The sequence below is a fragment of the Sparus aurata genome, chromosome 10 (genome assembly GCF_900880675.1).
Source record: "Sparus aurata chromosome 10, fSpaAur1.1, whole genome shotgun sequence".
Classification (NCBI taxonomy): domain Eukaryota; kingdom Metazoa; phylum Chordata; class Actinopteri; order Spariformes; family Sparidae; genus Sparus; species Sparus aurata.
In genome coordinates this window covers 22702321-22774111 of record NC_044196.1, presented here as the reverse complement: position 1 = coordinate 22774111, position 71791 = coordinate 22702321, and the positions used below count along the sequence as shown (strand labels likewise).

The 71791-nt window shown below is 42.1% G+C and overlaps 3 protein-coding genes, 2 long non-coding RNA genes, 4 other non-coding genes and 1 pseudogene across 9 annotated transcripts; 4 read left to right on the top strand and 6 right to left on the bottom strand.

The window, feature by feature from the left end:
* The first annotated feature begins 3396 nt into the window (after positions 1 to 3396).
* Positions 3397 to 6618, top strand: LOC115589426 (uncharacterized). Its single transcript, XM_030430265.1, has 2 exons — positions 3397 to 3400; positions 3814 to 6618. Exons 1-2 carry the CDS (start codon positions 3397 to 3399, stop codon positions 6414 to 6416), a joined length of 2607 nt encoding a protein of 868 aa, XP_030286125.1. The 3' UTR covers positions 6417 to 6618.
* An 8479-nt stretch (positions 6619 to 15097) lies between these two features.
* On the bottom strand, positions 15098 to 15204 carry LOC115590660 (U6 spliceosomal RNA). The gene has a single exon (XR_003985811.1). It is a non-coding gene; the product is annotated as a U6 spliceosomal RNA (small nuclear RNA).
* Positions 15205 to 15704: 500 nt separating this feature from the next.
* LOC115590658 (U6 spliceosomal RNA) lies at positions 15705 to 15811 on the bottom strand. The gene has a single exon (XR_003985809.1). It is a non-coding gene; the product is annotated as a U6 spliceosomal RNA (small nuclear RNA).
* A 470-nt stretch (positions 15812 to 16281) lies between these two features.
* LOC115590663 (U6 spliceosomal RNA) lies at positions 16282 to 16387 on the bottom strand. Its single transcript, XR_003985814.1, has one exon. It is a non-coding gene; the product is annotated as a U6 spliceosomal RNA (small nuclear RNA).
* Positions 16388 to 16743: 356 nt separating this feature from the next.
* Positions 16744 to 18943, top strand: LOC115589425 (leucine-rich repeat-containing protein 72-like). Its single transcript, XM_030430264.1, has 5 exons — positions 16744 to 16748; positions 17042 to 17185; positions 17453 to 17635; positions 17723 to 17800; positions 18757 to 18943. The coding sequence occupies exons 1-5, from the start codon at positions 16744 to 16746 to the stop codon at positions 18941 to 18943; spliced, it is 597 nt and encodes a 198-aa protein (XP_030286124.1).
* Positions 18944 to 27749: 8806 nt separating this feature from the next.
* LOC115589424 (gastrula zinc finger protein XlCGF8.2DB-like) lies at positions 27750 to 46886 on the bottom strand. The gene is made up of 3 exons (XM_030430263.1): positions 46883 to 46886; positions 45848 to 46624; positions 27750 to 28378 (listed from the first exon to the last, which is right to left on the bottom strand). The coding sequence occupies exons 1-3, from the start codon at positions 46884 to 46886 to the stop codon at positions 28209 to 28211; spliced, it is 951 nt and encodes a 316-aa protein (XP_030286123.1). The 3' UTR covers positions 27750 to 28208.
* A 462-nt stretch (positions 46887 to 47348) lies between these two features.
* Positions 47349 to 50036, top strand: LOC115589482 (uncharacterized). Its single transcript, XR_003985526.1, has 7 exons — positions 47349 to 47417; positions 47689 to 47749; positions 48065 to 48092; positions 48230 to 48333; positions 48478 to 48644; positions 48879 to 48974; positions 49401 to 50036. It is a non-coding gene; the product is annotated as an uncharacterized LOC115589482 (long non-coding RNA).
* A 1364-nt stretch (positions 50037 to 51400) lies between these two features.
* Positions 51401 to 51507, bottom strand: LOC115590659 (U6 spliceosomal RNA). The gene has a single exon (XR_003985810.1). It is a non-coding gene; the product is annotated as a U6 spliceosomal RNA (small nuclear RNA).
* A 46-nt stretch (positions 51508 to 51553) lies between these two features.
* On the top strand, positions 51554 to 56279 carry LOC115589422 (leucine-rich repeat-containing protein 72-like; annotated as a pseudogene).
* Positions 56280 to 57188: 909 nt separating this feature from the next.
* On the bottom strand, positions 57189 to 59531 carry LOC115589483 (uncharacterized). The gene is made up of 4 exons (XR_003985527.1): positions 59351 to 59531; positions 59054 to 59224; positions 58135 to 58752; positions 57189 to 57868 (listed from the first exon to the last, which is right to left on the bottom strand). It is a non-coding gene; the product is annotated as an uncharacterized LOC115589483 (long non-coding RNA).
* Positions 59532 to 71791: the final 12260 nt, after the last annotated feature.

Sequence of the window (71791 nt, the reverse complement as noted above, 5' to 3'; positions counted from 1 at the left end):
GCAGGAAACTTTACACCACAACTCGATCAAGTAATACATTCTGACTGGAGTGAGGAATTTCATAGATTAGTATTCAAACTAACATCTAATGATCTCTAGAAATCATTTTCTGCTGCCAGAAATGTAGAGAACATAAGGTAGGTCTGAGTTGTGACAAACTGCACTAGTAGTGTTCTATGCGGGTGATTATTATCAGGCATAAGAAATACATGGTTGTTGAAAGCTGAGTTGTACGACATGTCATGACAACTTGAAGTTTTGATTTGCTGCATGATATAACAAACGTGTGTGGACAAATTAGGAATGTGCTATGAGGATAACAAGTTCTTAGACTTATCTGACTACTTGACTGTGCTCTGGTGCATCCTGGTCTGGATTAAAACCACAGTTTTGTGTTTGAAGCATCAGAATTAAATCATAAAGACAGCTGCAGATGGTTATCTTCTCTCCACAGAACACAGTGCACAGTTCTTTATATTTAGATGTAACTAGATGATTTTATTAGACGTATTCAATGATTACCATGTTAATGAAAACAACTTCTCTCATATTAATGGATTTATTTACAGTATGTTCACATTATAAGCCGAACATCAGGTAAAGGCAATGCATTGTAACAATGTTCGTCAGAAGACAAAGATTCAGATAAAATGAATGAAAAGAGACGATGATATTTATATCAGAGAGATTCATATTATGTCATAAAATTAATTATTGAAATCAATTTTATTTACAGGTATAACAGTGACAAACTGATTTACAGTTCACATTCATTACTAGAAGACAAGAGATACATTTTTATTGCATCAATTTCTTGAATAAGATCCTCTGAGGAATACAAATTGTCAACAATCATAATATTGAAAATATTGTTCATCAAGCATTCAAGCATTAAATGTCTCATGAAAGTCTGACAAAATAAAAAAAAACCTTCATGAAATCCTGATTTGAGATGTTTTACAGTATTTAAAGAATGCAAACTGTGTTGTTTAGTTCAAAGTGAACATAAAGTAACATCATTGTGATAAAAACTGTGTTAACCAACGTGAGACCCTCGAATAAACCCCGCAATACAGGAGTGTACAGATCCGTGTGATTGGAGGATTCAGATCATTCATACCATCTAAAGTTTAAACGCAGACCAACAAATAATCTGAGGTTACTCTCACACCTGTAGCCTATCAGGTCTCTGGGTGCAAGGGGTGTGCCCGCTTAATAAAAAAAGGTTCTGGCATGAAAGATGGTATCAACACACTTACAGACCACTACAGTCTGTCCTTTCATCATGATTTCATCTGGAAAATACTCTCAACCTGACATGTGTAAGTGTTCATTTAAGTTGTATTTGTCATCTGAGGAGTTAAATTCTACCAGAAACTTAGTTTCCTTTTCTAAAAGTCTTTTGTAATAATCTTATTCTTGACTTGACCTGTTGAACTATGAGACACATGATGTAAAATTCAAGGTTGTTTGTGTTTATTTGCAATTGTTATCTCTTTCTTTATACATAGAAACTGTTGAAAAGACTGAAATTGGGTTCCCACAGCTTTACACCAAAGAGTTGAAACTTGTTTTGTGTTGTTCTCACTAGATGGCGCCGTTGTTACTTACTGAGATGTCCACAATCGTTTGGGAACTTTATTGTTTTTATTATGAAGTTAAATGATTGTCTGTTCTTTCAATTTAATATGACATCAAACAAACAATCAAACAGCTGCTGATGTGTTTTACTGAGTCACCATCAAAGCTGTTGGACTGAAATCTTCATCTTCACTGTTTAACCACTGGCGCCATCTTGTGTCAGAAGTACAATACAGCAGCTTAGCATTAGCATCAAGGCTGTGTCCATTTGTGAAGTCCTTGTGTGTAATGAGTAGGATAATAAAGACAAAGGAGTATTGTCAAAACTAAAGACAGATTGTAGATGTTGGTTGTGGTACATGTGAGGACTGAACTGTGATCACATGACTCTTCACCTCTGTCTCCTCTCACAGGGAGAAGATGATCTGCAGGATCCTGCTGCTCATCAGCCTCAACTGTGTCTGTGGTTAGTTTACAGCTTCACTTTATTACACTGTGATTCAATGAATCAGATGAAGTAGTCCACATGTGAGCAAACACGTGATGTTGATGAGCCTCTGCAGCTCTGAGATGTTACTAAACTGTCCACAGAAACATGTAGATGGAGTTTAAAGGCTGCCATGTTAAAGCTGTCAGTGTGTCTGCTCCTCACTTTCCCTCTCTGTCTCCTCAACAGGAACATTTGTAGTGAATGTGACGCAGACCTCCTATCAGGCAGAGGAGAACCACAACATCACACTGGAATGGACGTTCACAACCACAACTAACACTTCCCCGGACCCCTTTTTTATCTTCTGTGAGATGAAAACTGATCACAAAGTCTCAGTCCTGTTTGAACTACGTGGAGGTGTTGTGGTCACAGAGTTGCAGGATCAACAGTTTGTAGGACGAGTCCAGTGGGACAAAGACGTCCTCAGAGACGGACGACTCAGACTACATGTGTCTGAACTCAGGACTGAGGACTCAGGCCGGTACCTGTGTGATGTGAGGACAAACTATGGTGTGGACTTTGGTGAATGTTGGCTCAATGTCTCTGGTAAGTTGGTTGAGTAGAAGTCAGTAGAACTTTATTAAGTTATATTTATATAAGTTAAATTCATCAGCTTTCTTTTTATCAATAAGAACCTGAAGAGAAGTATTGAGGACGACCACAATCCACAATCCTTCACTTCATTCTCACAGTATCTGAGAAATATGACAGAATTTCAGCTGTTCTGTTGTTTGGTCTCTTTACAGCAGCGAGGGATTGGCCCGAACCTTAGAGACCCAACACAGACACACCTGAGAGACCGAACACAGCAAGTCGAGGAAGGATCAGCCTCTACTGTGTATTGGGACCGACAGCAGCAGTGGTAGTTGTGTGGTTTGTTCATCGCCATTTATTATCACTGTCTGTCTAAGAAAGAAAACTCCAGCAGAGGATTTAACAAAAGCTCCAGCTCAGCAGGATCAGAGGAAACAGGTAGATAGTTACAAATGTGTATATTTATTTCACATTTACATTTTGCATTTCTGTAGCTGATGTAAATTTTATCCATAACAAAAGAAGAAATTACGATTCATATCTCATCTCTCCTGTACTGGACTCCTGCAGGATGTCATGAAGCTTCAGGTTGAACTGATCTGCTTGTTCTCATGTGTTGTATGTTACAGGACACACAGGAAGTGATGTCTTGATTAAACCTAATCTTTGTCTTCTGATGAACATTGTTACAATGCACTGCCTTTACCTGATCTTCTGTTTATAATATGTACATACTGTGAATAAATCCTTTAATATGAGAGAAGCTATTTGTAATAACATGTTGTTATTAAATGGGTCAGTTAAAACACAACAGGCAAACAGTTTTGTCACTGGTCTCAATAAGATCTGCAGATATGTATTTGTTTCCATTTGAACAGATCAAACGATGTCCTGTCCTGCTGCAAGATTATGTTCTGTTCTGTTCCACTTTTGTTTTTCCTGTAATGCAGCAAGATATTCTTTGGACCATCTTTTCCCAAATGAATCTGAAATGTGTTGTGCCTGTTTTCATCTTCTTCTTGCATACTGGTCCTTCCGATCAAACAAGCCCAGGGGAAAAAAACGGTAGACACTTTGGCATCAGAGGTTCCAGGTTGTTAGGGTCCTCCAGAAGTTGATGTTACTCCATTCTCTAAAAATGCCTAGTTCTGAATCACTTTATTGTCTTTTCTTGCTTTTGCCTAAACTGGAAGAATTGGGAGCTTGAGACGACACAAGTGTGTTGTTTACAGTCAGGCAGGTTCACCTTGTCTGCACTGAAGACGAGGTTAACAAGTACCTCAATGCCACCTACAGTGGTAGCGCTAGAGAGGAAGATCTTGGGCCATGCAGAACCTTGATAACTCCGCCAGAACCCACCTCTGCATTTAACACCAAGGAGCCAACTTTGAAAGAAGTTGAGGAAGTTGTCAAGGCAGCGAGATCTAATTCAGCACCAGGCTCCAGCGGAGTGCCATATGTGGTCTATAAGAGATGCCCCAGACTCTTGAAGCGACTGTGGACGATCCTCAGGGTCATCTGGAGAAGGGGGAAGGTGGCCCAGCAGTGGAGACACGCAGAGGGGGTCTGGATTCCAAAGGAGGAGAGCTCAACTACCATCGAGCAATTCAGGATCATCTCACTCCTCAGTGTCGAGGGCAAGATATTCTTCAGTATTGTTGCCCGGCGCATGATGGAGTTCCTCTTGAGGAACACGTACATTGACACCTCTGTGCAGAAGGGGGGAGTCCCAAAGGTCCCAGGATGCATCGAGCACACAGGAGTCGTCACCCAGCTGATCCGGGAGGCACGGGGAGGCAAAGGAGATCTGGCAGTCCTTTGGCTCGACCTTGCCAACGCCTACGGGTCCTTTCCACACAAGCTGGTGGAAACCTCGCTCGACCGACACCATGTTCCAGGCAAGATCAAGGACCTCATACTGGACTACTACAGCTGCTTCAGTTTGAGAGTCACTTCCGGAACAGTAACATCTGCATTTCATCGGCTGGAGAAGGGCATCATCACAGGATGTACCATTTCTGTGGTTTTGTTTTCCTTGTCCATGAATATGCTGGTGAAGTCAGCAGAGGTGGAGTGCAGAGGACCACTCACCAACTCAGGCATGAGACAGCCCCCTATCAGAGCGTTCATGGATGATCTGACAGTGACTACAACATCAGTCCCGGGCTGTAGATGGATCCTCCAAGGCCTGGAACGTCTCATTTGCTGGGCACGGATGAGCATCAAGCCAGCCAAGTCCAGGTCCCTGTTGGTGAAGAAGGGGAAGGTTTCAGAAAGGTTTCGCTTCTCAATAGGGGACACCCAGATTCCATCTGTGGGAGAGAAGCCAGTCAAGAGCCTGGGCAAGATCTATGACTGCACCTTGAAGGACACCGCAGCTCTCCAAGCAACAACACAGGAGTTGGGAACCTGGCTGACAGCTGTGGATAAGTCAGGGCTACCAGGGAAGTTTAAAGCCTGGCTCTACCAACATGGCATCTTGCCTCGACTCCTCTGGCCACTGCTGGTCTATGATGTGCCAATGACCACCGTCGAGTGCTTCGAGAGGAAGGTCAGCTCTTTCCTGTGGAAGTGGTTGGGCCTACCACGAAGCCTCCGCAGCATCGCCCTGCACGGGAGGAACAACAAACTCAAACTACCCTTCAGCAGTCTGACGGAGGAGTTTATGGTTACCCGTGCAAGAGAGGTGCTGCTGTATAGGGACTCCAGTGACATCAAAGTCTCCTCGGCTGGCATAGAAGTGAGGACCGGCAGGAAGTGGCATGCTCAAGAGGCAGTCGACCAGGCTGAGTCCCGCCTGCGGCACAATGAGCTGGTAGGAACAGTGGCATCCGGATGGGCAGGACTCGGGAGCAACCCAAGACCTTCCTACAACAAGGCACAGGGGAAGGAAAGGCGTCAGCTGATCCAGGAGGAGGTCCGGGCAGGGGTGGAGGAAGCCCACTGCAGTAGGACAGTAGGGATGCGGCAGCAGGGGGCGTGGACCAGATGGGAGGAGGCAGCTGACCGGAATATATCATGGACAGAGCTATGGCGATCTGAGCCACACTGGATCAAGTTTCTCGTCCAGTCGGTCTACGATGTCCTCCCAAGCCCGTCCAACCTCCACCGCTGGGGCTTGGCTGAGAACCCACTGTGCCCTCTCTGCCAGAGAGCTGGATCGCTAGAGCATATCCTGAGCTGCTGCCCGAGAGCACTAGGAGAGGGGCGTTACCGCTGGCGCCATGACCAAGTGCTACGGGTCATTGCGGAGGCAATCAGCACAGGGATTTCCACTAGCAAACACCAACAACCAGCAAGGCAGTCCATCGCCTTTGTTAGGGCTGGGGAGAAGCCACAGCAGCTCAGGAGTCAAGCAGGGGGGCTGCTGGCAACAGCCCGAGACTGGCAGCTGAAGGTCGACCTAGGGAGACAGCTCAAGTTCCTGGAGAACATTGCAGTGACCACACTCAGGCCAGACATGGTCCTGGTGTCGGAGACAACAAGGCAAGTGGTCCTGCTGGAGTTGACTGTTCCATGGGAAGACCGGATGGAGGAGGCCTTTGAGAGGAAGAGAGCCAAGTATGAGGAGCTGGCAGGTGAATGCCGAAGCAGGGGATGGAGGACCCGATGCAACCCCATCGAGGTCGGATGCAGAGGATTCGCTGGCCAGTCTCTCATCAGGGCGCTCAAGATGCTAGGAGTGAAGGGGCTGCACAACAGGAGAGCCACCAAAAACATCAGCGACGCAGCAGAAAAGGCGTCCAGATGGCTGTGGATCAAGCGGGGCGAGTCGTGGGCGAATGCTCTTAAGACACAAGCCGGGACTTGATCACCCCGGCTGGGTCCCCTGGGTGAGGGTGTCTGTTGTGAGACCCGAAACACCCGATGAACCCAGGTGTCAACACTGATGATGTGTCTTAAGTTGCACCAAAAGTGTATTTTAGAACGAGGTTCACTGGAGTGTATGTACCTACGTTTTTACTACAATTTTGTTACATGTTATATTGAGTTGCTGTTTGATTTATGTTAAGTTAGCCTCTATTTTATTTTTATCTTACTCTATTTTATTTTATTTATTTTATCTCTACTTTCTCTATTTTCCTCTTCCCACTTTGTATGTAACTGTTGCACAGCAATTTCCCTCGGGATAAATAAAGCTTCTTGAATCTTGAATGTAGGAGTTTTTTTTTCTTGACATGAATGTGTAAAACTGTTGGATGGCTCTGTTTGCATTTGTAGGAGACACTACTTTGATAAAAAGGGATAATTAATTACTGGTAATTAATTAATTACTGGTAATCAACTATGCCTCACACGGGGCACCACAAATTTGGACATTAGGACATGTAGGTAGGCTATGCGGGCCTCCCATGGACGGCACCATAGATGTAAGGGACTATCACTGCTTGATAATCAAGGTCATTAATCACTGGTGATTAATTTTACACTTGTAGATGGGGCACCACCTCCATTGTTTGATTTACTGAAATAGGCTGGAGGGAACTATTCCAAACATCTAACTGTACAAGTTTGGCTTGGACAGCTAGAGTATCAATTTCAAATCAATTTATTCAATCTCAATATTCTGAAGCAGTGAATTCTTTGCACGTATCCATCGGTTCTCCACATTAAAATTAAGTTCCAGACAAAAACAAATGATTATATATGTTTATTGACTAAATAATTTGGGGTAACATAAATGAACTAACAATTTTAGATGAACAACAAATAACAGAAAAGGAAAAGAATGTAATAAGCAAAGTAATAAAGTTATGTGACCGTCGGTAGATGGTAAAGTTAAAGGGTCGGGTTTTATATATCAAATATTACGGGAGTAATCTTTTAATACTAACGAGACCCTAACCTCAACTTTCTTAAGTTCATAGGATAGAAGTTAGAGCTTTAGACAGAAGTCAGAACCTGAGACAGAGGTCAGAACTTTAGACACCACTCATTCTCACGTGTGTGGATCCAGCTGTATGAAGATGTTCAGCCTGTTTTGTCTGGGCGTCAGGAGGCACTGAAGCTTGGTCTCTTTGAGAGTTCTGGGTTGGACCACGGCACAGCGCGTCGGTCCAGTAGCCAGAGGGAAGGCCGGTACTCTGTTGAGGGACTCTTGGTCCGAAGGCCCAGCGGGGTTTCCGCCTTGGGAGCGCTGGGGGCAGAGTTGATCTCGGCTGGGAACACACACAGTGTCCTTTGTGGAAGACTCCTTGCCCGGCTTCTGAGGCAGACGATGGACTGCAACTTTCTTCATCAGATGATCACAGTCTTGAAAAAGACTTTTCTTTGATGTTTCAAGGTGGTTCTCAAGTTCTGATCCTTTCACTAATTCAGCTTCTTCTGGATCAGGCGGTGATACTTTAAAGTTATATTAAAATCAAATCAAAAATCAAAAAGAAAAGAATTTGTTCTATTAAAGACTTGGATAAAAGTAGAGTACTTAAAGTAGTTATTCAATTCGCTTTACTTTACCATCTTAAAAGTCGAATTTTTGTCTTTGTTAAAAGATGTAGCATGGTTATGATCCAGGAATGAAAGAATTAAAAACATGATTAAGGCATAAAACAATAGTATACAACATAAACCATAAAGCATACAATACACAGTAGGACCAAGGACTTATACATATTCCTTGTAGTTCTATCTTAAGAAAACAACAGACATTTAACTGGTAAATAACACAAGCATTACACACAAAGAGGATCATGATATGCATGATATAAGTCTGTGCCCATCGCAAAGGTGGGGGCTGGTTTCTTTCAAACCCCAAATTCATTAAGTAATAAGCTTTATTTGGGCTTGATAATAATATGGGAAAGATCTATTGTATGGTCTTCTTGCTATTTAGAAATCTGATGAAATTAGGAAGATGAAATTGTAGTTAATAGTTATTCAGAACATATTGAAAGGTGGATGAGTATAGGATTGGAATGCAGCAAAGATTGAAATGTCACAGACAGGGTCGTAAAACGCTTTGGCCTGTGAGGGGGGAGGACTGGGTCATCTTTACCCCAACCACCATTTACCCCCACTTCTTGTCATCTGATGTGGAGAGAGAGAGGATTCTATTGTTTTTAGTTGTTAGGTAGTAACAGAAGGTCTCCGATGATCTGTTTATAGCAAGAGAGCAACACATCGTCCTTTCTATAGGGAGAAGAGGCCACGTACTGGACATCGTTTGGCCTGAGGAAGAAAGAGTTCATCTTCTTTGGAAGGGGGGAGAAGAGGCAAATATTCAGTCAAACAGATATGCTTTGTTTGTTAAATTAGTCTTGTCTTGTGGTTGAGAGGTTAGAGGTCAGAGGACTGGGAAAGGGAGCAGAGCCTCGTGATGGAGACATAAGGGCTGGTGTTCCTACACATTTTTTACAATGTTTGCTTAAATGCCCAGTGTTGAGACACCCAAAGCAAACATCTTTATCCTTTAATAAATTAATTTTTTCACCATGTTTATTTCTGGCAAATTGTTGACATTCGTGAGTGACTTTGTGAACAGAATAAACAATTGATGTTGCTCCTTGTGTCTCTCGGTTTGGTTTTGTTCGTCTCCTTGGGTTGTAGTTTATAGCTCTGGTGTAGATGGGGTGCTTCCTGGTTCCTTATATCAGCTGCTGTGATTAAAAAAGTGGTCAAGTTCAGATATGTCAATCCATTTATTTCACAGTATGCCAAAAAAAGAACATCTCTCAAAATAAACGTCTTCACCGTCTCACGGTCAAAAACCACAGACTCTCACTGTGCCACACCTGTTACAATTAGTCCAACCCTTAAGTAGAACACCACGATTAACACAGTGCCATCCTGGTCACCATTAAAATGGCTCCAACGCCTGCAGCCTTCACCAATGTGGTGTTAATAGTTGTAGTGGTGAAGTGTGTGGCAGCTGTGGCTCGGGGGTAGAGCCAGCATCTTGTTAACGCAAGGTCGCTGGTTTGTGGCTGCCATGTAAGGTGCCGTCCAGCACATCACATCATCTTACATTTTGCTGATATTATATATAATTTACTTTAAAGCTACTGTAAAAAGTACAAGTATTTAACTTAACTGTTCATATAAAAGCAGGACACAAGGAGCAATAATAAGTGGGACACATGAGACGGATTAACTCAACTTTTTAATCATGTTAACAAACATGGGCAAATCAGCATAAAATAGACAAACATATTTTGACATCTTCTCAAGGGGGAATTGTACACATTCAGTGTCAGCACATCATTTCTCCTGTGTATATTGATCATCTGAGGATTCTTCAAGAATGTCATTTAAAGTTAAAGTTCAGCAATTATGCATGAAACGCTAGAACCGAACAACCTCCAACAAAATTTGCAAATGCAAGGCTACTCACGTGTACGTGTCATCAAATATCTCGTCAAAGCAGACTGATCAGAAAACTTTCCCCAGGTCTGGCAAGGTTACGGTTTCTAACCTGTGTGAGTTCTCATGTGACTTGATAAGCCGCTGTTTTGCTTGAAAGTCTTCCCACATGTTTTGCAAGAATACGGCTTCTCATCAGAGTGGATTGTCATGTGTTGCTTCAATTCAACATGAGACTTGAAACCTTTCCCACATGTTTGGCAAGAGTAAGGCCGCTCATCTGTGTGGGTTCTCATGTGAGCTGTTAAGTCACTGCGACGCATGTAAGTCTTCCCGCATGTCTTGCAAGAATGCAGCTTCTCACCTGTGAGTTCTCATGTGACATGCTAAGCCACTGCTTAGCTTAAAAGTCTTCCCACATGTTTTGCAACAATATGGCTTCTCATCGGAGTGGATTCTCATGGGTTGCTTCAATTCAACATGAGACTTGAAACCTTTACCACATGTTTGGCAAGAATATGGCCGCTCATCTGTGTGGGTTCTCATGTGGACTGCCACGTGTGTACGTCGGCTGAAAGCTTTCCCACATGTTTTGCAGGTAAACGGTTTCTCGCCTGTGTAGGTTCTTATGTGTCGCTTCAATTCACCATGAGACTTGAAAGCTTTCCCACATGTTTTGCAAGTAAACGGTTTCTCACCTGTGTGGGTTTTAATGTGAGCTTTTAAGTAACAGGCTAGCATGAAAGCTTTCCCACATGTTTTGCAAGTAAACGGTCTCTCATCTGTGTGGACTCTCATGTGATAAGTTGATGGACAACGACCCTCGAAAGCCTTCCCACACATTTCACAGGGAAACAGTTTCTCACCTGTGTGGGTCATCATGTGACGTGTTAAGTTATAGTTTTGCGTGAAAGTCTTCCCACATGTTTTGCAGGTAAACGGTCTCTCACCTGTGTGGGTTCTCATATGAGCTGTTAAGTGTGCAGATTGGCTGAAAGTTTTCCCACATGTGTTGCAAGTAAACATCTTCTCACCTGTGTGGGTTCTCAGGTGTGAATTCAATAGGGACCTAAACTTAAAAGTCTTCCCACATGTGTCACAGTTGAAAGACTTTTTGCCTGGGTGAGTGTTATGTTGAGAGCATGATGAAGTAGAGTTTTTTGCATTATCACTGTGACTTTTGCTTCCGTGATGTCTTTTGTTTTGCTTCGGCTCTCCATCTCCAGCTGATCCTGAGTCTCCATGTTTTCCTCCTTTCTGGTCTCGGCTCTCAGCTACATGAGAGTTGTTAGAGAGGAGCTGGTGGTCACTTGCTGGTTCTGCTTCACTGTGGTCACTTTCTTTATAAGCTGGAGTCAACATGACGGTATCCGTCTCCACCTTCAGTACAAGCTGCTCTCCCTCCCGGCTGGTGCAGAGTTCCTTAATCTGTGGAGGCTCTGGGTGCTCTTGGTCCAGACTGGAGTTCCTCTCCTGGTTACAGAGCTGCTGGTCAGCGAGAACCTCCTCCTCCTTACAGACATGTTGCTGTGGGAGCTCTGGAGGGACAGAGAACAAAAGACAGAGAATATTTAAATCAACCAATCAACCTTTATTTATCCTCCAGAGATCATTGAGAGGCAACCCTCATTTACAAGGGCATCGAGGCACACAGAACAATGGCAGAATAACAAGTAAAAATACTCAAAGTTTCAATAGCTTCCAGGTCACGTGACCTATTGACACCAAACCGATGCCGAATTGTGTTAATAGACTGGGTGATTCGGACACTACTTGTTATATCAACTTTAGTGCTCTTCATATTAGTTATTAATGTTTTTAATGTAAAATCTAAATTTTTCCAGTAGCTTCCATCTCATCTGACCCACTGCCTCAAAATCAATGCCGAACTGTCTTCCTAATAGTTTGAATGAGACACACTTCTTTCTGTTGAGTTTTAGTGCTCCTCACATTTTTCGGAACGTTGTGTGTGTAAAATCATCATTTTCTGACGGGAGTTTCGCCGCAGTCTTCCATAGAACGGAGCTCAGTCGTGCAGCGGACACTCAGAACTTCCGAAGTCCCGGAGTGGAATTAACCAAAACGAGGGAAACACTCGTATGTTGGCTCCATGTAGTGAAACGTGGCTGTCTGTCCACCTCTTTGGCCACTCCTGGGTTCTGAACATTAGTGTTATCAAAATAAGAAACTTTTACTCACCTATCCTGTGTAACTTTACTTGGGGTTTCCAGCAGATATCCAGCATGACGCGCTGCCGATCGATCTCTTCCTCGTACTAGACGATAGTTGTTTTAAAAACTCTGAATATTTCTTCAGCAGCAGCAGTTAGTCGCTCGTTGACAAACGCTCTCAAACTCTCAACTGAACTCATTGTTCTTTAATAACTCATTCAATAGTCATTCAATAATGAGCTGCGCTGTGACTCAGGACCGTCTTCCCTTCATTCATTACACACAGGGAGTTAATGCTACTCGCTGCTACTATTTACTTCCGCTGGGTGCCACGCTCTTAAACTCCGACAGCGGAATTGCGGAGGCTTCAGACTGAAAACATTTAATCCAGAAGTTGTTTAAAACATATCTGACTACAGAGAGCTATCCATCACCGGTTTGATCCAGATTTTCACAACAAGAGCATCATCTTAATCCAATTGTCGGGACGGTCTAGAACGGATGGTTTAGGGTTGTGATGACCTAGTTTGTGCTCCAGCGGCCGATGAGTGTCAAACAGCAAGTATTGATCTGTGGTTGTAGGTTTTCTGTTCACCTCAGTGTTGAAGCATCTGTCAAACAAAATAAGTCTAGCAGCTGAAATTAAAGATAGATCTCAGCTGCAGGTTCTGGAGCCAGAAGGACATTCAGGTTACTGAGAAGAAGAACCGGTTCCGTTTGAACCCAGTTCTGTGAAAAATGGAAAATCGTGACCTTCCTCTGTTTGTTTAATCAACAATCAATTGAACGTTTTAATATTTAATTAATTGATTAGTTTCTCAATTTAAACAATCTTATTGTTATAATAATTCTATTGTATACTTAGTCCTTTTTGAAGTAGACAAAAAATAGGTAAACCTCGGTACTCTTGGGAGGAGGTAAACCCCCCTGGTTGGTAGATTGTCCCAGTCTAGATTAGAATGTTTAGAGAATATTAACAGATGTTTTGTTGTTAAAAACTTTGTAGGTGGTTAAATTGTTCCTCCTGACTTTAGCCAGCCATACTTTTCTCCTGTCTCTGTCTTTGGGGAAGCCATACATGCGCACGCCTTTCTCCGAGCAATTGGACCATCCCCATGCAGCACAGCATACCATGGTGAAGACTGTATTCAAGGACAACACAGTGGAAAGGACACAAACAGCTTGACATGCTGATCTGTTTGACTTCTTTACATACTGGAATTCATTGTGGTATTAAGTGCATTGGGAAAAACAAGACTGTGTGATGTATTATGCATTAATGAGTAGAGAAAGTTTGGGCTAAGTAAGAATAGTTAACAAATGGTGATAGAATTGCATTCATTTGAAATTAATTCAAATCAAATTGAATTTATTTGCCATGGATTTTTCCTATTTCCTATCAGAACACAGTTATCATCATAATGCTGTTCTGAGTCCAGACTTGTCAGTCACCTGTTAGTCTGCCTCACTCAAGTCTAAAGGTAAAAAAAAAAGAAGAAGAAGATATTATGATTTTATTACTGTCGACGACCATACAAGTTTAGTTTCCTATTGTTTCAATTGCCCGCCAAGCACTTCCTGGAACTTTTGGAGGGCTACATGGACCATGTGATCGGCCAGCGTTTTGAACTTCCGTTGTCGTCACTATCTCTCTCAAGGCACTCTAGTGTCAACTGCCTGTCAGCGCTAGGTTTTGCTGCTGTGCTCCAGAGGTCATACGAAAATATTAGGGGAATAACAGTTGGGCTGTGAAGAGTTCTCACTTCAGAAGTGCCTGTGTCCGTTGCCTACCCGTGGGGCGGTGTGTGGCTCAGTGGGTAGAGCGGGTCGTCTAGTGATCGGAAGGTCACCAGTTGGAATCCCGGCAACCCCTAGTTGCATGTCTTGAGCAAGATACTGAACCCCAAATTGCTCCTGATGAGCAGTTGGCGCCTTGCATGGCAGCCTCCGTCATCAGTGTATGAATGTGTGTGTGAATGGGTGAATGGGTGAATGTGGCATATGTTGTACAGCGCTTTGAGCTGTCGTTAGACTGGAAAAGCGCTATAAAAATGCAGACCATTTACCCGTCCGTTGCGTACCCATCACCAGTTTAGTAGTTAGCTTAGGCTGATAGATTAATATAGCAAGTTTAAATCTCCGAAATGGGCATACAGGTAAATTAACACATCTACAAAAATCAAATAAGAGGAGTTTAAACTTAATGAAAGTACCATTTATGACTATGTGGTGTGGATAAGTGTTGGACTTAATTTTCCTCTAAATTTCCTAGTCCTCCACTTCTTTCTACTACTCCTTCTGCTACTTCTGCTACTTATAAAATATTAAGCTTTGTTCAACTCGTTCTTCTCTTCTTCTTTCTTCAAAACTCTGAGCTCCTCTGATAATTCTGCCACTTACACATGTTCTTATTGTTATGCCTTTTCAAAAATTAAGCTTTTTTCCACTTTTGATTCTTTCCTTCATTACAGTTAAAACAATTAAGCCCTGACAATGGACTACTTCCGTGTCTAAGTATCACCGACTTCTTAAAAACATAGAATGGGTAGAATGTTTTAGGTTACATTTAATAACAAAATTGAACATTTAATGTCAACAATAACAACACATTAAAAATACAACAAAGGAACACCACAACAGATCAAGATTACACTGAAGAAAATCGAACATTTTCAAACTGATCAGAGCATTTTTATTTTATTTTTATTTCATCATGTTGGCAATTAGTGTTTACTGGCTGCCAATTCAGTATGCACATTTACAAAATTCAGTGAAAGGGGGCGAGGCCAAAAATGCCCTGACACTGAAAAGGGGGCTGTTCCCAACTTTTGCCCTCAAACAGGAGCTTGAGCCCCCCGTTTAGCGCAAAGCGCTCATGTCTGTAATATTGCGGCCGCTACACGTTATAGATGAGGTATGTTGTTTCTCGCACCGCATGGTGACTTTGGTTGTGGACCATTGAACGGAGCACTGGCAATTACAGACATTTTCATATCGGAGTGGGTCTCGGGGCAGCCAGTTCAAAATGTGGAAACGCTTCACGAATTTGCGTGTCATCCTTTTGCAGGGGCCATGCTAATCTTCTCTGTATCGATTCCAATTTATCATATGTGTTGCCTAAGCAAGCACATGCAACCCTTGCTCTCTGCCTACATTTAAATCTCCTGTTTGCAGGATGATCCTTGTACGGCAGTGCAGACTAGAGGTACCTAGTAGGCGGTACCCTGAAGAATCACAAGTCAGGGTAACCCTGAGAAAGACCACATCCCTCCGTCTTGTTTATTTCAACATGTTGGCAATTAGTATTTGCTGGCTGCCAATTCAGTCTGCACATTTGCAAAATTCAATGAAAGGGGGCGAGACCAAAGATGCCCTGACAATGAAAAGGGGGCTGTACCCAACTGTTGCCCTGAGACAGGAACCTGAGACTGTCCCGTTTCGTGCAGAGAGGTCATGTCTGTAATATTGCAGGCGCTACACGTTATAGATGAGGAGAGTCGTTGCTTGCACTGCTCTGTGACTGGTTGTGTTGCTCGCACTGCGCAGTGACTTTGGTTGTGGACCGCTGAACAGAGCACTGGCAGTTATAGACATTTCCATATCGGAGAGGGTCTCGGGGCAGCCAGTTCAAAATGTGGAAATGCTTCACGAATTTGCGTGTCATCCTTTTGCAGGGGCCATGCTAATCTTCTCTGTATCGATTCCAATTTATCATATGTGCTGCCTGAGCAAGCACATGCAACTCTTACTCTCTGCCTACATTTTAATCTCCTTTTAGCAGGATGATCCTTGTACGGCAGTGCAGGCTATAGGTACCTAGTAGGCAGTACCCTGAAGAATCACAAGTCAGGGTAACCAGGAGAAAGACCTCATCCCTCCTTCTTGTTTATTTCAACATGCTGGCAATTAGTATTTGCTGGCTGCCAATTCAGTCTGCACATTTACAAAATTCAGTGAAAGGGGGCGAGGCCAAAAATGCCCTGACAATGAAAAGGGGGCTGTACCCAACTTTTGCCCTCAGACAGGAGCCTGAGCCTCCCATTTAGCACAGAGCGCTCATGTCTGTAACATTGCAGGCGCTCCACATTGTAGATGAGGCGAGTTGTTGTTCGCACCCGCACAGTGACTGTGGTTGTGGACCGCTGAACGGAGCACTGGCAATTCCAGACATTTCCATATCGGAGTGGGTCTTGGGCGAGCCAGTTCAAAATGTGGAAACGCTTCACAAATTTGCGTGTCATCCTTTTGTAGGGGCCATGCTAATCTTCTCTGTATCGATTCCAATTATCATATGTGCTGCCCGAGCAAACACATGCAACCCTTGCTCTCTGCCTACATTTTAATTTCCTTTCTGCAGGATGATCCTCGTACGGCAGTGCAGGCTAGAGGTACCTAGTAGGCGGTACCCTGAAGAATCACAAGTCAGGGTAACCAGGAGAACGACCTCATCCCTCCGTCTTGTTTATTTCAACATGTTGGCAATTAGTATTTGCTTGCTGCCAATTCAGTCTGCACATTTACAAAATTCAATAAAAGGGGGCGAGGCCAAAGATGCCCTGATGATGAAAAGGGGGCAGTACCCAACTTTTGCCCTGAGACAGGAGCCTGAGCCTCCCATTTAGCGCAGAGCGCTCATGTCTGTAACATTGCAGGCGCAACACGTTGTAGATGAGGTGAGTTGTTGCGCGCACCGCACAGTGACTTTGGTTGTGGACCGTTGAATGGAGCACAGGCAATTCCAGACATTTTCATATCGGAGTGAGGCTTGGGTCAGTAAGTTTAAAACATAGAAATCTATCAGGGAATGTTTTGATCACTTTCCCAATCATCCAGGAATTTCTAGGCGCAATGGTTTAGGTTTTATCATGACATAATCATCTGACTTCACTCCTGATCTTCATCGCTACAAGGGGGTTTGAAAAGGATTACAGTGCAGAGGGATCTGTCATGGATCATCTAACCTCAGGCCAACACAGTCAGCTGGCCACGCCTCAAGCTTTCAGTGGCGTTCTTTTGCCTCCCAGGGCCTGACAGAGATCCCCTATGACACCATCCTAACACAGACAGACACCCTGGAGGTGCTGGACCTCAGCTACAATCTGCTGGAAGAGTATCCTTCTCTTAATAGCCTAAACGTCACAAAACGTCATAGTCAATAAGAAGCAGTAACTTACTGAAGTGTTCCTTTCTTCTTCTCTCCACGGCCTCATAAATTGAGTCAGTGTGTGGATTAGGTGCACATATGTTATTTAATACAGCACCTCACAGTCACATATATTCACACATTTTACACAGTGTATTGATGCTCATGTGGTCCGTGACCGACAAACATGAGCAGGTTGAGTTGGCTGTGTTCTCCTTCATTCAATCCCTATTGGAACCCGGCTCTGCTGGGTCAGCTGGAGAAGCTGAGCACTCTGATCCTGGACTGTAACAACTACACCTCTCACATCAAGTTCCCCTACATGCCCAGTGTCACCGCCCTGTGCATCAACAAGAACAAGATCAACAACCTGCACATGTTCGTGGAGGAAATCCGACGAAAGTTCCCAAATATAAAGTGAGCCTGTTTGACAAGTCCACAGAGGAACTGCAGTTGATAATCATTCCTCCCTGTTTTATTCTTCAATATTCCTTTCATATACAGGATCCTCAGTATGATGAATAATGAGGCAGCACCTAGCTGTTTCAACGGAGGAAGTCTGACCCAGACCCACAAAGACTACAATTGAGAATCTTTTCACCCTCTCCCAGTGTTTCCCTGTGATGGGCCTGTTCCTACAACAACATGGCTGCAGCTTACAGCTGGCTGCTGTCTCAAGCAACCAACAACTGTAACAATCTTACTTTGACCCAGAGACTCTGATCTCAGTGTTTTGACAAGGCAATCAGGTGTTGATGAAGGTTCTCAGTCATCCAAGTCATGGTGCAGCCAGTTTTATTGATAAGTAGGCAGCTTTTGTTACCAACTCATCAAGGAGAAAGAGTGATGTATTTTGACCCGTAAGAACTGGAACATTACTTTTACTCCACTGCATTTGTAGTCATTGTTTGGATTACAGGTTTTCATACCCTTCTTTCCAGTGGACACCATGAATCTTCAGCCATGTTGCTGTTACATGAAGTGTTTTTTATATTCTTCAGCTAAATAAGCTCTTTAAAACCCCCTTGGATCAGCTGAGGATGCATTGTCACAAAGCTGAACACAGATTTGTGTTTCTCACAGGACAGCCACACTGACATATGATGATGATCTTATAGAACAAGATGTGTTGCTGTAGATTAAACCAGCCAACAGCATACAAAGCAGTTAAATGAGCTCCACCTTAAACATCTAGAGCAGTAAAATGCAACATAAACATTAACGCAGCAGCAATATCAATCCACTAATGTCACTAACATTGCAGATTACATTTACAATTTAGGGCTTTTCAAAATGATGGCAGGGGCTGCCATGCAAGGTGCCAACTGCTCAGTTTGGGCTTCAGCATCTAGCTCAAGGACACGTTGAGCGGGACTTGAACTAGCAACCCTCTGATAACTAGACAACCCGCTCTACCTCCTGACCTACAGCCACTCCAACATGCATATAACACACTCTGCATTTTAGGTTCTGTGCCTAACTGAATATATACTTTATGTCTTATCAGCAACATGTGTTTCCATTTCCTTTTGCCTTGTCAGACAGTACGTCATCAGTCAGATCCCAGGCCTGGAGATCCTGGATGACACTGAGGTCCTGGAGAAGGAGAGAGCCCAGGCTAGAAAAACCTACCGGCTGCAGCAGAGCAGCCACAGCAGCAGGACGAGGAAGGACATGCCAAAGAAACACACACAGAAAAAGTCAAATACTGTCAGAAGAACATAGAATAAAATACATTTATGAACCCTTCCCTTCAAGTCTCTCCTTTTATGTTACACTGGTGTGTGTTAGGTATCTGTTTTGTTTTTTTTTTCAAAACTACAGGATGTTTCAAAGTTTCATATTCAAATCCATGTTTTATATAGCTGCATTATCAATTAAAGAAATCAAATATTCTACATGTCCTTACCATCCATTATTTGTCAGTTTCTACACCTCACCCAGAATTCAGCCTGACACACTTGTCTCCCTGTCCCTTGTTCCGATGTAGTGGTGCAACCAGGCTGTAGCTGCATTCATCATTATGTAAGTCTCTAGTGCTGCCAACAGGGTGTGCTAGAGTCAAACAGAAAGCACCAGGGGGAAGAGAGCTGAGCCAACAGACATGAGTTCAGTGGTGTCAGTAATGCAGATTTACAGCTAATAAATAAGCACAACTGTATGAAGGAGACTAGTTAGACTACTGACTCACTACTGAGACTGCTGAGACTGCTGAACTGACACTGGAAGATGGTTCCACAGTTTTCACACTGACAGAAGTCAAATTCTGATGCTGAAGAAATCCTGTGCATTTATTTTTATTGGTTATTTTTTGGTTCAAAAGATGTTCCCATAACTGACCATAACTCCTCTTAAATTATACATAAAAAGGGTTGTACTGTGTAGAGGGCAGATCAGGCCTGGCCAACCTGCGCCTCTCGAGGTGCTATGACAGAAATGAGGTGACAAAAATGACATTTTTTACAAAGAAGAAGAAGAAACATCTTGTTCTAAATGCACTGCTGAATTTACTGATTACTGATGTTAACCTCCCACAGCTTACTCACTGCAGCTGCTGTAGAGTCAGTCACTGTAACAAGAAGTCAGTGTGACCCTAAAGCACAATTGGGCGTTCTACATAATTCTGCTCACTTAATAGTTGTCAAAATGAACATGGTTGAATAAAATCAACTAGTTACATTTAAACATAAAGAAAACTTCAGATACAATTTCTTTCCACCATGAGAAAAGTTGAGTTTCCCATCATGCACTGTGTTCTGTGTAGAGAGAAGGGAAAAATCTGCAGCTGTCTTCATGATTTAATGCTGGTGCTGTAAACACATATCAACATATGAGAGAGGAAGCTGGAAGGTAAACAACTTAAACAAGTCTGATTTCACTCTGAACCTGCGCAGGAAACTTCATACCAGAATACAATCATGTACTCAGTCCATTCTGATGGAGGAATGATGCACCCTGCATTAATCTTACTCTGCTGGGTGGCTAACAAACTGATTAAGGAGATATAAGCTTTGTTGTGCATGGGTCACCACAGATGGTTAAAAAAGATGAAGACTGAAAGCCCAGTGTAACAGTGTGATTCAATTGTGCTTCCTGTTCAGCTCTCATAGTATCTGTGAGAGTAGTTTAACCAGTCATATATCAGATATGGGAAAACTTGACTGGCATGCATGTTTGACTTGAATATGTCTGTCCCCACAGGGCGTAGCTGACATGGCCTTGTTAAAACTTGTTGTAAGATAAATGTATTATATCTGTTATACTGGTCTGACTACTTGACTGTGTTGTGGTGTATCCTGCGCAGGCTCACAGTAAGCTGCCATGTTAAAGGTGTTAGTGTGTCTGCTCCTCACTTTCCCTCTCTGTCTCCTCAACAGGAAAATTTATAGTGAATGTGACACAGACCTCCTATCATGCAAAGGAGAACCACAACATCACACTGCAATGGACGTTCACAACCACAGCTGACACTTCCCCCGACTCCCTTTTTATCTTCTGCTATCTGAAAATTGATCACAAGGCCACAGTCCTGTTTGAACTACGTGGAGATTCTCTGGATCAACAGTTTTAGGACGAGTCCAGTAGGACAAAGACGTCCTCAGAGACGAACGACTCAGACTTCATGTGTCCAGACTCAGGACTGAGGACAAACTATGGTGTGGACCTCTTGACACTGGAGTCAGTGAACGTCACATCTCGTCATGTTGTACTACAGCTGTCAGGCCAAAGTGCAGATTGATGTGAAAAGGATCCACTGCATTATGATTCAATTTCAGCTCTTAAGTTTCAAATTTGAATCTTTTTTCAAATTTTTCAACTCATTTTAATATTTGACATCTGAATGTTTTAATCATGTGTGATAATGCACTTGGTGAATTTCTCATTTGTTGTTGTACTTGATCTCTAATAAAGTCCAGCAGGTCAGCAGGCAGCATCGCCTCTTTGTGTCCTTCAGACCTCAAACACACAGATTCTGTACAGAGATGGTTCATGTGAGGAGTGTCCAGTGTCAAACACACTTCTTTTGACAGCCAACAGAAACTGCTGGAAGAGAGGACAAAATCAAAAAGATGCACCCAGTTCACTTCAAAATATTTTCCAGACAAACTGCGAAATTTATGAAATATAATGAACTCTGAAGTCAAGAAAAATGACAACGTAAACTTTCAGTTTATCAAATTTAACTTTGTTTATGACTAATCAACACTCTGAACTGAAAATTAAAAAATAGGCTGAATATTATATGATTAATTTAAATGAATGTACTTTGTGGATCATATGTATCTAATAAATATCACAGCAGAGAGAGGACACCTAATCCACCTGCAGTACCCACCTGATTCCTTTAATTTGTCAGTGACAGTCATGAACGTGGACCCTGTGATGAAGTCACCAGTAACGGCAGTATACCTCTGAAATGAAATCATGTAGTTACAATTAAACATAAAGAAAATTTCAGATCTAACTTCTTTCCATCATGAGAAACGTTGAGTGTTTCCCATCATGCACTGTGTTCTGTGGAGAGAAGAGAAAAATCTGCAGCTGTCTTCATGATCTAATTCTGATGTTTCAAACACATTTTGATATACACCAGAGGAAGGTGTAAGGTAACAACATAAACAGCTGTGATTGCACTCTGACCTGCGCAGGAAACTTTACACCAGATCAGTCAAGTAGTCAGAACAGTCTGACGGAGCAATTTCTCAAAATGAGGCAAGACTGACACGCAATGAACTCTGAATGTTGGATGTGTGCCATGAGATTTGTTGAACAACACTTTCCTGTTAACACCCATACAGAGAGTATCGTGACCCTGGAATGAAACAACAGTTCTTTTGTGCTCAAAGTATCTTTCTCTCACTCCACAAGGTCCTTTGATGTGTTATGAATCATTGGAATCATGCCATCCAAGGACAACTATCAAAAGATTTCTTCACACAGCACATTTCTATCACAGGTGTTTTCTCATATTGACGTCATACACTTTGGTGATGAGTGATTCCACTTCGCTCTAACAATAGTCTGACTACTTGGCTGTATTAAGGTGTCTTCTGATCAGACTCAGAGTATAACCACAGTTATTTATGTTGTTTACCTTCCAGCTTTCTCTCATATGGATAGATATGTGTTTGAAGCATCAGAATTAAATCATAAAGACAGCTTCAGTCTCATCTCTCCACAGCGCACAGTGCATGATGGGAAACACTGGACTTCTCCCCTGATGGAAAGAAGCCTGATCTGAAGTTTTCTTTATGCTTAAGTGTAAATAGGTGATTGTAATTGACGTATTCAGTGATTACCATGTTAATACAAAAAATTCTCTCATATTAAATGATCTATGTGGTCACATTATAAATAGAACATCAGGTAAAGGCATCAGAAGACAAATATTCAGATAAGATAAAAAAGATAGGATGATATTTATATCAAAGAGATTCATATTATATCATAAAAACTATAGTAGTAATAAACTTTATTTACAGATGTAACAGTTACAAACTGATTTATGGGTCACATTAATTACTAGAATATGGAGATACACACAAGAGATGCATTTTTATTGCACTTCAAGTTTCTTGAATGAATAAAAATCGTCAACAATCATAATATTGAAAATATTGTTCATGACATCATAAAGCTTCAAGAATTCAATGACGTCATCGACAACATCTAAAAACGTCATCAAATCCTGATTTGAGATGTTTTACAGCATTTAAAGACTAAAACTTAAACTGTGTTGTTTTGTGTAACGTGAACATAAAGTAACGTCATAATGACAAAAACTGTATTAACCAATGGCAGTCACTTGAATAAACCTCGCAATACGCGAGTGTACAGACCCGTGTGATTGGAGGATACAGATTATTCGTACCATCTGTTTCTAAAGTTGACATGCAGACCAACAAGTCATCTGAGGTTGCTCTCACACATAGAGCCTATCAGCAGTAGGTGATTTGTTAATTTTTAACCTTGCACACTTCAAAAAATAAAGTTTCTAATGTGCATGCCACACATGCCACTACAATGACAGTTTCATGAGAAGACGTGTGCAAGAGGCGTGCCCGCTTTAAAAAACACCAGCACCTGGTGATTTTGGCGTAAAAGATGATATTAAATCACTCTCATACGGATCACTACAGTCTGCCCTGTCATCATGACTTCATCTGGAAAAGACTCTCGACCTGACATGTGTAAGTGTTAATTTAAGTGTTATTTGTCAGCTGAGGAGTTCAATTCTATCAGAAAGTAAGTTTCCGTTTCTAAAAGTCTTTGGTAATAAAATGTTATGAGACACACGATGCCAAATTCAAGGTTGTTTGTGGTCATTTGCACATGGTTTCTCATGTTTTTGATATGTAGACCAGGCCTGGCCAACCCGCAGCCGCATGCAGCTCTTTGCCTGGTTTCATGCGGCTCTTATGTTCATAATTTTGTGTTTGTGTTTTTTTTTTTTTTTATGTGTATACGTGTTTGCAAACGCGTTTGGTGTGGACGCAACATAAAAATGCCCGATCAGCTTGGAGGGAGGGAAAACCTTATTGATGAGTTCACAATTTGTGTCAAGCTCGCTCTGAAAATGGGCAACTCATGTTTAAATCACTGAATTTAGATAGCATCGTGATGGAAATCGTTAACTTCATCCGCACACATAACCACAGGCAATTCAAGAATCTCATCGCTGAGCTGGATCAAAGGGCCTCCCGGTGACCTGCCGCTGCACTGCACTGTGAGGTGGCTGTTAAAAGGCGAGGTACTTTCTCGCTTCTTTGAGCATTTGGGTGCTGAAACTGTTCATGAAAGAGAAGGACACGAACTATCCCGAGCTGGTGGACTCCAAGTGGATTGTGGATCTGGCCTTTTTGGTCGACATGCTGTGTCACTTGGACAGACTAAACTGAACCTGCAGGATAAGTTAAAAATGCTGCCTGACCTGGTGCAAAGAGTGTTTGCATCTGTCAACAAACTGAAGCTGTTCCAAACGCATATTCAGAAGGGAAATTTAGCGCATGTTCCCGCTCTGCCAAAAGCCAGCGGGTAAATCACCAGCACCGCCCTGAATAAGCAAACAGTCAGATAGGCAACACCGGTCGAAAACCTGCACGAAAGGTTTGTGACCCGGTTCTGTGATGTACAACTGAAAGGCCACAGATTATTTTCCACGTCAACCTGTTGAATGCGGAGACGGACTGTTTGAAAGCCCCGCTAGTTACAGAGGAGACTGCGGCTGAGTTAGAGATGAGGAAGTCCTTGTGTGTAATGAGTAGGATAACAAAGACAAGGAAGTATTGTAAAGACTAAAGACAGACAGTAGATGTTGGTTGTGGTACATGTGTGGACTGAACTGTGATCACATGACTCTTCACCTCTGTCTCCTCTCACAGGGAGAAGATGATCTGCAGGATCCTGCTGCTCATCAGCCTCAACTGTGTCTGTGGTTAGTTTACAGCTTCACTTTATTGCACTGTGATTCAATGAATCAGTTAAAGTCAGTTAATCAGTTGATGTTGATGAGCCTCTGCAGCTCTGAGCCGTCACTAAACTGTCCACAGAAACATGTAGATGGAGTTTAAAGGCTGCCATGTTAAAGCTGTCAGTAGCCCTTTTTAGATAGAAAAGGCGGCACATTTGCTCCAAGGTAAGGGCGGCAATTTACCGGCCTGCCTTTCTAAAACGGAGACGTAATATTCCTCCTTTTCCAAAAGCCACCTCTGAGGTAGGCGTAAACATGTGACGTGACGTGAAACTCGAAGTTGGGCTGTGAACGGAGAAAATAAAATTTGTCTGCAAAATAAGAGCTTTACATTGCACCCCTTTGGAGTTTAGAACTGGGTTCTTAGCGGGGGGCTTTTAATTTGAAAGTAGCGACCGTCCTTAGCTTTCCGACACAACATCAAGCTAACACAACAAAGCAGCTACAGAGACCGAGGAGACGCTAGCATCTCCTGGATCTCAGCGGCTGTCCAGTTGCTCATCTTAATGTCCGAGGGTGAAATGAAGGACTGACTGCTGTGATCAGCTGTTTCTTGGTTTTAAAACTCCCCGGCTGTGGGACTCACAACAGTGCAGGTCATTGACACCTACGCCCACCTCACACAGAGGCCGGAACATTTCCGCCTCGTTTTTAGATAGCAGGCGAGGCGGAAATAAGTGTACCCTCCGAGGCGGAAAATCGGCGGACCACAACAGACCCCCAATTTGCCGGCCTCTGTCGACAACCGCGGACCAAGCCGCCAAAAGGACGGCTTGGGCAAATTGGCGGCTTGGTTCTCTGTCTAAAAATGGCTAATGTGTCTGCTCCTCACTTTCCCTCTCTGTCTCCTCAACAGGAACATTTGTAGTGAATGTGACACAGACCTCCCATCAGGCAGAAGAGAACCACAACATCACACTGGAATGGACGTTCACAACCACAGCTGACACTTCCCCCAACTCCCTTTTTATCATCTGCTATCTGAGAACTGATGACAAAGTCTCAGTCCTGTTGGAACTATGTAGAGGTGTTGAGGTCTCAGAGTGTGAGGACAAACTATGGCTTGGACTTCTTTGGTGAGTGTTGGCTCAACGTCTCTGGTAAGTTGGTTGAGTAGAAGTCAGTAGAACTTTATTAACAGGTTCAGTTCAGCAGCTTTTTTGGATTCATAAGAACCTGAAGAAAAGTATTGAGGACGACCACAATCCACAACCATTTACTTCATTCTCACAGTATCTGAGAAATATGTCAAAACTTCAGCTGTTCTGTTGTTTGGTCTCTTTACAGCAGTGAGGGATTGGCCCGAACCTGAGAGACCAAACACAGACACACCTGAGAGACTGAAAACAGCAAGTCGAGGAAAGATCAGCCTCTACTGTGTATTGGGACTGACAGCAGCAGTGGTAGTTGTGTGGTTTGTTCATCGCCATTTATTTATCACTCTGTCCAAGAAAGAAAACTTCAGCAGAGGATTTAAGGAAAGCTCCAGCTCAGCAGCACCAGAGGAAACAGTTTTATCAACACCGTAAATGAGACCATTAAAACACATCCTGCCTTCATGTTGTTCAGTAAGTGTCCATGATATAACAATCAGAAATACAGTAAGGCATAAGGCTTCAGGTTGAACTGATCTGCTTGTTCTCATGTGTTGTATGATGTAACAGGACACACAGGAAGTGATGTGTTAATTGTATCTTAATCTTTGTCTTCTGATGAACATTGTTACAATGCACTGCCTTTACCTTAAATTCTGTTTATAATGTGAACACTGTGAATAAATCCTTTAATATGAGAGAAGCTGTTTTTATTAACATGTTATTATTTAATAGGTCAGTTAAAACATAACAGGCAAACAGTTTTGTCACTGGTCTCAATAAGATCTGCAGATAAGTATTTGTTTGCATTTAAACAGATCTGACGATGCTTGATTTGTCAAGGACATTACTTTCCCAGTGCTCCAGGGATTTCTGGGGGCAGTGGCATGCACGATCAAAACGCTGTCTCCTGTTGCAAGATTACGTCCTGTTTCGTTCCACTTTTATCTTTCCTGTGATGCAGTAAGGTATTCTTTGGACCATCTTTTCCCAAATAAATCTGAAATGTGTTGTGCCTGTTTCCATCTTCTTCTTGCATATTGGTCCTTACGATCAAACAAGGCCGGGGGGGGAAAAAACGGTGGATGGTTTGGCGTCAGAGGTTCCACGTCGTTAAGGTCCTCCAGAAGTTGATGTTATTCTATTGTCTAAAAATGTATAGGTCTGAATCACTTTATTCCCTTTTCTTGCTTTCCCCTGAACTGGAAGAACTGTGTCCATTACTAACAGCTCCTAATTGGCTCCCAAAGGTTTGAGACAACGCAAGTGTGTTATTTACAGGCAGGTTCACTGGAGTATATGTATGAATATTTTTTCTTGACATGAATATGTAAAGCTGTTGGATGGCTGTTTGCATTTTTCACAATGTTTGCTCAAATGCCCAGTGTTGAGACACCCAAACATCTTTATCCTCCAGAATAAACAATTGATGTTGCTCCTTGTGTCTCTCAGTTTGGTTTTGGTTGTCTCCTTGGGTTGTAATTTATAGCCCTGATGTAGATGGCGTGCTTCCTGGTTCCTTGTATCAGCTGCTGGGATTAAAAAAGTGGTCAAGTTGCCAAAAACACCATCTTCACCATCTCACGGTCAAAAACCACAGACTGTCATTGTGCCACATGTTTCAATTAGTCCAACACTTAAGTAGAACACCATGATTAACACAGTGCCATCCTGGTCATCATTAAAATGGCTCCAACACCTGCAGCCTTCACCAATGTGGTGTTAATAGTTGTAGCGGTGAAGTGTGTGGCAGCTGTGGCTCGGGGGTAGAGCCAGCATCTTGTTAACGCAAGGTCACTGGTTTGTGGCTGCCATGCAAGGTGCCGTCCAGCACATCATATCATCTTACATTTTGCTTATATTATATATAATTTACTTTAAAGCTACTGTAAAAAGTACAAATATTTAACATAACTGTTCATATAAAGGCAGGACACAAGAAGCAATAATAAGTGGGACACATGAGACGGATTAACTCCACTTTTTAATCATGTTAACAAACATGGGCAAATCAGCATAAAATAGACAAACATCTTCTCAAGGGGGAATTGTACACATTCAGTGTCAGCACATCATTTCTCCTGTGTATATTGATCATCTGAGGATTCTTCAAGAATGTCATTTAAAGTTAAAGTTCTGCAATTATGCATGAAACGCTAGATTCTACAGCAGGTACAGTGCAGCAACGTTGGTGATATCCGCCATGATTGACATGGAAAGAGAGCGAGTTGAGAAATATCGGTTCAAAGTGAGCGGGCAAGCGCGTCGTCTCTTTTTCTCAAGCGCGAATGACGCGAATGAAGCGAATAGTCCAAAATGATCAAGCGGCGCGATAGAAGCGTCTGAAGCGATTGTATTCGCGTCTGTCACATTGGGTCTGAACGTCCCATTAGTCTTCCCGCATGTCTTGCAAGAATGCAGCTTCTCACCTGTGAGTTTTCATGTGAAAGGCTAAGCCACTGTTTTGCTTGTAAGTCTTCCCACATGTTTTGCAAGAATACGGCCGCTCATCTGTGTGGGATCTCATGTGTTGCTTCAATTCAACATGAGACTTGAAACCTTTCCCACATGTTTGGCAAGAATATGGCCGCTCATCTGTGTGGGTTCTCATGTGAGCTCTTAAGCTACAGGATACCCTGAAAGCTTTCCCACATGTTTTGCAAGTAAACGGTTTCTCACCTGTGTGGACTCTCATGTGATCAGTTAATGGACAACGACCCTCGAAAGCCTTCCCACAAATTTCACAGGGAAACGGTTTCTCACCTGTGTGGGTCATCATGTGACGTGTTAAGTTACAGCTTTGCGCGAAAGTCTTCCCACATGTTTTGCAGGTAAACGGTTTCTCACCTGTGTGGGTTCTCATGTGTTGCTTCAATCCAACATGAGACTTCAAACCTTTCCCACATGTTTGGCAAGAATATGGCCGCTCATCTGTGTGGGTTCTCATGTGAGCTTTTAAGCTACAGGATACCCTGAAAGCTTTCCCACATGTTTTACAAGTAAACGGTCTCTCACCTGTGTGGACTCTCATGTGATAAGTTAATGGACAACGACCCTCGAAAGCCTTCCCACAAATTTCACAGGGAAACGGTTTCTCACCTGTGTGGGTCATCATGTGACGTGTTAAGTTACAGCTTTGCGTGAAAGTCTTCCCACATGTTTTGCAGGTAAACGGTTTCTCACCTGTGTGGGTTCTAATGTGAGCTATTAAGTTACCGGTTAGCGTGAAAGCTTTCCCACATGTTTTGCAGGTAAACGGTCTCTCACCTGTGTGGGTTCTCATGTGAGCTGTTAAGTGTGCAGGGTGGCTGAAAGCTTTCCCACATTTGTTGCAAGTAAACATCTTCTTGGCTGTGTGGGTTCTCAGGTGTGAATTCAACAGGGACTTAAACTTAAAAGTCTTCCCACATGTGTCACAGTTGAAAGACCTTTCGCCTGGGTGAGTGTTATGTTGAGAGTCTGATGAGGTAGAGTTTTTTGCATTATCACTGTGACTTTTGCTTCCGTGATGTCTTTTCTTTTGCTTCGGCTCTTCATCTCCAGCTGATCCTGAGTCTCCATGTTTTCCTCCTTTCTGGTCTCGGCTGTCAGCTACATGAGAGTTGTTAGAGAGGAGCTGGTGGTCACTTGTTGGTTCTGCTTCACTGTGGTCACTTTCCTCATAAACTGGAGTCAACATGACGGTATCCGTCTCCACCTTCAGTACAAGCTGCTCTCCCTCCTGGCTGGTGCAGAGTTCCTCCTGTTCCTCTTTAATCTCTGGAGGCTCTGGATCATCTTGATCCAGACTGGAGTTCCTCTCCTGGTTACAGAGCTGCTGGTCAGCGAGAACCTCCTCCTTACAGACATGTTGCTGTGGGAGCTCTGGAGGGACTGAGAACAAAAGACAGAGAATATTTAAGTCAACCAATCAACCTTTATTTATCCTTCAAAGATCATTGAGAGGCAACCCTCATTTACAAGGGCATCGAGGCACACAGAACAATGGCAGAATAGCAACAAGTAGAAATACTCACAAAGTTTCAATAGCTTCCAGGTCATGTGACCCATTGACTCCAAACCGATGCCGAATTGTGTTAATACATTTAGGATTAGGACACACCTTGTTATATGAACTTTATTGCTCTTCATATTTGTTATTAAGGTTTTTAGTGTAAAATCAAAATTTTTTCCAATAGCTTCCATCTCATCTGACCCACTGCCTAAAATCAATGCCGAAACTCTATCTGTTGAGTTTTAGTGCTCCTCACATTTTTCGGAACGTTATGTGTGTAAAATCATCATTTTCTGACGGGAGTTTCGCTGCGGTCTTCTATAGAACGGAGCCCAGCCGTGTAGCGGACACTCAGAACCCTAGGGAGTCCCGGAGTGGAATGAACAAAAACGAGGGAAACACTCGTATGTTCGCTCCATGTAGTGAAACGTGTCTGCGATGCATAGGCCCCCCTCCGAACTCTGAACATTAGTGTCATTAAAATAATATACTTTTACTCACCTATCCTGTGTAACTTTACTTGGGGTTTCCAGCAGATATCCAGCATGACGCGCTGCCGATCGATCTCTTCCTCGTACTGGACGATAGTTGTTTTAAAAACTCTGAATATTTCTTCAGCAGCAGCAGTTAGTCGCTCGTTGACAAACTCTCTCAAACTCTCAACTGAACTCATTGTTCTTTAATTACTCATTCAATGATGAGCTGCGCTGTGACTCAGTAACGTTACCGTCTTCAATTAATTTATTACACACAGGGAGCTGATGCTACTCGCTGCTACTGTTTACTTCCGCTGGGTGCCACGCTCTTAGGCGCCGACAGCGGAAGTGCGGAGGCTTTTAGTTCCGCTTCAGACTGAAAACATTTCATTCATAACTTGTTTAAAACACATCTGACTACAGTTTTAAACTTCATAAAAATAACTGGGCCAACAAAAGTTTTCCAGTTGCTAAGCAGACTCAAAAAGACTTTTAATTATTTTTTTCCATTTCTTCCATTTAAACTAAATTCATTTAATTAACTATATTTAACACCATTTTTACACTATTTTCACAGTGTTTTTACACTATGTTTGTGTACTCCTTGTATTAAGGTGTAGATCTCCTCAAAGAAATGTGGTACTCTTTTCTAAACTGTTACTATGAACTAAACTAACAGCTCACTTTTTGGTTACATACATGGAAGCTAAAAAAAGTATTTAACATATAACTGTTTATATAAACGCAAGACACGAGGAGTGATAATAAGTGGGACAAATGAGACCGATTACCTCGGCTTTTTAATCATCATGTTAACAAATATGGGCAAATCAGCATGAAGATAGCCACAAAAACATATTTTGACATCTTCCCAAGAGGAAATTGTACACATTCAGCGTCAGCTCATCATTTCACCTGTGTATATTGTTCCTCTGAGGATGTGGGTATTTACGTGTGTGTGTGTGTGTGTGTGTGCTTGTTTGATATGATCTCATTCCTATTTCCTAATGTTCTGTTTGTCCAAGTAAACAGGATTTTCACATTACATTCATATTCAAAGGTCAGTACAGGTCACATAGTCAGATTCCCTCTGTGGGTTTACAAATCACGCAAACCAAACAATGTGTGTTGATTATACATTGGTTACACATGTTGACTATACATATCTCCTTTGCTATAAATGTAAGCATTACCAAACATGACCATTAGCTTTTGCCTGTGGTATTCAGTTATGTGTAATTTAGACATCCACCTCCACCACAGACAAAATGGAATAATTAAATCCAAAGTGTAAATTTAAACCTTAAATGACAGGTATGATAAGAAATTACACGAGAATCAAATTCAGAGCTTTTAACCCCAGTCCTTCATACACACTTCCCAACATTATATAAACTTCATACGATTGTAATCAAAACGGACAATTCTAAAGATACTTCAGAGTTACATAACAACATGACACAGTTGCTGGGGGGGTGCTGGGACCAGAGAGCGCTCCATCACCGGCTTGATTCGGGCCACATGAAACGTTGGATGCATCCTCAGGGACCTGGGAAGCTTGAGCCGCACAGCCGTTGAATTAACCACCTTGGAGATGGGGAGGGGACTCATGAAGCGAGGACCCAACTTGCAGGATTCCATTGGCAAGGGGAGATCCTTATAGAACCTGACAAGCTCAGGTCCAGATTCTGCGGCAACATCGAATGAGGACCTGGGCTGAAAGGATGCTGACCTCTTCCTCCAGGACTGGAAATAGTGGCGGCTGATAATCGTGAGTGCACTGGAACAGGGAAAGACCAGAGGCAGAACAGGGCAGGGTGCTGTGGGCATACTCAACCCAGATGAGATGTCTGCTCCATGTAGCTGGATTCTGGGAGACCAGACCACATAGTCCGGTCTCTAGCTCCTGAGTAAGACGTTCAGTCTGGCTGTTGGACTGGCGATGATATCCGGAGGTGAGGCTGACCGTGGCACCCAGGAGAGAGCAGAAGGCCTTCGAGAACCGGGAGGCAAACTGCAATCCCCGATCTGACACCACGTCCTTTGGGAACCCATGTAAGCGGAAAACATGCCTCAACATTACCCCTGCCGTTTCCTTGGATTCCTTCATTAGGATGGTTGTGTTACCTTAAGAGGGGGGCACCCCCGCGACAAAGTCTAGGGAGATGTCAGACCAGGGGTGATGAGGCACCGGAAGAGGACAGAGGAGGGTGACGAGAGACCTGGAGGCAAACATCGGGTATATTAGAGTTAGAAGTTGTCTGTCTGACCCTCTCTTCGATCCCCCATGTGACTGCCCCAACCGTGCAGGAAGAAGGCATGATAAAGCTTGGGGATTTTGGACTAGAATCTGGATCAAACAGGTGGAACAGAGCATCTGGCTTAATATTCTTGGTGCTGGGGTGGTAAGAAAGGGAAAAGTCAATGTGATTAAAGAAAAGTGCCCACCTGTCTTGAGTTGAGTCGCTTAGCGGACCGAATGTACTCCAGGTTTTTGTGATCCATCGATACCAGGAATGGGTGCTTCACTCCCTCCAGCCAGTGGCGCCATTCCTCCAGTGCTACCTTCACTGCTAAGAGTCCCATATTGCCCACATCGTAGTTCCTCTCAGCAGGCGAGAGATCGACAGGAAGGCGCAGGGATGGAGTTTCTTATCTTCCTGTGACTGGCGAGAGAGAATCGCCCCAATGCCTAGGTCCGAATCATCCACCTCCACCACAAATTGAAGACTGGTGTCTGGTAGCGTGGGAATGGGTGCCAAGGTGAAGCTCTCTCTCAGCCTCTGGAAGGCAAGGTCCACCTGAGAATTCCACTGGAACTTGACCTGGGGAGAGGTTAAGGCATGCAGAGGGGCAGCAATGGCACTGAATTTGCGAATAAATCATCTTTTTAAAATGTGCATACCTCAGGAAGTGTTGGACTAGCATGCGGCTAGTGGGAATGGGTTAATCCACAACCGCACTGACCATAGCGGGGTCCATCTGGATGCTGTCGTCCGAAACCACAAAATCCAAAAATGACACAGTAGGAACATGAAATTCACACTTTTCAGCTTTAACAAAGAGCTGGTGGTCGAGGAGATGCAGCAACACCTGGCGCACATGCTGGATGTGCGTCTGCTTATCAGAAGAGAAAATAATCATCTAAATAAACAAAAATAAACTGGTCGCCTGGAAAACAGTTAGAGCATTTGTGAGTCCAAAAGGCATCACCAGACATTCGTAATGTCCACTCGGAGTGCTAAAAGCAGTCTTCCACTCATCCCCCTCTCTTATTCTAACAAGATGATAAGCATTACAGAGATCTAGTTTGGTCAAAAACTTAGCATCTTGTAAAAGTTCAAAAGTGGATGAAATGAGAGGAAGGGGGTACCTGTTCCAAATTGGTGATGTTGTTCAGGCCTCGGTAGTCAATGCAGGGATGGAGAGTCTTATCCTTTTTATCGACGAAGAAAAATCCTGCCCCAGCAGGAGAGGAAGATGGCCGGATGATCCCAGCGTCCAGAGATGAGTGAATGTATGTCTGCATCGCCTCCTTCTCCAGGGGAGACAGCGAGTAGAGCTGGCCTCTGTGAGAAGACAAACTAGGAAGCAGATCGATGCAGCAGTTGTACGACCAACCTTGTTGAACACCTCCTTTAGGTCCAGATAACAAGCAGGAACACCATAGAAGTCCGGGAAGTCTGTGTCTGACCAAGCTGGAGGACTTGAGGAGGGTGGAGGCGCCGGAACAGGCTCTGAAGGGGAGCAGGCGGATGAGCAACTTTTACTCTAACCCAAAATCTCTCTAGACGACCAGTTAATCTGATGGTTGTGCTTGGTGAGCCCGGGAAGGCCCAGCAGGAGAGGATGAGATGGAGAGTTGAACAGGTGAAAGCGAAAAAATTCTGTGAGATCTTCAGCCATATTGAGCTGAATGGGCTGTGTGCGGTGGCTTGCCTTACACAATAGGCATTCATCTAATGTGCTAGCCTCCAGAGGCTTGGGCAGCAGTAACAGGCTCAGACCAAGTCTTTTAGCCAATCACCAGTCCATAAAGCTCTCATCAGAGATGGAGATACCAGCTTAGCCTTAACCAGACGGTGAGAGAGAAGAAGCTGTTTATAAACCTTTACAATAGTGTAATAAATGTTTTTTAAAGCATTTTGTTGTTTGTTAAGTTGAATTCTGTATAATAAACCATGTGGGTCTGTTATATCTGACTTGATGTAGAAGTCACATTTTCAAACAGCAGTATCAACTCAGCAGAGGAGCTTCAGAACATATGGTGCTGAGGAAACAAAACTGATGGGCCTGCTTTCATGTTAACATTCACAACACATGAAAGGTTTTTAGACCCACAACAGGATCACACACCACAGCATTATACAGTCATCAGTCTCCTTCAGTGTGCTCTCAGTAATGTGAGCTTGTGTAATGACTTTTTTTCGAATCGTGTTGTGGAAATTGCTCACATTGCAGATTACATTTACATTGTAGGGCTTTTAGCAGATGCCATTGTCCACTCGAATTACAAATTCTTTAACATTTTTACACTGATGGCAGGGGCTGCCATGCAAGGGGCTAACTGCTCAATTTGGGCTTCAGCATCTAACTGAAGGACAATTGAGGGGATTCAAACGTTTCGATTACTAGATGACCTGCTATACCTCCTGAGCTACAGCTGCCCCAACATGCATACAACACACTGCCTTTCAGATTCTGTACCAAACTGAATATATACTTTATGTATTGTCAACAACATGTGTTTCCATTACCTTTTGCCTTCGCAGACAGTATGTCACCAGTCAAATCCCCGGCCTGGAGATCCTGGATGACACTGAGGTCCTGGAAAAGGAGAGAGCCCAGGCTAGAAAAACCTACTGGCTGCAGCAGAGCAGCCACAGCAGCAGGACGAGGAAGGACATGCCAAAGAAACACACACACAGAAAAAGTCAAATACTGTCAGAAGAACATAGGATAAGCTACATTTATGAACCCTTCCCTTCAACTCTCCCCTTTTATGTTACACTGGTGTGTGTTCCATATCCGTTTGGTTACTAATGTTTGTTGGAACCTGTGTGATGTGAGGACAAACTATGGTGTGGACCTCTTGACACTGGAGTCAGTGAACGTCAGGTCTTGTCATGTTGTACTGTAGCTGTCAGGTCAAAGTGCAGATTGATGTGTGTTGTTTTCATATTTTTCAACTCATTTTAATATTTGACATCTGAATGTTTTAATCATGTGTGATAATGCACTTGGTGAATTTCTCCTTTTTTGTTGTACTTGATCTCTAATAAAGTCCAGCAGGTCAGCAGGCAGCATCGCCTCTTTGTGTCCTTCAGACCTCAAACACACAGCTTCTGTGCAGAAATGGTTCATGTGAGAAGTATCCAGGGTCAAAAACACTTTTGACAGCCAACAGGAGTGTTTGATAGCAATAATACCTCTAAATATTGACCTGCCCAAAAACTGCTGGAAGAGAGGACAAAATCAAAAAGAAACACCCAGTTCACTTCAAAATATCTTCCAGACAAACTGCGAAATTTATGAAATATAATGAACTGTGAAGTCAAGAAAAATGACAACGTAAACTTTCAGTTTATCAAATTTAACTTTGTTTATGACTAATCAACACTCTGAATAGGCTGAATATTATATGATTAATTCAAATGAATGAACTTTGTGGATCATATGTAACTAATAATTATCACAGCAGATAAGTGGACACCTAATCCACCTGCAGTACCCACCTGATTCCTTTTATTTGTCAGTGACAGTCATGAAGAAGTCACCAGTAATGGCAGTATACCTATTAAATAGAATCATGTAGTTACAATTAAACATAAAGAAAATTTCAGATCTAACTTCTTTCCATCAGGAGAAATGTTGAGTGTTTCCCATCATGCACTGTGTTCTGTGGAGAGAAGAGAAAAATCTGCAGCTGTCTTCATGATTTAATTCTGATGTTTCAAACACATTTCGATATACACCAGAGGAAGGTGTAAGGTAACAACATAAACAGCTGTGATTGCACTCTGACCTGTGCAGGAAACTTTACACCAGATCAGTCAAGTAGTCAGAACAGTCTGACGGAGCAATTTCTCAAAATGAGGCAAGACTGACATGCAATGTTGGATGTGTGCCATGACAGTCTCATCTCTCCACAACGCACAGTGCATGATGGGAAACACTGGACTTCTCCCCTGATGGAAAGAAGCCTGATCTGAAGTTTTCTTTATGCTTAAGTGTAAATAGATGATTGCAATTGACGTATTCAGTGATTACCATGTTAATACAAAAAATTCTCTCATATTAAATGATCTATTTACAATGTGGTCACATTATAAACAGAACATCAGGTAAAGGCATCAGACAACAAATATTCAGATAAGATAAATAGATAGGATGATATTTATATCAAAGAGATTCATATTATATCATAAAAACAATAATAGTAATAAACTTTATTTACAGATGTAACAGTTACATACTGATTTATGGGTCACATTAACTACTAGAATATGGACACAAGAGATACATTCTTATTGAACCTTCAGTTTCTTGAATGAATAAAAATCGTCAACAATCATAATATTGAAAATATTGTTTATGACATCATAAAGTTGTCATCGACAACATTTAGAAACGTCATCAAATCCTCATTAGAGATGTTTTACAGCATTTAAAGAATAAAACTTAAACTGTGTTGTTTTGTGTAAAGTGAACATAAAGTAACATCATAGTGACAAAAACTGTATTAACCAATGGGAGTCACTCGAAAAAACCTCGCAATACACGAGTGTACAGACCCGTGTGATTGGAGGATACAAATCATTCATACCATCTGTTTCTAAAGTTGACATGCAGACCAACAAGTCATCTGAGGTTGCTCTCACACATATAGCTTATCAGCAGTAGGTGATTTGTGAATTTTTAACAGGGGGGGTGGCCCAATGGGAGCCCCACCCTACCTTGCACACTTCAGGAAATAAAGTTTCTAATGTGCATGCCACACATGCCACTACAATGACAGTTTCATGAGAAGACGTGTGCAAGGGGCGTGCCCGCTTTAAAAAACACCAGCACCTGGTGATTTTGGCGTAAAAGATGATATTAAATCACTGTCATATGGATCACTACAGTCTGTCTGGCCATCATGACTTCATCTGGAAAAGACTCTCGACCTGACATGTGTAAGTGTTAATTTAAGTGTTATTTGTCAGCTGAGGAGTTCAATTCTATCAGAAAGTAAGTTTCCTTTTCTAAAAGTCTTTTGTAATAAAATGTTATGAGACACATGATGCCAAATTCAAGGTTGTTTGTAGTCATTTGCACATGGTTTCTCATGTTTTTGATATGTAGACCAGGCCTGGCCAACCCGCAGCCGCATGCAGCTCTTTGCCTGGTGTAGCTCCCCTAGGTAGTCAAGCATTAGGCCCGAGATCGTTTCAAAACAGGGTTTATTCAAAGTCACTGACTGACCCGTGAGAACTGAGGAAAAAGAAATAAACAATCACAAATCACTTGATTTAACTACACAAATACACCAATAAAACACACCTCGTAGGCTGCGCACTACCAAAAGGGGTTGAATCTTGTCTTTTCTTCACTCTTCGTCTTCTTAGTTTACTTTTAATGTTGTAACTCTTTATCTTTACTCACTTTACCAAGTGTGGAGACCAACCATGAGGTTTCTCCCTTGCCATGCTCTGGCAGGCGGTGTTTCATTAAAGTGGTACCGTGTAGAAACAAAAACAATCAATGAGCCCGCCTCAACTGAAGGTAGGTAGGAACCAAAAAATAAATAAATATATGAGAATACATTAAACTGACATGTGGACAGTTACACTCCCACCAAATCACAAGCCATTTCCTTAGAACGACTTATGGGACAAATATATACTGTATATGAACCATGGTTCCCAGGATAAACTTGCATGACCTTTGCCAACTTCCACTTGTTCCGTGGTATCCCATCATCCTTTAAGAACAATGTCATTGACCTGTGCATTTCTGCGGTCCTTGGTCCACCTTTGTCTGTATTGGAAATTTAAGAGATACTCCTTCTTCCAACGTGACCAGAAGTTGTTGGCCAGAAGTTGAACTTGAGGCCATCTCTTCCGGAGGTACAGGCCTTCCCTGACAAACTTCCCAGGGGGAGGTGAAATGATTGTGGACTTCATGGTCAGAATATGGTTTGGTGTCAATGGCTCTGGACTGCATGAATCATTCAGGTTGTCAGTAGTCAGTGGTCTACTATTCACAACTGCCATGACCTCAAATAGGAACGTTCGCAGAGAGGAGTGAAGTTGTTTGGCTGACTGTTCTAAGATAGACATCACAACACTTCTGATGGTGCAAATCTGTCTTTCCCAGACTCCGCCCATGTGGCTTGAGGTTGGAGTATTAAAGATGAACTCACATCCCCTTTCCTTGAGTTCCTCTTGATCCATCTCTCTCAATGCTTCAACAAACTCTCGCCTTGCACCAACGAAGTTTGTCCCCTGATAACACCTTATCTGCCGCACTGCTCCACGAATGGCAATGAATGAACGCAGGGCGTTACTGAAGGCATCCGAGGTCAGGTCATCGAGCATTTCAATGTGAATTGCCCTGGAGCACATACAGGTGAGTAACAGTCTGTACCTCTTTAACTCTTTTCTCCCTTCCTTGATGTAAAATGGACCGAAACAATCCATGCCACAGAAAGTGAATGGTGGTGTGGCTTCTGTTCGGTCTACAGGAAGATCTGACATCCTTTGCTGTTCCATACCTCTTCTGAATTTCCTGCACTTGGTACACTTGTAGATATGGGATGGGACCAGGTTGCTGCATCCGAGGATCCATATGCCATTGGAACAGAGCTCATTTGTGGTCATTCCCCGGCCTTGATGGTGCACTCTTTCATGATAGTGGTGAGTCAAGCAGCCTCCAACTCTGATGATACCTTGATCATCCAGGATTGGATTCAGTCTGTGCAGCTTGGACTTCGGTGGTGTCTCCTTGTGATGCTGGAGATGCTGGATTTCTTGAGAGAGGTTTGTTTCTTGAACCATTTTTATTATGGTTGACTGTGCTTTCCTCCCTTCCTCTAGGCTTGTGGCTTCACAGGACTGTGGCATCAGACCTTTGACTTCTCTAGCAAGGCGCTTTAATCTAGCAATGGCCTTCACCAACCTTGACCAATCTGAGAACTTGTGTGGGCGATCCAACAGTGACCTCACCTCCTTTGCCTGTATGTCAAAAACTTGGGCCTTCTTGAGCTCTGGGTCACTACTTGGGATCTCTCCCACCTTGACATCTCCAGTTGGTAACTCTTTCTGCCAAAGCAGGTCTGGGCCTGTGAACCAGTTAGATGTTAACAGCTGGTCAGCTGAGAGACCTCTTGAGGCATGATCTGCTGGGTTTTCCTCCAAAGTTACGTACCTCCATTGTGCAGATTTTGTACTTTGTTTGATACGTTCTACACGATTAGCTACGAACACATGAAATCTTCTGGCTTCGTTACTGATGTAGCCCAGAACAATCTTTGAATCTGTCCAGAAGACTTCTTGCATACAATCCACTTCAAGCTCTCTTTTGAGCATGTCACTGACTCTGACTGCTACTACTGCCGCTGACAGCTCTAGTCTTGGTATGGTGGTCACCTTAGTAGGAGCAACTCTTGACCTCCCCATGACTAGTGTACAATGCACTTCACCTGATATACTGATCACTCTGAGATATGAACACTCTCCATATCCTGACACACTGGCATCGGAGAAATGATGCAACTCATAGTGCAGAACTTCGAAGTTTGGTGGAACGTAGCAACTCTGGATCTTCACACCAGCCAGTTTAGGTCTAGGAGCCAGGATTCCCACAGAGGTTGAAGGTCGTCAGGTAAGGTGTCATCCCAACTGAGCTTGTCACGACACATCTGCTGGACAATCCTTTTCCCTACCAGGATAAACGGTGCCACGAATCCGAGTGGGTCGAATATTGAGGCAACCGTGGACAAGACTCCTCTTCAGGTGAGTGGATTCTGTTTGACAACTACTCGGAACTGGAATTCATCTGAGGTCACACACCACTGAACGCCAAGCGCTCTTTCCATATGATGTTCACCCAGCGCCATGTCCAGATCCTTGGCAGCCTCAACACATTCCTCCTTAGGAACTGTAGCCATGACTTCCTCACTAGTTGAGATGAACTTATGCAGCCGGAGTTTGCCTGTGCTGCAGAGTTCTCTTGCTTCCTTCACAAGTTGGATGGCTTGCCTTTGAGATGTGACACTTGCCAGCCCATCGTAGACGTAAAAATTCCTTTTGATGAACTGAATGGTGTCTTCCCCGTCCTTCATCAGCAAGATGTCTTAGTCCAAAGTTGGCGCAGCCTGGGGAAGAAGCTGCACCAAACAGGTGAACTTTCATTCAGTAGATAGATGGCTGAGCTTCAAGATTTCCTTCCTCCCACCAAAGAAAACGTAAGTAATCTTGGTCTTCTGTCTTTACATAGAATTGGTGAAACATGCGCTCGATGTCACACATTATCGCCACAGGACCTCTACGAAAACGACAAAGTACTCCGACCAAATTGTTTGTCAACTCTGGGCCGGTTAGCAGGTGGTCGTTCAAGGAGGTGTCCTGAAACCTTGCAGAGCAGTCAAAGATGACGCCAATCTTTCCGGGCTTCTGCGGATGATACACCCCGTGATGGGGAATGTACCACGCTGGAGTCTTGTTGATGTCTTCTTCAGGAACCCTTTCTGCATCTCCGCGAGCTATGATGTCATCCATGAAGGTTTTGTAGTCTTTGTAGTACTGTTAATTTCTTTTCAGCTTCCTTCCTAAGCATCTGAGACGCTGAATGGCGCATACCTTGTCGTTTGGTAGGTTAGGTCTCTCCTTCTTGAAAGGTAGCGGCATCTCATAGTGACCATCATCATTGAGCCGGATGCTCCTTTGCATCTGTGACAGGAATCAGAGGTCTTCTTGGGAGATGCTTGTGTCATCTAAAGCTCTTTCAACGAAGTCAGACTCGTGGACCTTAATGATATCTACAGGTGAGACTACTTCCTTGATCTGTGTTCTGCAGACATAATGCACTTCACTTGTCACGTCTGAAGACAAATGACAATCTGGAACAACTTGCTTCACAACAACTTGGTGACTTACTCCTATTGCATCTCCATAATCACGACAGAAGTTGCCATAGCCTACTATGCTCCAGCCCAAGTCTGTTCTCAGTCCGAACGGCTGATTTCCTTCACCAGGCACCACCTGTCTTGGAACGAGAGCTTGAGGACAGTTGTAGCCAATTAACAAGCCGACATCACAACTTTGTAGAGGAGCTATCTCAGCTGCAATGTGTTTAAGGTGAGGTCTGTGTATCTAGGAGTGCGTACACAAGAATTTCACAATCAGGCTCACTTGTGGCTGACACCCACACCGGGATGATAGTGGATGTATGAGTGTCTTTGATGTTCTGTATGACTCTGTTTGACATTGCCTCAAATGAGGATCTCATTGCTTTGTCTTGTCGCCGTTCAGTGCTTCCGTCCTTCAGCTTGTCATTGTTACCTGCTCCGTTAGCCTTTGTTAGTTTTAACATAGCAAATGGTTATACTTTTCTGTTCAATAATTTGGCTTATTCACTTATAGTCTTTTACCATCAGTGATAACTAAACAAAAAGGTGTTAACTCTAACACAGGTAAGTTAGAAATGCATTAAATATTAGCAATGCACTTTTAAATTACAATGAAGGTCTTATATCTTAATATTAACAGTTCTTGTTTGACACATATTTTACAGTGTAACTGTCGATAAACACACTCTCATTATCAACGTTATGTATGAACGTCAACTGACTTCAACAATGAAAGGTAAAGTCGACATGCTGTGTCACTTGGACAGATTGAACCTGAACCTGCAGGGTAAATTAAAAATGCTGCCTGACCTGGTGCAAAGAGTGTTTGCATCTGTCAACAAACTTAAGCTATTCCAGATGCATATTCAGAAGGGAAATTTAGCACATGTTCCCGCTCTGCCAAAAGCCAGCGGGTAAATCACCAGCACCGCCCTAAATAAGCAAACAGCCAGATAGGCAACACCGGTCGAAAACCTGCACGAAAGGTTTGTGACCCGGTTCTGTGATGTACAACTGAAAGGCCACAGATTATTTTCCACGTCAACCTGTTGAATGCGGAGACGTACTGCTTGAAAGCCCCGCTAGTTACAGAGGAGACTGCGGCTGAGTTAGAGATGATCAATCTTTGTGAGGAAGTCCTTGTGTGTAATGAGTAGGATAATAAAGACAAAGAAGTATTGTAAAGAATAAAGACAGACTGTAGATGTTTGTTGTGGTACATGTGAGGACTGAACAGTGATCACATGACTCTTCACCTCTGTCTCCTCTCACAGGGAGAAGATGATCTGCAGGATCCTGCTGCTCATCAGCCTCAACTGTGTCTGTGGTTAGTTTACAGCTTCACTTTATTACACTGTGATTCAATGAATTAGTTAAAGTAAACAGTTGATGTTTAAGAGCCTCTGCAGCTCTGAGATGTCACTAAACTGTCCACAGAAACATGTAGATGGAGTTTAAAGGCTGCCATGTTAAAGTTGTCAGTGTGTCTGCTCCTCACTTTCCCTCTCTGTCTCCTCAACAGGAACATTTGTAGTGAATGTGACACAGACCTCCTATCAGGCAGAGGAGAACCACAACATCACACTGGAATGGACGTTCACAACCACAACTGACACCTTCCCGACTCCCTTTTTATCATCTGCTATCTGAGAACTGATGACAAAGTCTCAGTCCTGTTGGAACTATATAGAGGTGTTGAGGTCTCAGAGTCTCTGGATCAACAGTTTGTAGGATGAGTCCAGTGAGACAAAGATGTAATCAGAGATGGATGTCTCAGACTTAATGTGTACAGGCTCAGGATTGAGGACTCAGGCCGGTACCTGTGTGATGTGAGGACAAACTATGGTGTGGACTTTGGTGAATGTTGGCTCAATGTCTCTGGTAAGTTGGTTGAGTAGAAGTCAGTGGAACTTTATTAACAGTTTCAATTCAGCAGCTTTTTTGGATCAATAAGAACCTGAAGAAAAGTATTGAGGACGACCACAATCCACAATCCTTCACTTCATTCTCACAGTGTCTGAGAAATATGACAGAATTTCAGCTGTTCTGTTGTTTGGTTTCTTTACAGTAGCGAGGGATTGGCCCGAACCTGAGAGACCAAACACAGACACACCTGAGAGGCCGAAAACAGCAAGTCGAGGAAGGATCAGCCTCTACTGTGTATTGGGACTGACAGCAGCAGTGGGAGTTGTGTGGTTTGTTCATTGCCATTTATTTATCACTGTCTGTCCAAGAAAGAAAATTCCAGCAGAGGATTTAAGGAAAGCTCCAGTTCAGCAGCACCAGAGGAAACAGTTTTATCAACACCGTCAATGAGACCATTAAAACACATCCTGCCTTTATGTTGTTCAGTAAGTGTCCATGATATAACAGTCAGAAATACAGTAAGGCATGAAGCTTCAGGTTGAACTGATCTGCTTGTTCTCATGTGTTGTATGATGTTACAGGACACACAGGAAGTGATGTCTTCATTGTATCTTAATCTTTGTCTTCTGATGAACATTGTTACAATGCACTGCCTTTACCTGAACTTCTGTTTATAATGTGAATACTGTGAATAAATCCTTTAATATGAGAGGAGCTGTTTTTATTAACATGTTATTATTTAATAGGTCAGTTAAAACGTAACAGGCAAACAGTTTTGTCACTGGTCTCAATAAGATCTGCAGATAAGTATTTGTTTGCATTTAAACAGATCTGACGATGCCTGATTTGTCAAGGACATTACTTTCCCAGTGCTCCAGGGATTTCTGGGTGCAAGCAACACGTTGTCTCCTGTTGCAAGATTACGTCCTGTTTCGTTCCACTTTTATCTTTCCTGTGATGCAGCAAGGAATTCTTTGGACCATCTTTTCCAAAATAAATCTGAAATGTGTTGTGCCTGTTTCCATCTTCTTCTTGCATACTGGTCCTTACAATCAAACAAGGCCGGGGGGGAAAAACCGGTAGATGGTTTGGCGTCAGAGGTTCCACGTTGTTAAGGTCCTCCAGAAGTTGATGTTATTCTATTGTCTAAAAATGTATAGGTCTGAATCACTTAATTCCCTTTTCTTGCTTTCGCCTGAACTGGAAGAATTGGGAGGTGTCCATTACTAACAGCTCCTAATTGGCTCCCAAAGGTTTGAGACAACACAAGTGTGTTATTTACAGGCAGGTTCACTGGAGTATATGTATGAATATTTTTTTCTTGACATGAATATGTAAAGCTGTTGGATTGCTCTGTTTGCATCTTTTACAATGTTTGCTCAAATGCCCAGTGTTGAGACACCCAAAGCAAACATCTTTATCCTCCAGAATAAACAATTGATGTTGCTCCTTGTGTCTCTCAGTTTGGTTTTGGTTGTCTCCTTGGGTTGTAATTTATAGCCCTGATGTAGATGACGTGCTTCCTGGTTCCCTGTATCAGCTGCTGTGATTAAAAAAGTGGTCAAGTTGCAAAAAACACCATTTTCACCATCTCACGGTCAAAAACCACAGACTCTCATTGTGCCACACGTTACAATTAGTCCAACACTTATTAATTAGAACACCATGATTAACACAGTGCCATCCTGGTCATCATAAAAATGGCTCCAACGCCTGCAGCCTTCACCAATGTGGTGTTACTAGTTGTAGTGGTGAAGTGTGTGGCAGCTGTGGCTCGGGGGTAGAGCCAGCATCTTGTTAACACAAGGTCGCTGGTTTGTGGCTGCCATGCAAGGTGCCGTCCAGCACATCACATCATCTTACATTTTGTTTATATTATATATAATCGGTTTAAAGCTACTGTTAAAGTACAAGTATTTAACATAACTGTTCATATAAAAGCAGGACACAAGAAGCAATAATAAGTAGGACACATGAGACGGATTAACTCGACTTTTTAATCATGTTAACAAACATGGGCAAATCAGCATAAAATAGACAAACATATTTTGACATCTTCTCAAGGGGGAATTGTACACATTCAGTGTCAGCACATCATTTCTCCTGTGTATATTGATCATCTGAGGATTCTTCAAGAACGTCATTTAAAGTTCTGCAATTACGCATGAAACGCTAGAACTGAACCACCTCCAACAAATTTTGCAAATAAAAGGCTATGTGTATGTGCACGTGTATGTGTCATCAAATATCTCATCAAAGCAGACTGATCAGACAAACTTTCCCCAGGTCTGGCAAGGTTATGGTTTCTAACCTGTGAGTTCTCATGTGAGCTGAACACACCGGCCCAACCGCTGGATGTCTGAAGCGTTTGGGACTGCAACTTTTCTGCCGAACGGGTCAGATGAGAGGCAACAGAGTAGTCGGAGAGTGGTCGGATATGGCAGTTGGACGTCTGGGCGGTGTGTGGGGGCCTTTAAGGCACTGCGATGCCTGTAAGTCTTCCTGCATGTCTTGCAAGAATGCAGCTTCTCACCTGTGAGATCTCATGTGACTGGCTAAGCCACTGCTTTGCTTGTAAGTCTTCCCACATGTTTTGCAAGAATATGGCCGCTCATCTGTGTGGGATCTCATGTGGACTGCCATGTGTGTACGTTGGCTGAAAGATTTCCCACATGTTTTGCAAGTAAACGGTTTCTCACCTGTGTGGGTTCTAATGTGAGCTGTTAAGTTACAGGATAGCATGAAAGCTCTCCCACATGTTTTGCAAGTAAACAGTCTCTCACCTGTGTGGACTCTCATGTGATAAGTTAATGGACAACGACCCTCGAAAGCCTTCCCACAAATTTCACAGGGAAACGGTTTCTCACCTGTGTGGGTCATCATGTGACGTGTTAAGTTACAGCTTTGCGTGAAAGTCTTCCCACATGTTTTGCAGGTAAACGGTTTCTCACCTGTGTGGGTTCTCACGTGAGCTGTTAAGGTTGCAGGGTGGCTGAAAGCTTTCCCACATGTTTTGCAGGTAAACGGTCTCTCACCTGTGTGGGTTCTCATATGAGCTGTTAAGTGTGCAGAGTGGCTGAAAGCTTTCCCACATGTGTTGCAAGTAAACATCTTCTCACCTGTGTGGGTTCTCAGGTGTGAATTCAACAGGGACTTAAACTTAAAAGTCTTCCCACATGTGTCACAGTTGAAAGACTTTTCGCCTGGGTGATTGTTATGTTGAGAGTCTGATGAGGTAGAGTTTTTTGCATTATCACTGTGACATTTGCTTCCGTGATGTCTTTTCTTTTGCTTCGGCTCTCCATCTCCAGCTGATCCTGAGTATCCATGTTTTCCTCCTTTCTGGTCTCGGCTCTCAGCTACATGAGAGTTGTTAGAGAGGAGCTGGTGGTCACTTGTTGGTTCTGCTTCACTGTGGTCACTTTCTTCATAAGCTGGAGTCAACATGACGGTATCCGTCTCCACCTTCAGTACAAGCTGCTCTCCCTCCCGGCTGGTGCAGAGTTCCTCCTGTTCCTCTTTAATCTCTGGAGGCTCTGGATCCTCTTGGTCCAGACTGCACACTAAAAAATGTTGGGTTATTTTGGTAACCCAATTTATGGGTTGTTAGTGTTGGGTTAAATTGTTGGGTTATTTTTATAAAGAGTAACCCATTTTCTGGGTTATAGGGCTAATATTTTAACCCAATTTCTGGGTTTTCAAGGATATGCACCATTTTTGGGTTGTTTTTCAGAGAATAACCCATTTTTTGGGTTAGAGGCTTGTTTTTTTTTTAATTAAAAAGTTATTTTTTTCTCGACGGGGAGTATTTTATGGAGTAATCCCATTAACATTATTTATAATCACACACCTTATGTACATGAAATGCGTCCTTTACCTTTTAAAGAGGTACTAAATACTTAAGCATGCTGTATATGAATACTGTGACCATACACAGCAATGTTGCTGGTAATAATAATAATAAAAGTGCTGAGCCGCTGCAGGGATAATTTTTTATTCCGAGTTAATTTCTGATTCACCCTCCGAAGCAGAAGGAGGCGCTAATGCGCATACTACAGTGATTCCTTACCGCTCTTTGAAAAAACACAGAAGAAGAAAAGTTTGAACGTTGCCGAGAGACGCTTGGCGGCTGGAAGCAACAGGGGTCAGAAAGCTTGACCTACGCGGTAGCAGTCAGGACTTACTGTAAGTTTTGAATGTTAATATTTATTCACTTTTACTTTTACGCCATGGATTGTAATAAAGTATTTTTACAGCAGAGGCAAAACTCCGCTAGCCACCATGGTGCTACCTAGCGAACCAATTACAATGAATGTAATAGTTAGCTGCCAGAACTAGCGAGCTAACATTAGCTAACCTAGGTTACAACTTGATTTCTCAGAGGAGCCAAGCTCACAAACAGTATATTTTGATATGAGATGAATGTATTTCCCATCATTGCATCTCTCTGTTCCAGTTTTTAGAAGTCAAGACAGAGTTAAGGAAGATAACTGAAGATATGATAAAGATAGTACCAGGTAACATTAATCCAATGAATGAATTCTTCTATCAACCGCCACTCCCGCCTCTGTAAATACATTTTTTTTCTCAGACAATGTTTTAGTTTGGAAAGTTAACCCTGAATCATATGACCTCCCACATACATATATCATTGTTTATTCTACTTGCCAGTTTGATCAAGGGAAAACTAAAACTAAACTAGCTGTAGTCTGTGATATTTGGGTGAGCTAATAGAAATTAACTTGTTATATTAAGTAGTAAGTATAAGCAATTCTGTTTTAAAAGTTTTAGATGGTGGTCTTAATTTTGTCATTTTTTTCTTTGCCTTTTAGGTTGCTGGTTCCAAAATGATCTGGACGTGTAAGTTGTGCATAGCTTCTTTCACCTCCAGAATACAGTTATTTAGACACCACAGGCTGCAGCACAGCCACTATTCCAGAATCAGCCCTCGTATATGTCTCTATACTGATTGCATTTGTACATTTCCCCTTCATTAGAAAGATGATGGAGACCACATCTTCCCACGCCGACAGACCATAGTGATGTCCTGCCAGTGAACGAGCTCATGGACCTCTGGCCTGCTCTCAAAATAGAATCTTAGGTAATATGGATCAGCTCTCTCTTTTAAAGTGAAAATTGTGATTCTTACTCATCTGGCCGCTTCATGAATGTGTGCTAGATTCTTCGAATTGAACTGTTTTTTTAAGTGTTGTTGCTGTATTCTCCTGCTGTTATTTCAATGTAGTTGTATGCAGAGTTCCAGCGGATTACGAATCAGCACCTGCCCAACACATTCTATGCTGAGCATGACCACCATCTTCCTCGACTGATGACCTTATTCAGACAGAAGGCATCAAAAACTGGGAATACAGCAGATTCTCTGGCTGAAATTTTAAAGTCCACAATGAACAGGTAAATAGATTATTACACATTTCATAGGTTGAACCATCACAACATTGAACAGGTTCAATGATTCAAATGAGCTTTGTGAATTTTGCAATTAGTCCACTTTGTGTTTGCCATTTGTCTGATTGCATTAAAGATGTGAACAGGGTATTTGTGGACATATGTTCTGATTTGACTGTTTAAAATCAGCTTTGTTCAGTAAATTCTTCAGTGTATACAATTCTGTTTTTATCTGAATAGGAAATCCATGACATCCACACCAAGCGCTCTACTGTCCTCCACGCCCTTCCTGTGTATCTGTTTGAGGATGTTTCTGGATTTTTCAGAACCTGCACAGTGAGTCTCCTTAAGTTACTGACTACTGTCTATTATGTAAACAGTTCATCAAAATAACATGTTTTAGGACTGACCTTTGTTTAGTCTACCCATACAGTTTTCGTATATGGTCTGTTTTCTTTCTCTTCCCTACAAAGGAACTGTATTGGCGTTATGTCCAGAGTGATAAGATGTTCAGTAGAACATTTTCCTGTAAATGTCTTTTAGTTTGGTTTCAGTCACTCACACCACTTAGATTCTCTGGTAATTTGTGAGGATTTGAATCATGGATCTTATGTTTTCCACCTCTTACAATGAGACCCAGGTCTCCCTTGTAAAAAAGGTATTGGATTTCAATGGGACTTGGTTAAAGAAAGATAAATGAAATGTTATCTGTTCTGTTCCATGTGTTAGTTTGTGATTAGTATCTCTTTTTCATTCATTCAGGACGAGTCTGATGAGCCAGAGCTTGATGGTGTTGCAGTGGGCCTCCTTGCTGTCATCAGTGACCATGACACAATCCAGTTCACTACCACCCTGTGAGTCGTCATTGAAAGGAATTAGCCAGGAAGCCAAAGGCACTTTTATAGCTGATAACAAAAGCTAATTTCATTAGTGTATTATTTATTATTGTTTTTGATTACTGATTATTTTACTGACTATCAGATTAGTTGTTTGGTCAATATCAGAAATTTGTGAAAAATATCTATTTCCTATGGACTCAAGTGACCAAGAACACATTTGGAAGGCTAGAATCAGAAAATTTTGAGTTTTTCTTCTTAAAAATTTTGCAAATAATCAGTTAATCTACTTATTGCATCTCTACAATCTATTTTTTGTTCTATTTATTTTAATTTATAAATGTTTATTTATTTTTCTGTTTAATTTTAACACTGAAGTGTGCTAAAAGGGAGTGGGCAAGAAAATACTGTTCAGTTGAAGATGTTCATGACTTTTAGATATATTAAGTTTGTTAAATTCAGTGTAATTGAGGCAATCAATTGCCTCAAAAATTTTAAGTTTTGGGTCACATGTTTTCAAGTAAACAAACTCAACATGTGACTAATGTGTACTTAAAACAATGACAACACAAACAAATAAACATTGAGTTTGGTTAAAATGGTGTGGTTGTGTACTTAGTGTTAATGTATCCATTTTAAGGTGTTAATTGTTGCTGGAGCTTCTGTTGAACACATCGTTACTTTAGTAAAAACAGTGTAACAAAAATATATAGTGTGTCAAACTATGTTGAAATTTCAACGTTGATTGGATTTGCAAAATCTAAATTAAAATCAATATTTATTCAATGTTGGCAAATTCACCTATGTTGAGAGACGTGACGTAGGAATGACGTACTATTAGATTAGATTTGCAAAATCTAAACAAAATTCAACGGTTATCCAGCACTAGCACCTGACGTTGATTCAACAGTGACTCAGCGTTAAAATTGGATTAATCAGTTTGTCCAATAATGTAAGACAGGAAGTAAAGGAGCCTGTTTAAGTTAAGGAAGTAGTGGAGCCCGGCATAACCCAACACTATTCAATTTAACCCAATTGCTGGGTTGAATAAGGACGAACCCATTTTTGGGTTATTTTAACCCAACAGGTTGTGTTATTTTTTTCGATCCAACTTTTGGGTTGAATATTTAACCCAAAAGTTGGGTTATGCTTAACTACAATGTTGGGTTATTTTAACCCAACTATTGGGTCAGAGACGCGATAAATTGCGCAACCCAACAGTTGGGTTAAAAATAACCCAACATTGTAGTTAAGCATAACCCAACTTTTGGGTTAAATACTCAACCCAAATGTTGGGTCGAAAAAATTAACCCAACCTGTTGGGTTAAAATAACCCAAAAAATGGGTTCGTCCTTATTCAACCCAGCAATTGGGTTAAAATTGGGTTATTTTTTAACCCAACTGTTTTTAGTGTGTGGAGTTCCTCTCCTGGTTACAGAGCTGCTGGTCAGCGAGAACCTCCTCCTCCTCCTTACAGACATGTTGCTGTGGGAGCTCTGGAGGGACAGAGAACAAAAAACAGAGAATATTCAAATCAACCAATCAACCTTTATTTATCCTCCAGAGATCATTGAGAGGCAACCCTCATTTACAAGGGCATCAAGGCACACAGAACAATGGCAGAATAGCAACAAGTAGAAATACTCAAAGTTTCAATAGCTTCCAGGTCACGTGACCTATTGACTCCAAACCGAAATTGTGTTAATAGACTGGGTGATTCGGACACAAATTATTATATGACCCACTGCCTCAAAATCAATGCCGAAATGTCTTCCTAATAGGTTGAATGAGACACACCTCTTCTGTTGATTTGTTGAGGCAAGTTGTTGCTCACACCGCACAGTGACTTTGGTTGTGGACCGTTGAACGGAGCACTTGCAGTTATAGACATTTCCATATCGGAGAGGGTCTCAGGGCTGCCAGTTCAAAATGTGGAAACGCTTCACGAATTTGCGTGTCATCCTTTTGCAGGGGCCATGCTAATCTTCTCTGTATCGATTCCAATTTATCATATGTGTTGCCTGAGCAAACACGTTCAACCCTTTGTCTCTGCCTACATTTAAACCTCCTGTTTGCAGGATGATCCTCGTACGGCAGTGCAGGCTAGAGGTACCTAGTAGGCGGTACCCTGAAGAATCACAAGTCAGGCTAACCAGGAGAAAGACCTCATCCCTCCGTCTTGTTTATTTCAACATGTTGGCAATAAGTATTTGCTTTCTGCCAATTCAGTCTGCACATTGAGAAAATTCAGTAAAAGGGGGCGAGGCCAAAAATGCCCTGACTCTGAAAAGGGGGCTGTTCCCAACTTTTGCCCTCAGACAGGAGCCTGAGCCTGTCCAGTTTTGCGCAGAGCGCAGATGTCTGTAACATTGCAGGTGCAACTCGTTGCTCGCACCGCGCAGTGACTTTGGTTGTGGACCGTTGAACGGAGCACTGGCAATTCCAAACATTTTCATATTGGAGTGAGGCTCGGGTCAGTAAGTTTAAAACATAGAAATAATATTGATTGGAGGACCTGTCTCAAGGAATATTCTGTTTTGTGAAAAAACAGAAAGTAGCAAAATTGAGAAATTAAGATAATGACCACCAATTAATCCATTGTCCCTTAATTAATTGATATACTGGATAATCATTTTTAGTCTCATAGTTTCGTTCACATGAATTATCTAAATTACCATTAATGTCATATAACTTTGTCACATTAACCTGTGTGTAAGTAAAGTAAAGAAACATTGTATTAATGTTATTGTCAGCTGACAGATTGAGCCAAATTTTGATTGAACCCTTTAAACCGTTTATTTGTTCATCCTGTTCTTTTAGACCCTGCACAGTGAAGACATGGGGGAACCTTTCACCATCCTCCACAGCATCTCGTATGTCAAAGATAAACTCCACACCATGGAGCTCCTGCTGCTCCGCATTCAGAAAAACCCACAGGAAACCAAAGGAAGTGGATACTCAGTGTCTTCGGAGTTCCTCACTCACTAAATGGTTTAAAGGTTCTTGGATCATTATGTTTAAATGCGCACTACAGTCATAATCCTAAGCAGTTAATAAAGTAATCAGTCGTTTCAGTTAGAATCAGCGATTCTGTTATTTGACCTTCAAGGGTGCTCAGCTCCCACCACTTAAAAATCTATGAATTCAATGTTTTCCCCCTCAGCTAAACTGTTTCTGTTTTGCAGCCATAGCAATCTTCTCTACATGTTTCATGTGGTTCCTCCTATTCTTACTCTCTGTTCATACTCTGTATCCTCATCTTTCCCTTTTTGCATTGACAGTTACACACAAACATGAAGATGAGAAGTCCTGAGTTTGATGACATGAATGAAATGTGGGGCAGAAACAATTAGAAAAATATCAATAGGTCTAATTAATTACATTTTTAGTGGTTCTTGTTGTCTATAGAGAAAGTCACTAGACTCCATTAAAAAGTCGCTCCATTTTGAGACTTTTGTTAACAGAAACTGGATAGACTTTGTGAATTGTGTCTATAACACATTCTTAATTATTTTGGTCTAGTTGTTTATTTGGCAGAGGTGATGCAAAATAAACACCAACTTCACTTGTACAAGACATAGTTATTACAATTATGTACGCACATGGAGCCAAACATTCAGAACTCATAATAAAATAAAAGAAATCATTTTCAAAATGTAGAACCACAACAATAAACTATTTTTGTCAACTCTGGTTAACATGTCAAAATTCCATTCAGAAAGAAACCCCTTTCCACCAATAGATACATGTTTCACTGGTCTCAATAATATTTGGCTTTGTTTGAATTTGAACCGATCCGATGATGCCTGATCTGTCAGGGAATGTTTTGATCACTTTTCCACTCATTCAGGAATTTCTGGGAGCAGTGGTTTAGGTTTTATCATGACATAATCATGTGACGTCTCTCTTGATCTCCATCTCTTCGAGTGGGTTTGAAAAGGGTTACAGTGCAGAGGGATCTGTCATGGATCATCTAACCTCAGGCCAACACAGTCAGCCCGGCCATGCCTCAAGCTTTCATTGGCTTTCTTTCGCATACCAGGGCCTGACAGAGATCCCCTATGACACCATCCTAACACAGACAGACACCCTGGAGGTGCTGGACCTCAGCTACAATCTGCTGGAAGAGTATCCTTCTCTTAATAGCCTAAACTTCACAAAATGTCAGAGTCAATTAGAAGTACTAACTTACTGAAGTGTTCCTTCCTTCTTCTCTCCACGGCCTCATAAATTGAGTCAGTGTGTAGATTAGGTGCACTTGTGTTATTTAATATAGCACCATGTCAATCACATATATTCACACATTTTACACAGTGTATTGATGCTCATGTGGTCAGCTGGAGCAGCTGAGCACTCTGATCCTGGACTGTAACAACTACACCTCTCACATCAAGTTCCCCTACATGCCCAGTGTCACCGCTCTGTGCATCAACAACAACAAGATCAACAACCTGCCCATGCTCGTCGAGGAAATCCGATGAGAGTTCCCAAATATAAAGTGAGTCTGTTTGACAAGTCTGTAGAGGAACTGCAGTTGATAATCATTCCTCCCTGTTTTATTCTTCAATATTCCTTTCATATACAGGATCCTGAGTATGATGAATAATGAGGCAGCACCTAGCTATTTCAACGGAGGAAGTCTGACCCAGACCAACAAAGTCTACAGGTGAAAATCCGTCAGACATCTTTTCACCCCCTCCCAGTGTTTCCCTGTGGTAGGCCTGTTCCTGCAGCAACATGGCCGCAGCTAGTGGCTTGGCTGCTGTCTGAAGCAACCAACAAATGTTAGAATCTTAATTTGACCCATAAACTCTGATCTTTGTGCTGTGAAAAGGCAAGTCTGTTGTTGATGAAGGTTCTCAGTCATTCAAGTCATGGTATTATTATTGTCACTTCTACTCCACTACATCTGTAGTCATTGCTTGGATTACAGTTTTTCATACCCTTCTTTCCAGTGGACACCGTCTATCTTCAAATGTGTTGATGTTGCACGTTTGTGATCAACTGAAAGATGAAGTGTTCCTTTATGTTCTACAGCTAAATAAACTCTTGAGAACCCTCTTGTATCAGCTGAAAATGCATCGTCACAAAGCTGAATACAGATTTGTGTTTCTCACAGGACAGCCACACTGACATATGATGATGATCTTATAGAACACAATGAATGCTGTAGATCGAACCAGCTGACAGTATGTAAAGCAGTTAAATGAGCTCCATCTTAAACATCTAGAGCAGTAAAATGCAACATTCACATCAATAACAGCAGTAATATGAATCCACAACATCAGTTTTCTGAAACATGAGTAATTTTACTTTCACACTTTAAGTAAATTCTGCTGATAATACTTACATATGAGGACTTTTACGTGTAAAGGAGAATTTTCACAGTGTAGTATCAGTAGTATTACTTTCCCAAAGGACCAAATGTCTTCTTCGATCGCTGGTCTCTCAGTTATGAAAATACAAATGTTGTTAGACAAAAAATAACAAAAAACTTTTCAAATGTCCAACTTTCATTGAAAACAGACCTTAGTGCAGCAGTGATGGCCTTGCACATGTCAAAACTGGACTGGTGATGATGGCGAGGGGTCAAGAAGACTAATACATATGTATTTTATGAAAATCAGTTTATTTTAATGAAGGAAACCACACAGTAAGGGAACCAATCATATCACAATACAACACTGTTACATACATTAAAACAGGGGGAAAGAATATTGTGAAGAGAATTAATACAGTCAATAACAGTCCATAAATTTCATATCTGATTCATCCAAATGAAGCAGGTAACACTATGTAATAACCATTATTATTAATTGGTAGGTTTATGGTTAATTAAACATCACTTGAAATATTTTTTAACAATCAATGACATGCTTAACGTAAATTTATTAAACAATGATTCATTATAAAGTCACAACCTTTACAATAGTTTGATAAATGGTTTATAAAGTGTTTCACTGGTGTTGAAGGGTTAGGGTTAGAATTGAATACTTTATATCTGTTGCATCTGTTTTGATGTAGAAGTCACATTTTCAAACACTTGAGTTCAGTGGTGTCTGCTCAGCTGAGCCTGTGACGATCAGGCCTATAACTTCAGAAGATATTGGATCAAGGAAAGACGTTGTGGCTCATTGCTCGTAGAAGGCCGACACTTCACATTACATTTTGGGGCTTTAAGCAGATGCTTTTGTCCGGAGCAACTTACAAATATTTTCAAATTCTTACACTGATGGCAGGGGTGAGGTGCCAACTGCTCAATTTGGGCTTCAGTATCTAGCTCAAGGACACTTCAACCGGGATTCGAACCAGCGACCTTCTAATTAGTAGACGACCCCCTCCACCTCCTGAGCTACAGCCACACAAGAGGCACTCTCTGCCTTTCAGATTCTGTACCAAGCTGAATATGTATATACTTTATGACTTGTCAACAACATGTGTTTCCATTACCTTTTGCCTTCTCAGACAGTACGTCATCAGTCAGATCCCAGGCCTGGAGATCCTGGATGGCACTGGGGTCCTGGAGAAGGAGAGAGCCCAGGCTAGAAAAACCTACCGGCTGCAGCAGAGCAGCCACAGCAGCAGGACGAGGAAGGACATGCCAAAGAAACACACACAGAAAGTCTAATACTGTGAGAAGAATATAGTTTAAGATACATTTATGAATGCTTCCCTTAATGTTACACTGGTGTGTGTTCTGTATCTGTTTATTTCAGCATATATTTACAACTACAGGATGTTTCAGAGTTGCATATTCAAATTCATGTTTTATATAGCTGCATTACCAATAAAGAAATGAAATATTCTACATGTCTTATTTGTCATTTTCTACACCTCACCCAGAATTCAGCTTGACACTCTCGTCCCAGTGTCTCCAGTTCAGATGTAGAAGTGGAACCTGGCTGTAGCTGCGTTCATCATTATGTAAGTCTCTAGTGCTGCCAACAGGGGGAGCTAGAGTCAAACAGAAAGCACCAGGGGGAACTATGGTGATCTCCCAGAGAGAGCTGAGTCAACAGCCATGAGTTCAGTGGTGTCAGTTATCCAGATTTACAGCTAATAGATAAGCACAACTGTATGAAGGAGACTAGACTACTGACTCACTACTGAGACTGACTGTTGAGACTGCTGAACTGACACTGGAAGATAGTTCCACAGTTTTCACACTGACAGAATCAAATTCTGAAGCTGAAGAAATCCTGTGCATTTATTTTTATTGGTTATTTTTGGTTCAAAAGATGTTCCTATAACTCAGACTTTCCTCTTAAATTATGCATAAAAAGGGTTGTACTGTGTAGAGGGAAGATCTTCTCAATGCTGTTTTGAAGTTACCCCTTTCTTCTCTCAAATTACAATCACTGAATCATGAAGTCAGAAATAAGATGTCCAGTGTGCTGCTATTTGTTTAGATTAAAGATTAAAGGACCTCCCCATGCATAAGTGTTTTCTGGTCTGTGTTTCTTGGGCGCATTCAAACTCAGAGTGAAATCACAGTTGTTTGAGTTTTTTTCCTTACAGCTTCCTCTCGTTTATATCGACATGTGTTTGAAGCATCAGAATTTAATCATAAAGACGGCTGCAGATTTGTCTCTTTTGTCCACAGAGCACTGTGCATAATGAGGAACACTCTTAAAAAAATTTCAGATCTAAAAAAAGTTGAGTGTTTCCCATCAAGCACTGTGTTCTGTGGAGAGAAGAGAAAAATCTGCAGCTGTCTTCATGATTTAATTCTGACTGTGAATTGTGTGTGTGTGCGTGAATGTACCTGCATCATGTTAGTTAATTTCTAGGCCAAGATTCAGGGAAAGATAGGCCAATATGTTATCATGTTATTTCATATATTTTATGGATGAATGGATGGATGGATGAATGGATGGGAAGATATTGTTTATGCATTGATGGATAGATGGTTGAGTGGAGGGTTGGATGAATGGATAAGATTTTTGTATGTTATTTTAAAGGCCCCTCTAGGGACAGGCATTGGAAATTAGCTAAGGCTATAAATGCTATGATGCTTTCTGTTGGATTGTTGTACAACCCACACAATCTGTATCTGTCCCTATCAAATAAACCATATATAATACAATACAATACAGTATCTGTGAGAGTAGTTTAACCAGTCATATATCAGATGTGGCAAAACTTGACTGGCATTCATGTTTGACTTGAATATGTCTGTCACCACAGAGTGTAGCTGACATGGCCTTGTTAAAACTTGTTGTAGGATAAATGTATTATATCTGTTATACTGGTCTGACTACTTGACTGTGTTGTGGTGTATTCTGCGCAGGCTCACAGTAAGCTGCCATGTTAAAGTTGTCAGTGTGTCTGCTCCTCACTTTCCCTCTCTGTCTCCTCAACAGGAACATTTGTAGTGAATGTGACACAGACCTCCTATCAGGCAGAGGAGAACCACAACATCATACTGGAATGGATGTTCACAACCACAACTGACACTTCCCCCGACTCCCTTTTTATCTTCTGTGAGATGAAAACTGATTGCAAAGTTTCAGTCCTGTTAGAACTATCTGGAGGTGTTGTTGTTCCAGAATCTTGGGATCAACAGTTTGTAGGACGAGGCCAGTTGGACAAAGACGTCACAGAAACGGACGACTCAGTTTTTATTGTCCAGACTCGAGACTGAGGAATCGGGCTGGTACCTGTGTGATGTGAGGACAAACTATGGTGTGGACCTCTTGACACTGGAGTCAGTGAACGTCAGGTCTCATCATGTTGTACTGCAGCTGTCAGGTCAAAGTGCAGATTGATGTGAAAAGGATCCCCTGCATTATGACTCCACTTAACTGCAACATTAACAACAGAATCAGTTCACCTGCATAAACACATTAAACGCTGTTTAAACTTATCATTCGCTTAGTTTTGCAATCATTTGTGTAAATACACATACATTTTGTGGGTATAATACCACAGAACGCTGAAACTTCACATTTGAACCTTTTGGTCATGTATTTTCCAACTCATTTTAATATTTGACATCTGAATGTTTTAATCCTGTGTAATAATGCACTTGACGAATGTGTGTAATCCAGGACTGCATTTCCTATGAAGATAATCATTTCTCAGTTGTTGTTGTTGTACATGATCTCTAATAAAGTCCAGCAGGTCAGTAGGCAGCATCGCCTCCTTGTGTCCTTCAGACTCAAACTGTGCAGAGATGGTTCATGTGAGGAGTGTCCAGGGTCAAACACGCTTCTTTTTGACAGCCAACAGGAGTGTTTGATCGTAATAATATCTTAAAATAATGACCTGCCCAAAAACTGCTGGAGGAGAAGACAAAATCATAAAGATGCACCCATTTCACTTCAAAATATCTTCCAGACAAACCGCCAAATAATGAAATATCATGAACTCTGAAGTCAAGAAAAATGACAATATGAACTTTCAGTTTATCTAATCTAACTTCGTTTATGACTAATCAACACTCTGAACTGAATATAAAAAAAAAAACCTACGCTGAATATTATTTGATTATTTCAAATGAATGAACTTTGTGGATCATATGTAACTAATACATATCACAGCAGAGGAGAGGACACCTAATCCACCTCCAGTACCCACCTGACTCCTTTCATTTGTCTGCGACAGTCATGAATGTGGACCCTGTGATGAAGTCACCAGTAACGGCAGTACACCTATGAATGTAGTTACAATTGAACATAAAGGAAAATTTTAGATCTAACTTCTTTCCATCAGTAGAAACGTTGAGTGTTTCCCATCGTGCACTGTGTCCTGTGGAGAGAAGAGAAAAATCTGCAGCTGTCTTCATGATTTAATTCTGATGTTTCGAACACATTTCGATATACACCAGAGGAAGGTGTAAGGTAACAACATAAACAACTGTGATTGCACTCTGACCTGCGCAGGAAACTTTACACCAGATCAGTCAAGTAGTCAGAACAGTCTGACGGAGCAATTTCTCAAAATGAGGCAAGACTGACACGCAATGAACTCTGAATGTTGGATTTGTGCCATGACAGTTGTTGAACAACACTTTCCTGTTACCACCCATACAGAGAGTATCCTGACCGTGTCATGAAACAACAGTACCTTTGTGCCAAAGTATCATTCTCACACTCCACAAGGTCCTTTGATGTGTTATAAATCGTTGGAATCATGCCATCCTTTAAAGGACAACAATTCATTCTATCAACAGATTTCTTCACAGAACACATTCCTACCAGAGGTGCTTTCTCATGTTGATGTCATATGATGCAATTTCTTGGGATCGCACTTCGCACTAACAATAGAGTCTGACTACTTGATTGTGTTAAGGTGTTTCCTGTTCAGGCTCAGAGTATGACCACAGTGATTTATGTTGTTTACCTTCCCTTCCAGCTTTCTCTTGTATAGATAGATATGTGTTTGAAGCATCAGAATTAAATTAAAAAGACAGCTGCAGTCTCTAATCTCCACAGAACACAGTGCATGATGACTTCTCCCCTGATGGAAAGAAGCCTGATCTGAAGTTTTCTTTATGCTTAAGTGTAAATAGATGATTGTAATTGACGTATTCAGAGATTACCATGTTGATGCAAACCAATTCTCTCATATCAAATTATTCATTTACAGTATGTTCACATTATAAACAGAACATCAGGTAAAGGCATCAGAAGACAAATATTCATAGTGATAAAGTTTATTTACAGATGTGATTTATGGGTCACATGAATTACTAGAATATGGAGATACACACAAGAGATACATTTTTATTGCATCAGTTTGTTGAAGGAATAAAAGTGGTCAACAATCATAATATTGAAAATATTGTCCATGACATCATAAAGCTTCACTAAACTGTTGTTTTGTGTAAAGTGAACATAATGCAACATCATAGTGACAAAAACTGTGTTAACCAACGTGAGTCACTCGAATAAACCCTGCAGTACCATCTGTTTCTAAAGTTGACATGCAGACCAACAAGTCATCTGAGGTTGCTCTCACACATGGAGCCTATCAGCAGTAGGTGATTTGTTAATTTTCAACAGGGGGGGGGGGGGGGGGGGGCAATGGGAGCACCACCCTACCTTGCACACTTCATGAAATAAAGTTTCTAATGTGCATGCCACACATGCCACTACAATGACAGTTTCATGAGGAGAAGTGTGCAAGGGGCGTGCCCGCTTTAAAAAACACCAGCACCTGGTGATTTTGGCGTAAAAGAGGATATTAAATCACTGTCATACGGATCACTACAGTCTGCCCTGTCATCATGACTTCATCTGGAAAAGACTCTCGACCTGACATGTGTAAGTGTTAATTTAAGTGTTATTTGTCCGCTAAGGAGTTAAATTCTACCAGAAACTGTTTCCTTTTCTAAAAGTCTTTTGTAAGAAAATGTTATTCTTGATTCTAAACATTAGTTCATAGAGGGACATGTTAGACTATGAGACACATTATGCCAAATTCAAGGTTGTTTGTGGTCATTTGCACATGGTTTCTCATGTTTTTGATATGTAGACCAGGCCTGGCCAACCCGCAGCTGCATGCAGCTCTTTGCCTGGTTTCATGCGGCTCTCATGTTCATAAGTTTGGGTTTGTGATTTTTTTTTAAAGTGTGTTCGCAAATGCGTTTGGTGTGGACGCAACATAAAACTGCCCGCTCAGCTTGGAGGGAGGGAAAACCTTTTTGATGAGTTCACAATTTGTGTCAAGCTCGTTCTGAAAATGGGCAACTCATGTTTAAATCACTGAATTTAGACAACATCAAGCGATGGAAATCATAAACTACATCCGCACACATAACCAGAGGCAATTCAAGAATCTCATCGCTGAGCTGGACCAAAGGGCCTCCCGGTGACCTGCCGCTGCACTGCACTGTGAGGTGGCTGTGAAAAGGCGAGGTACTGTCTCGCTTCTTTGAACTTTTGGATGCCGTGAAACTTTTCACGGAGGAGAAGGACAAGGACTATCCCGAGCTGTTGGACTCCAAGTGGATTGTGGATCTGGCCTTTTTGGTCAACATGCTGTGTCACTTGGACAGACTGAACCTGAACCTGCAGGGTAAATTAAAAATGCTGCCTGACCTGGTGCAAAGAGTGTTTGCGTCTGTCAACAAACTGAAGCTGTTCCAGACGCATATTCAGAAGGGAAATTTAGCACATGTTCCCGCTCTGCCAAAAGCCAGCGGGTAAATCACCAGCACCGCCCTAAATAAGCACACAGCCAGATAGGCAACACCGGTTGAAAACCTGCACGAAAGATCTGTGACCCGGTTCTGTGATGTACAACTGAAAGGCCACAGATTACGTTCCTCGTCGACCTGTTGAATGCGGAGACGGACTGTTTGAAAGCCCCGCTAGTTACAGAGGGGGACTGCGGCTGAGTTGGAGGTGGTCGATCTTTGTGAGAAGGACCAACTGAAACCTGCTTTAAGGGAAGGGACCACTGAGTTCTGGAAAACTGTGCCAAATGGAAACAATACCTCAATGTCAAACGGGCTGGGCTCAAGATTCTGTCAATGTTTGGGTCAACATACGTCTGTGAGTCTGTGTTTTCTACCCTGAAACACGTGAAATCAAAGCAACGATCTGTTCTGACTGACACACATGTGAAAGAATTGCTTCGAGTGCCAACTACGGAATACAAGCCAGATTTGAAGAGGATTGTTCAAGGCAAGGAATGCCAGAAGTCCCACCAAGTAGCATGCATAGTAAGAGATAAACGCTATTGTAAATTGTTATATTTTTGTCTGCGGGCTTGGTTGAACTGAGAGTTTGTGTGTGTGTGTGAGACAGTGCACACAATGTTTGATGTTGATAATGACTGGCTTGTGGTCTTAGTAATGTAGGAGTCCATTTCATTCATTGTTGTTTACTGAGATGTCTACATACTTTGTGGAACTTTAATGTTTTTATTATGAAGTTCAATTATTTTCTGTTCTTTCGATTTTATCTGTTGAATCAAACCGCTGCTGATGTGTTTTACTGAGTCACCGTCAAAGCTGTTGGACTGAAATATTCACCTTCACGGATTAACCACTGGCTCCATCTTGTGTCAGAAGTACAACACAACAGCTTAGCGTTTGCATCTAGACTGTGTACATTCAGGAAGTCCTTGTGTGTAATGAGCAGGATAATAAAGACAGATGAGCATTCTAAAGACCAAAGACACACAGTAGATGTGATGTGAACTGTGATCACATGACTCCCCTTAGCAAAAAGTAGTAAACTTGAAGTTCATTTTATTTAGTATGCTTGAGTATATTTATACCAAGTATACTATGGACCATGTACTTGTAGCGTAATGGAGAGTATACTAATTTAATACTTCTTCAGACTAAATTGGAACATTTTAAGTTCCTAAAAGTATACTTTATAAGGTCATTTTAAGTTTATAGAAGTACCCTTTCAAGTATACAAGAAGTACACTCATCTATTTACTATTGATGTACTAAGTATATACTTCTAGTCCACATTTTAGTTAAATATTATCGCACATGTCAAGAATTTCACCGACGGGAAGTGTCTCCCAGAAAACACCCTTTCACTCACGGTGCCAACATTTTTATCATCTTTGTTAACTCGACACAATTTAACCACAGAACAAGGATGTGAATTAACCCGCAACCGTCTTACACATCATCTTATTCACAACTGCATTCACGAACCATAATTACACCAATAACAACAGAATACCCAAGAGTCTTTGCACCACAGTCCACAAGGGGCATTACAATATACTGAAGTACAAGTATAAGCTTTAGTATTAAAGTATAAGTGTAAGTCTAAGTATTAATGTACTTAGTCTTAGACTATTGTTTATACTTTTCAGTATAAGCCAAGTATACTTCATTATACTTTTCTTAAGTTTATATAATATAGTATATAAAAAGTACACTTTAAGTATACTGCCAGAGTTTTAGTATAGAATAAGTATACTTGTAGTACACTTGAATAAACTACTTTTTGCTAAGGGTGTTCACCTCTGTCTCCTCTCACAGGGAGAAGATGATCTGCAGGATCCTGCTGCTCATCAGCCTCAACTGTGTCTGTGGTTAGTTTACAGCTTCACTTTCTGACACTGTGATTCAATCAATCAGTTAAAGTCGCCCACATGTGAGCAAACAGTTGATGTTGATGAGCCTCTGCAGCTCTGAGACGTCACTAAACTGTCCACAGAAACATGTAGATGGAGTTTAAAGGCTGCCATGTTAAAGCTGTCAGTGTGTCTGCTCCTCACTTTCCCTCTCTGTCTCCTCAACAGGAACATTTGTAGTGAATGTGACACAGACCTCCTATCAGGCAGAGGAGAACCACAACATCACACTGGAATGGACGTTCACAACCACAACTGACACTTCCCCCAACTGCCTTTTTATCTTTTGCTATCTGAGAACTGATGACAAAGTCTCAGTCCTGTTTGAACTACATAGAGGTGTTGAGGTCCCAGAGTCTCGGGATCAACAGTTTGTAGGACGAGTCCAGTGGGACAAAGACGTCCTCAGTGAGGGACGACTCAGACTTCATGTGTACAGACTCAGGACTGAGGACTCAGGCTGGTACCTCTGTGATGTGAGGACAAACTATGGTGTGGACTTTGGTGAATGTTGGTTCAACGTCTCTGGTAAGTTGGTTGAGTAGAAGTCAGTAGAACTTCATTAACAGGTTCAATTCAGCAGCTTTTTTGGATCAATAAGAACCTGAAGAAAAGTATTGAGGACGAACAAAATCCACAATCCTTCTTTTCATTCTCACAGTATCTGAGAAATATGTCACAACTTCAGATGATCTGTTGTTTGGTCTCTTTACAGCAGCGAGGGATTGGCCCGAACCTGAGAGACTGAACACAGCTAGTTGAGGAAGGATCAGCCTCTATTGTGTACTGGGACTGACAGCAGCAGTGGTAGTTGTGTGGTTTGTTCGTCGCCGTTTATTTATCACTGTCTGTTCAAGAAAGAAAGGAAAGAAGGAAAGCTCCAGCTCAGCAGGAACAGAGGAAACAGTTTTATCAACACCGTAAATGAGACCGTTAAAAAACATCCTGCCTTCATGTTGTTCAGTAAGTGTCCATGTTATAAGAGTCAGGGGTAGATAGTAAACTGTAAATATATATATATAACATTTATATTTTGCCTTTCTCTACATGATGTATTTTTATCCATAAAGAAGTGAGACATTATGATTCATATCTCATCTTTCCTGTACTGGACTCCTGCAGGAAGTCATGAAGCTTCAGGTTGAACTGATCTGCTTGTTCTCATGTGTTGTATGATGTAACAGGACACACAGGAAGTGATGTCTTGATTGTGTCTTAATTTTTGTCTTCTGATGAACATTGTTACAATGCACTGCCTTTACCTGATCTTCTGATTATAATGTTAACATACTGTGAATAAATCCTTTAATATTAGAGAAGCTATTTTCATTAACATGCTGTTATTTAATAGGTCAGTTAAAACATAACAGGCAAACAGTTTTGTCACTGGCCTCAATAAGATCTGCAGATAAGTATTTGTTTGCATTTAAATGGATCTGACGATGCCTGATTTATCAGGGAATGTTTTGATGACTTTCCCAATCAGCCAGGGATTTCTGGGGGCAGCGGCATGTGCGTTCAAAACAACATCTCCTGTTGCAAGATTACGTTCTGTTTCGTTGCACTTTTGTCTGTCCTTTAATGTAAGGAAGGTATTCTTTGGACTGTTTTTTTCAAAATAAATATGAAATGTATTGTGCCTTTTTCGATCTTCTTCTTACCTACCAATCCATTCGATCAAACATGCTTGGGGGAAAAAATGGTAGATGGTTTGGCATCAGAGGTTTCATGTCATTAGGGTCCTCAGAGACTTTGGTAATGGGTCGGTCATTCGAGATTGCCTCAGCTTCGCATACAACAGTGATCAAGGCTTCACCAGTTGGGGTCTGTTGATGCCACACAGATACCAACACCGTTCTGACCAGCCTGATCATGCTTTCCAAAGCACGGCTGTGATGTGAAGCTGTGGGTGGGTTGAAAGTCCACTTGATGACATCATGCAGTAAAGCTTTCTCAGTTGTCCCATTGGTCATTTCTGTAATTTCTTTTTTCAGCTCCTTCTCAGCCCCAAGAAGTTTGTGCCATTATCTGAACATAAGTGAATCGCCGAATAGCACTGACGCAAGATTCTGTGGCCAGTGAATGTAGTGGTGTAGTGTAATGTAGTTAATGGAGCTGCTAATGTACGTAATGCGAACTAATGTTGCTGTATTGGCAAATGTAGAAACAATAAAGTACTATATACAATAAAATGCTTAAGCAGTTACAAAATAAGATAAAATACTGAGGTAAATAAAATTAAATGCTGAGCTAAGTGGAACTTAACGTGCAAGAGAAATAAGGTGGAGTTTTATTTACAGAGATAATAATCTAAAGCTTGATAAATTATGTGTGTTTTTGCATGAGTGCTATAAATTCTGATGGCACCGGGTAGGAATGATTTCCTTTGCCATTCCTTAAGGCAGCGAGGTTGGATTAGCCTGTTGCTGAAGCTGTTCTTAAGCTTGTCCAGAGTTATGTGGAGGGGGTGAGAGACATGGTCCATGACTGCCAGCAGTTTTCCCAGCATCCTGTCCTCCACCACCTCGTCCAGGGTGACAAGCTCAGAGCCAACAACAGACCCTGCCTTTTAATGAGTTTATTCAGTCTGTTTGTGTCCTTCGCTTTGATGCCCGCACCCCAGGACACCACATCGAAGAAGAGGGTGCTCATGTTAACGCCCCTGTAAGGGGCGAAATAGAATGGAATGAAGCGGACACGATGTTGCCGGCTTCAAGTCCAAAGTGTAATGAACAAATATACCTCTATAAACATTACATGCTCACTAAATTACACAACTGAATGTATACACTGCACTTTTAAAACAATGCACAAGAATGTATACGTCATGCTCCTTTACAGCAAACATTATACAGAATGCATGTATTTTCTCTAGCTCAAACAAGTGTTTTATCTCCTTAAGAAACTACACAATTACAAAATACACATACAGCACTTTTAACAATATTATGTATTGTTCTCTGAAGAAACTACACAATTAGAAAATACCTGGAAGACACCTTTAGCAAAGAGCATAATACGTCGTCAAACACGATTCATGCTACCGTGGTAACTGTTAAACCTGCATAAACTTCACTATTATTTTAGCTTCACACACAGAGTTGTTGTGCACTCACACATTTAGCAAACACAATATTAGTTGAACTGCAGCACATTAGCATTACCTCTTCAACCATACAACATGAATTGAACACACTCAAAACCCGCCCTCGTACTGAACAGCGCCCGCCATGTCGCTACTGCGCTCTCTGGCTGTATGTTTCAAGCTAGCAAGCATGCTCCCGCCGGGTTAACACTTTGATATTTAAGCCAACTGAATTCACTCGTTAACGTTACTTTTAACACATATATCTCACTATCAGAATGTTTCTTATCACTTAAACAATATCTAAATTCATTTTAACACCTTGCAACCATTGTTCTTACCTGTAAGGGGCGAAATAGAATGGAATGAAGCGGACACGATGTTGCTGGCTTCAAGTCCAAAGTGTAATGGACGAGCCGCGAGCAACACCATCCCCCTACAGGAACGTGAAAGACCAGAGCAATGGATTTCAAATATCAACTGAGATGTCCAGAGCAATAGATTACTCGAAAGGCCAGAACAATGGATTACAGATAACTGTGAATTAAACTGAGGGAAATACAGAAACATGAACTGTGATTTTAAATGTATTCACTTAAAATTATAACTATAAAATGAAATGACGTTGAATGCATTTTCAACACAATTTCTCTTTTACATGCAATGCCCATTGTCATATCCATTACACACTCCCCATCACAACAGATGTCGTCCAGACATCATAACTGACAATGATACCATCAACAGCTGATTCATTTTACAAGCAGTTATCAAGCACATATTATTTCATTCCATTCTCAATTTTACACTAGTTCTCACATGTGGTTTATATACCTGTAAGCACTCTGCTTGTTCAAAAGTCCATGAGTGTGCAGCGGGTATGTGTGTGTATGTGAGCACTCGGCTTGTTCAAAAGTCCATGAGTGTATAGAATGTGTGTGTGTGTGTGTGTGAGCACTCGGCTTGTTCAAAAGTCCATGAGTGTATAGCGTGTATGAGTGTGTGTGTATGTGAGCACTCGGCTTGTTCAAAAGTCCATGAGTATGTAGAGTGTGTGTGTGTATGTGAGCACTCGGCTTGTTCAAAAGTCCATGAGTGTATAGAATGTGTGTGTGTGTGTATGTGAGCACTCGGCTTGTTCAAAAGTCCATGAGTGTGTAGAATGTATGTGTGTGTGTGGCAGTTTAAACTGTCCAAGGCAGCAATCAATCTTCCAGCCTACATCCCACACAAGCAAAGTTGCTGGTTATAGCATGGGTGCACTGGTTGTGTCCATGCTTGAGGCCATACACAAGACAGCAGTGCAGCAAGACTGTAACAAGATGGATTTCCAATTTTGTCATATCTGAGGGTCCTTGGTGGTCTGCGCTGTCTCTGAGGCCGCTGAGTCCTCGTCTCCATCTCTCTTTCCCGTTGTTCATCCAATGAGGGCAGTGATGCCTCCTCCTCAGAATCAGGTGAGTTGTCATCCTGTACATCCTGGCTTCCTGGTAAGTTATCATCACTATGCTCTCTCTGAAGTGGTTCAGTTGCAGGTTTGTTTGGGTCTGGTTCAACCACATCGTCGGCCATGACAGGAGTCTCTTTCACTGGTTCTGATGGCTGAGCCGTGATCTGGGTTGGAATGAAATAATAATCATCCTCCTCATCCTCTTCATCTGAATCCTTCCTGACTTTATCAGTCACTGCAGTTTTCTTCTTTGGTTTTGCAGGTGGGCGCACGTCAGCTTCCAGCGGCAGGTGATCACATGGTAAAAGGAGGTTTCGATGCAGAATCCTAGACTTTCCTTTCCCATGTTCAGGTCTCAGCTCATAAATGGGAACATCCTCTCCCACTTGCCGAACTACAGTATGGATGGTGTCTTCCCAGTGATTCCTCAGTTTTCCAGGTCCACCACGGGGGGTCATGTTACGCACTAAAACACGGTCGCCCGGGTGCAACACTGAACTCCTCACCTTGCCATTAAATATCCTCTTGTTTCTCTGAGCAGATTTGTGTACATTCTCTCTTGCAATAGCATATGCCTGTTGCATTCCTTGCTTCCACTGTTCAACATACTCACGGTGGCTACAACTTCCTGCGTCGAGGGGCAAGTTGAACAACATGTCGATGGGTAGTCTTGGAGAACGGCCGTACAGCAGGTAAAACGGGGAAAAGCCTGTTACCTCTGTGCATGTGCAGTTATAAGCAAATATGAGCTTATTCAGAGAGTCTTTCCAGTTCATCTTGTCTCTGTCTGTGAGAGTCTTCAGCATCTGTATTAATGTTCGATTGAAACGTTCTACCTGGCCGTTTCCTTGTGTGCGGTAGGGCGCGGTCCTCGATCCAGCCACACTACAGTATTTGCTCAGCTGTGAGAAGAGTTGATTTTCAAACTCACCTCCCTGGTCGTGGTGAATGCGTGTTGGAAATCCAAATTTCAGCGCGTAATCATTGAAGATTTTATCAGCCACTGTTTTTCCAGACTTTGTTGTTGTAGGGTACGCCTGCGCAAAACGTGTAAAATGATCCACAATCACTAGTATATACTCATAGCCACCTTTGCATTTATCAAGATGGAGGAAGTCCACTGACACAAGTTCAAATGGCTGGTTGGTGGCAATGTTTGTGAGAGGGGCCCTTGTCTCTCGGCTAGGCTTTTTTTGTTTTAGGCAAGTACAGCTCATTACATATTGCTCTATTTCCCGCTGCATGTATGGCCAGAAAAAGCGGTCTCTAATCAGCAACACTGTTCTGTCAATGCCTTGGTGCCCCATCTGGTTGTGTAGCTCCTTTAATGCTGTTATTTTGTGTTTGTCAGGCAGTACCAGTTGTTTTCTGTTAGCTGTCTTTCTCCAGAGGACTCCATTTTCATCCATCTCCAGTTTCTCCCATTCCCGGAGGAGACAACGGCTCTGTGCATTGAGTTTTCTCAGTTCTTGACACGAGGGCCTCACACCAGACAACTTGCATTGCAAAACTGGTCCAATATGTGAGTCGTCTTTCTGATCCCGTTGTATCTGTGCTGGTGTTAATGCGACAACTGAGGTGTCTTGAGCAGCGAGCAGACTCTTAACAGAGATGGCCATTGACCATGAGGCATTTGACTCTGGCTGTGTTTCTACTGCCTGAGCAGTCGCTCCCACCGCATCATAAGACATCTCCTCCGTGCACTCACTCATCAGTTTCTCAACATCGACTGGCATTCTAGACAAAGTATCTGCGTCTATGTTCTCTTTGCCAGGGCGGTATTTAATGGTAAAATTAAAGTCAGCCAATTCTGCAACCCATCTACTTCCTGTGGCGTTCAACTTAGCGGTGGACAATACATAAGTTAACGGGTTGTTGTCACTGTAGACAGTGAAAAAGGGGGCGTAGTACAAATAGTCACGGAATTTTTCTGTGATCGCCCACTTCAGAGCGAGAAATTCCAATTTGCCTGAATGGAAGTGATAGTTTCTTTCTGATGCTGACAGTGTCCTGGACCCATATGCAATTACACGCAGCTTCCCATTTTGTTTCTGATATAGCACAGCTCCTAGCCCCTTATTGGATGCGTCTGTATGAAGAATAAAGGGCTGCGAGAAATCGGGAAATGCCAGAACAGGTGGTTTAACCAGACAGTCCATCAGTTGCTCAAGGATTTGTTGATGCAAGTCTGTCCATTCAATTTGTGTGTGAGATGGTACCACTTTCGCATTTCCTACTTTATGTGACTTCCTTCCCTTGAGTGGCAGGCTTTCTGCGATGGCGTGGGCAGGTCCTTTGGTTAGCTCATAAAGGGGGCTAGCAATGCGAGAAAAGTCTTTCATGTATTGGCGATAGTAGCTCAACAGTCCCATAATCTGTCTTAACTCACCAACAGTTTTTGGTCTCTTGTCTTTCAGGATCCTTATAGCAGCTGTGTCAGCAGGGTCAATTTTATTTCCTTCTGCTGATACGATCCTCCCAAGGTAGCGAATTTCAGCTTTGAATAACTCACATTTGCTTGGTTTAAGTTTGATTCCACTCTGCCTCAGTCTCTGTAACACGTTTCTTACATCACTGACATGGCTTTCAAATGTTTTACTGTACACTAAGGTATCATCTAAATAAGGGACACATACATTGTCTCTGAGGCCCTCCAAACACTCCTCCATGCAGCGTTGGAAGGCTGCTGGAGCATTCATAAGTCCGAATGGGATTCTGGCCCATTCGTACAAGCCCCAGGGTGTCACAAAAGCTGTAAGGTGTCTGCTGTCTTTTGCCATAAACCCCTGGTGGTAGGCCTTTCCTTGGTCTAACAGTGAGAACATGGTGTTTCCTCCCAGGCCATCCATGATATCCTGAACTCTGGGGATTGGCTGTCTGTCAGGGTGGGTCTTCCGATTTAACTCCCTATAGTCTATGCACAGGCGTAAGGAGCCACACTTCTTTCTGACACAAACAACGGGCGAAGCATAGGATGAGTGGGATTTCTCTATCCACCCCTGTGCGATCAAATCCTTTAAATAGTCCTTCATTTCCTCATACAGAGGCTTAGGGACTGACATGTAGGTTCGTACTACAGGCTCAGGATCTTTCAATGAAATGTTCAACTGAAGCTTCTCTATACAACCTATGTCACTGTCTGATCGGGAGAAGGAGTTTGACTCCTGCCTCAGCATATCACGAGCAATCTTTCTCTGACTTTCATCTAGGTGGCTGAGATCAATAGGGGGGTCCCAGAGACCTGTACTAGTTTCCTCGTCTTTGGTGTGGTGAGCCTGAATGTTGTTTACATCAACAGGTGAGTGTTTAACTGCATTGAGTGAATATGCAGAGGTAACTGACTGTGCTGTACCAATAACTACCCTTCCTGTCAACATGATGTCATGATCAGTGGGGTTTTGCACACTAAGGATGATGTTTGGTTGTGCCTCTTTCCTCACATGAACAAGTGTGTCACAAAATTCAAGTCCCTCTGGCCACTGGGGATTGTTATCTGGCTCAAAGACTAATGTGGTGTCTTCTTTAAAGGGCTTGACATGTATTCTACATTTTACTTGGACAGCACCATGACACGGTACACTTATTCTCTGACAGGCTGTCTTGACTAGATACTCACTTGTTCTCTCAACACTCACTGCTTTGATAAATGCCTTAACTGTCTTTTTCTTTAAGTTAGGAAAAGCCATCTTCACTGTTTTTATGAGTTTCTCTTGCTCTGCAACATTTG

Coding starts and splice junctions, on each gene's coding strand:
- LOC115589425 (XM_030430264.1), top strand. Junction 17,186..17,452: donor AGCTACAATCTGCTGGAAGA/GTATCCTTCTCT, acceptor CAATCCCTATTG/GAACCCGGCTCTGCTGGGTC. Junction 17,636..17,722: donor CGAAAGTTCCCAAATATAAA/GTGAGCCTGTTT, acceptor TTTCATATACAG/GATCCTCAGTATGATGAATA.
- LOC115589424 (XM_030430263.1), bottom strand. Junction 28,379..45,847: donor CCACATGAGATCCCACACAG/ATGAGCGGCCAT, acceptor GAACCCACACAG/ATGAGCGGCCATATTCTTGC.